Source organism: Notamacropus eugenii, chromosome 1 (assembly GCF_028372415.1).
Source record: "Notamacropus eugenii isolate mMacEug1 chromosome 1, mMacEug1.pri_v2, whole genome shotgun sequence".
Classification (NCBI taxonomy): domain Eukaryota; kingdom Metazoa; phylum Chordata; class Mammalia; order Diprotodontia; family Macropodidae; genus Notamacropus; species Notamacropus eugenii.
Genome location: NC_092872.1, coordinates 726,870,626 through 726,942,714, shown reverse-complemented (window position 1 = coordinate 726,942,714; position 72,089 = coordinate 726,870,626). Strand labels below are relative to the sequence as shown.

The 72,089-nt window shown below is 38.5% G+C and overlaps 1 protein-coding gene across 1 annotated transcript; it reads right to left on the bottom strand.

Annotated features, from left to right (window-relative positions):
* Positions 1-43,008: 43,008 nt before the first annotated feature.
* On the bottom strand, positions 43,009-71,757 carry LOC140522204 (uncharacterized). The gene is given in 6 exon segments (XM_072637374.1): positions 43,009-45,981; positions 45,983-47,588; positions 49,043-49,138; positions 49,867-49,993; positions 70,903-70,986; positions 71,581-71,757. Coding segments are annotated over 5 exon segments (2,343 nt in total). The 5' UTR covers positions 70,936-70,986; positions 71,581-71,757; the 3' UTR covers positions 43,009-45,500.
* Between the last annotated feature and the right edge of the window lie 332 nt (positions 71,758-72,089).

Here is a 72,089-nt window from a genome sequence, read left to right as displayed (position 1 = left end):
GGGCGCTGCCTCGGTCTCCCATCCCCCGCTGTCCCGACCCGGGAGGACTCTGCCCGGCTCTGCCTCCCTCCGGGCCGATGCCCTGCCCCGGCAGCTGCCCTGCTCTCTCCCTCCGTATTGGAGGAAGTGACGGGGGACAAGCGAGAGGAGAAGCAGACGTCGGGATGTTCGGACAGAGCCGAGAACGGCCCCGGGAAGCCGGAGGCGCGGCGCGGTTGTCCGGTCCTGGGCCTTCCTCCTGGCAAAGACGCTGGACACGTTTGCCGTTTCCTTGTCAGGCTCATTTTAGAGGCGAGGTTCCACGAAGCTAAATGCTTGGTCCCGCTTCCAAGAGCTCCTAAGGTCCTGGGGCCAGCTGTGCCCTCCGTCCTGCTGCCTCCCCTCCGCGCCTGTGCCACCCAGATGTTCTCACGGCTCAGCGAGCGCTTCAGGAGCTGACCAGGTTCTAGTCTGCACTGTCAAAGGTTATCCATGTGTTCGCTTTTACCTTGTCTCCCCGGCCAAACATTCCCCCTTCCCTCTAGAAGAATCCTTCCGTGTAACGAGGAATGCCAAGAGACAGCAGTCCAAGGACCGTCATTTACACGTTCCTTGACTCCGAAAGTGCAAGGCATGTGCCACAAGTACGAGCCACAACATCTGCAGAAAGGACAAGAGGAGGAATTCAGAAAGAAGGAAGGGGGTGTCTGTCTTCCCTGGCTCTTCCCAGCTACTGGGACTTTGAAAATCATTTGCATTTCATAATACCTAATCCTTGAGGAGAAAATGGCCTCAGGCTAAAGGTAATCCGATTTACCAACTGTATTATATTAAATGTGTTTTATATCACAACCTCGAGATTTTAGCATGGATTTTTATTTTCAACAAGATGGAGGATTGGAAATGTCTTCTCCATTCTGACATCCTTATCTGATAAATGGCTATCACTCAAGTAGAAATTTTAAAATACAGGAGTTTACTTACCTCTTCAGTGATAAACATGCATTTATTTCTTGTTTTCCTAGGTCAGAAAATATTTTTCACAAAATTGCAGGGGTTTTAAAAAAATGTTAAAAGACATATCCAACAAAAGCAAAACACCTATGTTTGCTTTGCTGTATTAAGTGATTCTTAGAAATAAAACTCCTTCACACATCTTCATTTATCGGAAAGAAAGATTTATGTCTTTTTTCATCCTACAAATTTTTCCTAATTTAATACAGAGATGTTTGGTTTCTGGAGGTATGCTTGATTGTACCTTATACCATCAAGATATGAGCAGTGTGATTCTTCATTCAGGTATAAAAGTTTATTTCAAAATTTTTTTCCCTCAAGATGTAAAGTTGCTCATATTATGAAAGAAAAGTGCTTAAGCTAGAATTTTGATATCATAATATATATTCATGCGAAATTGCCCAGAATCGTTGGTAGTATTTTAAAATATATTTTTAATATCCAATAACATGATAAGAGAGTGTATACTTTGATGGTATAAAATCTTGTACTTTAAAATAAAACTACCAAAAAATCAAACTATATTTTTACTGTAGTCTAGATTTTGAGGAAGTAAATTTGAAGTATTTCAAAGGAAAGGTTCAGAGCTGTGGTCCTGTTGAAGAAAGTGAGTTAGGGGGAAATCAGCCAAAAAGAGATAGGAAAAGTTCAACAATGAAATACTGAAGAGAGAAAGAGAAAATTCCAGTTGAGCAGAAAAATGAATTGTGTCTGGACAGACTGAAGTGCATCCATGGCAAACTTACCATCCAGGTTAGACTGAAAAAAATAAATGTACAGACAATAGAAGCAAGATGAAAATAAGAAAGAATATATGAGTATTGTATGGTCCTAATAAAATTGTGTCAGGAATGTTAAAATTCAGAATAAACCAAGGCTGGTAATAAACACTGAGGATGACAGAAAAGATGGTTATGTTGTTGACAAGTCATGTTGGGGGGGAAAAAGCTCAAAGAAGAGAAAGGATGATAACTGACAGCACAGTAGAGATCTCAGTATTTATTTTTATTTTGTTTTTTTCTTCAAGAATAAAATGGTCCATCATGTGAAAAAGGGATTAGACATTTCCTGTTTGGTCTGAGAAATGGCAAAAGGAGGAGCAGTAGGCGATGGGGCAAAGTGGTCAACTTAGGCTCAAAGTCAAGAAACCTGCCTAACAATGAGAACTGTCCAAAAGGCAGATGAGGGCAGCTGTGTGGTGCTGAGCCTAGTCAGGAAAACAAGTCCAGATCTGGTCTCAGACACTTCTGAGCTGTGTGACCTTGGGCACGTCACTTAACCCTTTTGCCTCAGTTTCCTATAAATGAGTTGGAGAAGGAAATCGCAAACCACACTTGGATCTTTGCCAGTAAAACTTCAAATGGGGTGAAGGAGAGGTGGTCATGACTGAATGACTCAGTAAAAACAACAAAAAGTTAGATTCAGTTGCATTCAGAAGAGGTGGATTTCCTCTCTAAGGAGGTCTTGTAAGGATCCCAGGCCAAGAACACTCCTCTCTTTCTAGTTTTAGGAGACACTTTGCTGTCCAGGGCTAAGGCTCAGCAAGCAATCTGTGCCCTGAACTTGGCATAACAACAGTCCTTTGTACTCACCTTCTGGATGAACTCTTTGACAGCTAAATCACAGAACTGGAGATCCCTGACCTGGGGCAAACACCAGTGGGAACCACATCCCAGTCGTGAAGCCCGGCTAAGTATGGACTTTTTGTCACTGGGTAACATTGCCTCATTGTTGCTGTCATACCCCACTGCTGCTGTTACAACTCACTGCTTCTTTATCTAGCCATCCGTCAAGGCTTAGCCTCTCTGCCTTGGGTCTCCTCAGGCCTAGGGCAGACCCCAGCATATGCCTAGAACCTCTTCTTTAAACTTGCATGAACACAACCTTTATATTTCAGATATATTTTAGTTGTAAGGATAGTGTTCAAATGGTGGGAGTGAGCAAAGAGGTGTGGTAGGAATCCCTAGGACACATTCAGGAGACAATGAATGAACCCTTTGGACTAGAGGAACAATGGGGTCCCATGATAAATTAGGAAATACACAAAAAGCCACAGGCCATACTTTCTCCCCTCCTACTGAAGCATAGATACCCAGTTATCTTTGGAGCCTGAGGAGAGGAAAGAGCTGGAAAGTGAAGTGATTCTGTTTCATTAAGGGCAACACACCCCTGAGTCTGAATATTGTTCCATGCAGGGACAGGGAACACCTGAGGATGACCATCCTATCTCATGAGCCCTAGAAATAAACTCAGCAGCTGAAGTCCAGCTTTTCCTTCAAGGTCCATCCTGCTTTTCATGCTCCCATCCCCCTTATCTGTCCTGACTGCCCAGAGCCCTTATTAACCAACTTGTCTCTCTCCCACCCCCAAGAATCAGCACTGGGCAGAGCCTAGCATGGAGGGAGGTCAACAGCTCAGCTCCTCTGCCTCCTACTGCTCTGGCTCCCAGGTAAGGAAGGAGAACACACAGTGGTCATGGGGTCACACACATGATTGTATTCTCCTTTTGACATCATTCAAAGTTCATTTGGGAGATTTCTTCTCATTCATTTATTAAAGTTATTGAAATTGTTTAATGTCCTCCTTCGAGTATACAATACTTGAGCCAAGTAATTATCAGTCCCTCTGGTTTTTCTTGAAAGCCAGTGAGTTTTGATATACTTTGTTTTGCTTCTCATTTTACATGCCAGAAGAGAGATTGTGGTGACTCAATCTCCAATCTCCTTGTCTGTATCTCCAGGGGAGTGAATCACCATGTCCTGCAGGGCCAGTCAGAGTGTAAGCCCCAGATACTTACCTAGGTACCAAGAGCATCCAGGGAAGGCCCCAGGCTTCTCATCTATAGCACAATGAGTGAGATAAGGACATTGTGAAGACTTCTCATAATAAAATACGGAGAATATTGTATTTTCTAAATAAAATTTCTTTTCCATAAGGCCTCTCTCTCTGGATGCCTGATTTCCAGGAATTCAGCGTTTGTGGGCAGTTAGGGCCTTTCCCCTTCCTTCTCTTTGTGATAGTGCTACCTGAGCACTAGTTATTTTATCAAATAAGGACATAATGGATTGGAATGAAACTTGGAAGTTAATCAAATCTCTCTTTGTTTGATACTATTGCCCCATCAGCTAAGCTCTCTCTTCTCCCCCCCTCCCATCCTTTTTACTTTAGTTGTAGAATAGTCACACCAGCAGTTTGTTATAAGGAACTGTGTTTGGATAGGTGGATCCTAGGTACCTGATTTCCCAGGTCTTGTCTACTTTTTTGCGCTTAGACTGTAAGCCCGCCTCTCAGCCAATGGAGAGGTAGGATAGTGGGGGGATTGCGGGGAGTGGAATACTCTGCATTAGGATATATGATGGTGCTTTGCCCTTTGTAAGCTCCTGTAAGCTCCTTCCATTAGCCCTGTCCTCGTGGAGGGACGCCCCTTTCTCAAGAGAATTGATTGAATAACACACTTTCTATTCTTACTTGAAGAAGCCTCTTTATTTTTCTAAAATTTTGGGTAAGGGTCTTGTAATCCACACAACATCCAGCCTGGTCTCATCATTCAATGGCACAGATTTCTCACTCACAATAAGCAGAGTGGAGGGTGAAAATGTTGCAGTCTTCTACTGTCAGAAGTGGGGTCAATATCCTCCCCCAGTGGGCCATCATTTTATATAAGCCTTCCTAGGTAGTTTCAGCTTAGGGAAACAACTGCTCCTTCTAATGTCCCCCAGGGAAAAGTAGCCACTACATTATGTTCTACACTGAGCTCAGCCGGGAATCCTACATGTCATTAATGCACTGTTGGTGGAGTTGTGAACTAGTCCAACCATTCTACAGAACAATTAGGAACTATGTCCAAAGGGCTCAGTAAGTGTGCATACCCTTTGACCAAGCACTACCATGGCTGAGTTTGTACCTATCTGTACAAAAATAATTGTAGCAGCTACTTCCTCCAGGTTCTCCCAGGGAAGAGAAAACACTGTTCTGTGTTCTGCACTGGGCTCAGATAGAAGCCCTCATCCCACCATGCCTTAGGAAATTCATTCATTGGCATGATCTCATCATCCTGTAAGATCTCATCACTTTGAGGATTCCACTGAATAACTCACTTGAGCTGTTTGGAGGGTGTGGCCCTGAACTTCTCTCCTTAAGAGGAGGGCCTGACTTAGACATTGCTTCATTTTCCACCTGGCTGTATTACTTTGGAAATTCCCTGATTGAGTTCTCTACCATGTCCCTGCACAGGGTACCTTTCCCACAAACTCCTGCTTTTCAATTTCTTTTTCTCTTTTGCTTTCTATTACACTGGAGGGCAGCCAGGTGGGGCAGTGGATAGAGCATCAAGCCTGGAGTCAGGAATTCCTGAGTTCCAATGCAGCCTCAAACACTAGCTGTGTGACCCTGAGCAAGTCACTAAACCCTGTTTACATCAGTTTCCTCATCTGTGAAATAAGCTGGAGAAGGAAACGGCAAACCACTCCAATGTCTCTGCCAAGAAAACCCTAAATGGGCAGGAAAACTCAGACACAACTGAAAAATGACTAAACAATATTAGACTGCAGATTCCTTGAAGTCAAGGCTGTCTTCTTCATTCACTGCTTACTGCAGTGCCTTAGCATTACTAAGTGCTTCATAAAAATCAACTGATTGACTTCAGTCTCCACCTTCCTGCCTTGGAATTCACACTCCACATTCTACAGGTAAGGTCAAGCAGAGACTAAAATGGTAATGTGGGAAATTCAGGAAAAGATAGGATTTCTTACGATTGAGAATTTGCTTGAAATGGAGATAATAACAGAACTACCTCATGGGGTTCTTTGGAGGCTCAAATGAGATAATATTTGTAAAGTGCTTGGCAGAATTGTAATGTTAAAGACTAGTTATTGCCCCTATTATTCCCATCGATTTTCATTTGTAGTCTTCTTGTAAGAAGAAAGAATAAAGCAGTGGTGTCATCAAAGTCTACCATACTAACACAGATGATGCCCTTCCAAGAGTACTTAACAGAAATAATGAATTCCCCACCAGCTAAGTCTTTACTTTTATTTTTGGTTATATTTGAATATGTCTCACCTACAACAAAAGGCAGGTGCGTCCACACACACACACACACACACACACACACACATACGAACACACTTTCCCTCTTCCTTATGCACAGCTTGGCTGGGAACTGAGACTATTCCAAATGTACATGCTCATTCCCCACACCAGCTCTCTCTGCTCTATCTCTTCTCTGAGGCAGACTGCTTTACTTTACAGACTACAGCTGATGCATTCCTCTTCTCTGCCTTTTCCTCCTTCATTTTAAAAATTATGAACTTAGCGTTCCACAGGCACAAACCTTCTGATTCACAAAGTACACAACAAATAGGGTAGTGGATAAAGCTATACACTCTTGCTCTGTATATTTCATTTTTTACAGTATATTTTGTATTTAGGAAGGTAGTAATAAATAAAAGAAATAATTAAAATAATGTCACCTCATGTTTTTTTGTTTTCCTCTATTTCATTTTCAAATGTGTTTTGGATACTCTGTTCTTTTTCTCCTTTAATACTTTCACTTTCTCCAAAAGCAACATCACATCGTGGCTAGAAAGGGGTTCTGAGTGACATGAAGGCCTGAGTTCAAGTTTGACTTCTGATATATTCCTGTTCTTTAACCTAAGACACAACATTGAACCATTGGTATGGTAGGCAACTCCAAGATGAGAAGTTGCACAGAAGTTATTGACCTGTATTGATAGAGGGAGTGTATTCCTTGGAGAATTTCTGATAGCAATGACACCAAAGGTACAGTGTCTGTATCAATTTTCACTAACTACCTCCTAATCTAAAGCCCACTTCCCACAGAAAAAGATAAGCAAGACCAATCAAGATATTGGCCATGTCTGAAAATGCCTCTCCTTCTAAACCTCTGGGCCATCACCTCTCTGCCATCAGGTGGGAGGAAGGCTTCATTATCAAGCTTCTGGAGTTAGGATTTTCCTAGTCTCTTTCCAGGCATGGTCCTGTGCTTAAAGCAACTGCCCCATACACTTCATGAGCAATTTAAAGTAGTATCCATTTAAAGAAGAATTCTGACTCTGATTTTTGACCTGCTGATCTGAGAAAGTAACTCCTTTTAGGACAGGACCTGGCACCTAGTAAGCACTTAATAAATGCTTGTTTCCTTCATTAGCCAGATTTTCTCTCTTGGATTTATTGTTTTTCCTGCTTTTTCTTAAATTCCCAGAAACTTGTTCCTGACTCTACTTCTCTGTCTCCTGTTCCTTTTACCTGAGGAATCAAGAGCCTAGGTTTGCTGTAGGTGATAAAGTTTCCAGAGAGTATGATTTTACTGAAAAAACCAGAGGGGAGATTAAATATTGCTGTCCAGAAGAGACCATGGATGAACACATTCCCATGGGAAGGAATGCTTACTCTGGCAAGGACAATGGACCCTCCTGCTCCACTTGCAGTACTTGTTCCTAGAATCTCCCAGTTTTAAGTCAGTCTCTCTGTCTCACTAAGTGCAGCTTCATCACGTTCTTAACTTTGGGCTTTCCCTATCCAACTGTAGAACCCCATTTGTCTTTCATTTTCACACCATCTCCAGTTGGAACTTTTGCATCTTTACTAAACTGTAAGATGATAAATTGGTTAGCAATACTCCAGGTGATGTAAGAATATAGCTTCTGGACCTGCTTCTGTGTCCATGGTCTTGTGGCCAGGAAGAATAAAAATTGCCTCAGTTATGGCAGAAAAAACACAAAGTACAAAGTTAGTTCAACACCCTGATGCCTCCTTCCTTTCTCCTAGTCAGTTCGTAGAGCAGAGCACTTCCCCCTGCTGGCTTCCTAGTCCATGAACCATGGAAACCTCCAGGGCTTTTCCTCTAGATAGTTCTTTGGTACCATCTTCAGTCTTCCACATCAAATGTATTTCCTTTCCTTCAAGGAGCTGTACGGATTTAGTCTTTCATCACTTGTGGGCTACACCATGATCAAACTGAGTCACTTCCAGGGAAAAACTATTAGACACTCAGGGAGTATGATATCAAAGATCAACCCTGTAAAGGCTTGCACATGCTTTATCTTGTATGCTATGTGGGCTGGGGATGAAAGGACTGAGCTGAGTCCCTAAATATTTCACCTCATTGTCATTACAAGTGGCTTTTATTTTGGGGGCTGTTTCTTTTCTCTTGGATATTTAGCTCTAATTACTGTAGATCTCACACATTTTCTTTTTTAAATTCCAATTTCTCACAATCACCCGCTGATCCAACTTGGAATCCAGAAATTTATGCTTTAGGGGAAAATTGTGGATATTGCACTCTACAAGGTTTAGGGACATGGAGTCATTGTTTGAGGTTCCTGTATTCTGTTGAATCCCAGAGAAGACACACAGAGCAGACTTCTGACCCCAGCAATAGAAGTGGCAATGTCATAATCCTTCTTTGCAATGTTCCATTTGTCTTAGTTGTATTTTAGGAAGACTATTCTGTTGATGGATGCAGAGCACTTTTTTTTCCTTCCTTTCCCCGCCCTGCCCTGGAGAAGGCTACCATTAGACACAAACATACATGTATTAGGCATTTATTTAATTTTGTATTCTTTTTAGTGCCAATGTGCACAGGAAGGGATGGAGTTGAAGACATGCTTGGTGGACAATGGCCGCATTCTGCTCACTTCCTCCCCCCTCATTCAATATACATGACCCACTGATACTAATATTTGAGAAGGAGGAAAAGGGGACATATGTGTAAGAGAAAACCTAACTCCAGACAGATATATAAGCAACAGAGACATTACAGCCTCTGGAAACAAGATGGTGACTACAAAGGGCATAATGAAACTGTGGGCAGATGTAGCATGTTCTTTCTATTTTTTGAACTCCTTAGGATATAGGGGTAGAAAAAAAGAACACTCTGTCAAAGGGTTAGGGCATGATTTTGTGACCAGACACAATGACACAATGAAGACAATGTCACAAAAGACTAAATAGATTATTTCAATCCTATGAGAAAAAAAATGTTTTTGCTCAAACAAAATCCATATGAGTAGAATAAAAAAAAGGGAAAGAAGTATAGTAGAAAGAAAACTCATTCTCTAGTAGACCTGAGTTCAAATTTGACTTCTGATTCTTAGGATTTGGAAAAATTCATTTGGCCTCACTGAGCCTCAGTTTCTTCAATAAAGTGAGAGGCTTGGAATTCATAGCCTGTGAGGTCTCTTAGAGTTTAAGATTTAGAACCCAAATAAAAGACAAGTTTGTGGAAATCTCTCTGCACATCGCAAAGCAATAAACATGTGACACTCAAAGTCCAAAAAATTCAGATTCTTTACTGGAAGGTCAAATATAAAAGTCAATCACATAAATATCAGAAGTTGGGAAGCATGTTTCATTATGAATCCTCTTGAAAAAAAATGGTCACTGTGCTGATAAAATGAAAAATGAAAAAGATGCTGAAGTACGAGCAACTGACAAAAAGTTGAAATATTACTTATATTTATGGACAAGTGAACAATTTATAAATAAACAAGTGATAGCAAAGACAGGTATAAAATGAATAATTTCAACTACATTAAATTAAAAAGCTTTCATATTAATAAAACATATGTAGCCAAGATTAGAAGGAAAGCAGAACACTGGAGGAAGTTTTTATAGATACTTTATTAGGTAAACATCTCATATATAAAATATATAAATAACTTTGCCAAATGTCTAAGAAACAAATCATTCCCCAACTGATAAATAGTCAAAGGATATGAACAGGCAGTTTTCCAATAAAGAAATCAAAACAATTCATAGTGATATAAAAAATGTTCCAAATCATTACTGATTAGAGAAATGTCAATTAAAACAACCCTGAGATGCCATTTTACACCTTTCAGAATGGCTAAAACCATAGAAGTGGAAAGTGACAAAAAGGTAGGATGGGTGTGAAAAAACTGGGACACTAATTCAGTGTTAGTGCAACTGTAAAATGATCCAATCATTTTGGTCAGCCATCTAAAATTATGCCCAAAGAGTTATTAAACTATTCTATAGCCTTTGACCCAGCCATAACACTACATGGTCTATCTCATTATAAAAATGACCCATTATAAAAAAATGAAGAAACAATAGATGAACTTTGAGTGCTGTTTGAAGCATCATCTATTTCATTTTCATTATTCTTATATTTTTTATTAATCATGGCTAATATAGAAATATTTTCCATTACTTCACAGGCAACATGGGTATCCTATTGTTTGCTTCCTCAATGAGTGAGGGAAGCACTGGGGAAGGGAAAGAATTTGGAACTCAAGTTAAAAAAAAAAGTAAATGTAAGGTCTTTTGTGTGTGTGGAGAGGATCAGTTGGTCTTGGTGGAGTCATTTGGCTCTAAATATATGCTTCCCTGATGCCCACAATTTCTATGGTTATAGCACAAGAGAAAGAAACATATCCCTAGGTCTCTGGACTGAGATCAAATTTCAAGAAAGCAGCACATGGCACTGACCTCTCCAGATGTGGCTGTCAACACAGGAGCCATCTCCCTTCCTCCAGCCTCCCACCTACTGGGGTACAGCAGAGGCCACAGAAGGAGGAGGAAAGGAGAACCATGAGAATGAGGGACCAACCTGGGGGTCTGCCCTACTCAGAGACTAGGAATCTCCCCTTTTGCCCTTGGGGGATGAGGGTGGGGCTAGAAGGAAACAGTCATTTCTCTAGGTGCCTGGGAAATCTCTCTTTATATGCAAAATTGGAGAACACTCTTGTGAGAGAGCAAAAACTTAAGTTTACACAGAAGTTAGTAGTTGATGAAGTCATTGAGAAAAAGTTAGATAACAGGAAAGTCAGCAGACTGCAGGTGGACTCAACCAATCAGGAGACAGGCAATGGCCTTCAGAAAGTTGCAAAATTTTTGATAAGAAGATCCAGGCCTGAAACTGGCCTGAACCAGTCAGGAAAAATGACCTAGAATAACCTGGAGAAAGCTTTTCTTCACTGGGCTTGCTTAATGAACCTCATGCACATAAGCAGACACACCCCATATAAAATTATGCTTCCATTTTCTGATCATGGGTCCTATGTTAAAGCATGTTTAGCAGAGGGAATCACATCAAGGGCAGTGACTTAATGGACACGTAGAGAAGATGGGGACCTAATGGAGAATAGACCAATCTGTCTCCTAGTGGGAGAATCTGTCTTGGGAGTAATGGTACATAGCTCATCTCGCTTATGTATTCAGTGTCCTTCCTTCCTAAGGGGCAGTTGAGCCCGCTTTTCACCAAAGGTGTTCAATTCCTCTGCTGTGATAAATTTTCCATGATAGATTTTTAGTGTCAAGAGTGTTTCTAACACACCTATCCCCGGGTAGTGGGAGTGTGGCATGGACTCCGACAGCATCAGGGAAGGCTTCCTGGAGGAGGGGGGTGACCTGGAAGGTGACAGGAGGAGATAAGGCCACAGGGAAGATTTCAGGTTCTCATTTTGAGTGAGGTTCTGCCAATTCAGGGAATACACAGCTCCAAGTAATTACTCAAGGGATGATCCCTTAAATTTAAAAAAAAAATCCAACTGGGAGGGGAAGACCCCCAGGGTTACTATTTACTATTTAGATTCACCCAGTGCTAGGAAAATCTATAGGTCCAATGATGGGGATACAGAAACATGTTATGTGAACATATTAATATGCCTTTATAAACATAATTTCAAAGCATAAGAAAAAACAGGATGACACAGAAAGGGGAATTAGGTAAGGATTAAATTTTTTAAAAAGTAACAGCAGGAAAGCAACATAAACATAAAAACATAACAGAAGAAAATATCAGAAGAGAACTAAGAATTTTAAAAGGGTCCATTATTTAATGTCCTAAATAATGTATTTTTAAAGGGAGAATGAATTCATGCAAAAGAAGCAGGAAAATGCCTGACTTAGAGAAGACAATGTTCAAGGAAAAGAAGAGAAATATCTGCCCTGTATTAATGAAACAACTTTCTTTGAGAGTGGAGGTGCATTTTCAGTAAAGATATACATAAAAATATAATTTCTTGAGGTAAAAAAAGAAATTTGAAAGTCTCAGGTCTGGAAGCTTTGATAGGCATTTTGTTCAACATTTTAACAGAGCTGTGACCTTAAATGACCAACAAATGCCTGGTTTGCAATGAACCATCTGCTTGGTTTTTATGTAGTCAGCTGAGTAGTTGTTTCTGGAAATACCTTCCTGTGGCATCCAAAGTGCTTCCTTTCTTTCCAATTCATAGATTACATCTTGTTTGGAAACTGCAAATCCTGTTCATTGAAAATGAAAAAGTGCTACAGAGTCATTTCAGAGTTCCATCACAGAACAGACAGACGAAGTACTACTTCCAACTCATAGTAGAAAGGTGGGGGAAGAAGGGAGCTGAATGTATCTCATACCACCAAAGGCACTAGGTTAGCTGATTTTGTGTGAGATTTTTGTTTTTCAAAAATGTGGGTCTTAATAGGCAGGATGCAGGAAGAAGTTGGGTTGGGGTTTTTTGAGGTGGAAGGGGAGGAGAAAATACATTTTTTTAAAAAAGCAACCAGAAAACTTAATAAAAGAATTCAAAACTAGTTTAAGAAATCTTTAGGAAAAAAGTAGGCCTGCTAGGAAGACCTCAAGCATAGTACAAAGGACTACCAAAGGACGTTCTATATTATGGTTGAATGGATTACTGAGTAGGACATAGGAAAAAAATAATTCAATTCACTCACTTCCTGATGAGACAGTGGGAACACTGTGTATGATGAAAACTACATTGGGATTGAAAAGAAAAAATCTTGGATTTGAAGCAACAGAGAGGGAAAGATACATTCTCAAGGATAACAACAAATCAAGAAATCAATTTCCAGGCATACTAAACAGAGACTTTTTTTTCCTTGGAAACAGCACAAGTAACCTGTGTCTTGACTACAAAAGGATTAGGAATATTTTTCTCATGTATACCAAAAAATAACTGTTTAAATCTTGAGAGTTTTCATAGCATATATCAAGACTCCAAAGGGGTAGCTTTTCTTACCCACAGACACCAAGTTCCTATAGTTCTCCAGCACCACATCCTTGTACAACTTTTTCTGAGATGGGTTCAATTGTACCCATTCCTCTCGGGTGAATTCCACAGCCACATCCTTGAATGTGACTGATTCCTGAAATACCAAAAACATTTGGGCTTTGCCAGGTATACTTCTAAGTGTTATGAAGTTCAAATGTAAACTGCTGGCCAGTAGGCTGAGGGAATTGAATGTTTTAGGAAAGCAAGTGATAGAGGGAATTGAGGTGACTTAAGTCAACCACAACCTCAATTCTAGAGGTATCTCAGTTCTTTTTCTGTTCCATTATAAGTCTAGTCCAACTTCTGACCTGAGAAAACTTATTCAATTGTGGGAATCTGAAGACATCACCCATACCATTGTTACCATTTTTACCTATCTCAAATTCCTGTGGTGAAAGGCAAGTGGTGAAGCAACAGGTGTGGATATACTGGGAGATGTAATCACAACCCTGCACAGAGGCAGCCCAGGCCATAGGGTCATCTTTTTACTGGAAGCAGCAATGAGTTTCAGCAGCCACCTGGATGTCTGAGCAGCCCTTTAGGACATCCTCCTGGTGTGACAAAGGAGACAGAAAAGGTGCCCAAAATTGTCTGCTTGACCCTGGCCTGATTACTGCACCAGGTGAGGATCCCACCCTGAAGGTATCCCTTCTTATTATGATCATCCCATCCAACCTGAAACATGGTCTTCACTGATCTTCTGTCTGATCTTGCCTCCAAGAAAGGTTTTTAAAATCTTTTTGTAAGATTTACCACTAGAATAATTTCTTTCAGGCTTTGTTATCTCTCCACTCCATTTTTGGTTTTGTTTTTTGTTTTGTTTTTTTAGGGCTTTACTTCTTTTTTAATTTATCCTCAATTAGTGGTAATTAAAAACATTTTTTATTCTCAGGAGTAGTTATGCTTGAAGTCAATTTAAAAATTACAGCTAAATCTCAAATGCAAGCCTTCTCACACACAACCTAGTCTTCTTTTCTCTGTACTCTGCTGCCTCTTCACTCTCTAGTTTAGTTCACTTTGACACATCTGTTACCCAAAAAGTAGGTAGGAATCAAGAACTTGAGTCTTAAACCCTTATTATTTATTAAACAAAAGGTATGATATGTCAGGGTACCAGGAGGGAGGAAGGCCCATACCAAAAGGGATTCTTCTTCTTCTTCCACCTTCATTCTAAAGAAGGAGGGTCACTTTTAACAAAAAATTTACTTCTTAGCACACCCACTTCCCAGTCCATGTTAGAGGGGGAAAAAAAGATAGGCAAAAATCAGTAAAGCCCAACTATAATAAAAAGTTATAGATAAAGAAATAGCCTGAAAAATTAGCAAAAAACAAAAACAAAAAACCTGATCCCCAAAAGCTACTATTATGAAAGATCAAGACCCACACTCAGAAGACAAAGTGAAAATATTTCTAAGCCAAGCCTCAAAGAAACATGTACTTCAGACAAAAGCCCAATAGGAATTCCTAGAAGTGATAAAAAGAAGCAGAAATAAATTTTTTTAAAGTAAGAGAGGAAACACTGGGAAAAAATGAGAGTAATACAATAAAATTAGCAAAATAAGATGGAAAATTTGGTAAAATAGACTCAAAGAGTGAAGAAAACTCATTAAAAAATCAGAATTGAAGTGGAAGAAGAGGCAGAAAACTAAGTGAAGAAAGTAACTGATTAAAAATTAGAATTCGCCAAGTGGAAGAAATGACTCCATAAGAGATCAAGAAATAATTAAATAAAATCAAAAGACTGAAAAAAGCTTTTTAGAAAACTTGGAATATCTTCTCAGGAAAAATAAGAGACGTGGAAAATAGATGGTAGAGAAATCATTCAAGATTTATTACACTACACGAAAGCTTTGATTAAAAATGGAGCCTAAATATTGCATTTTAAGAAATTAAAAAAAAAAATCCCAAAGGTGGTTCTCAAGGCAAAATGCCTTCCACACTCACAGAAAGAAATATGGAAGTCATTCACAAAATGTAGCAGATCATGTTTGTGTATGTGTATGTGTTTGTGTATCATGTTTTGATTTGTTATATGATTTCTTTCATTTATTTTAGTCTGACTACATAGCATGACTATAGTGAAAATATACTCAATAGAAAAGTATATGTAGAACCTATACAGAATTGTATGCAGTCGTGGGGAGGGAGTGGGGTAGTGGGGGGTAGGTGTGGGGGGGATAAAATCTCAATTGTATGGCAGTGATTGTTAAACATTAAAAAATAAAAAAATACAAAAAAAGAAATAATAAAGAAACACTGACCAAATATCTTGGAACCAGAAAGCAAATTAGAAATGAGGAAAAAAATCTACCAACTATCTCCTCAAAGAGATCTCAAAATGAAAACTTCTAGGAAAATAATAACCAGTTTCAAGAGTTCCCATGTCAAAGAGAGAATACAACAAGCAGCTTCTTCAAGAGACTGTTCAAATACTACTAAACTAGTCAGGATCACACGATATTTAGGAGTTAACATGTTAAAGAAGTACTGGAATTGGAATATGGTACTCCAGAAGGCAAAGAAGCTAGGATTATAATGAAGACTAACCTACCCAGTAAAACTGAGCTTCCTTCATGGGGAAAAATAGAAATTTAATGAAAGAGAGGACTTTCAAGCATTCCTAATGAAAGCACTATGGAGATAAATAGAAAATCTGACAATAAAACACAACACTCAAAAGAATCATAAAAAGGTAAATATGAAAGAGAAACCAAAAGAGACTTAATCAGTTAAATTGCTTACACTAACAAGGGAAGATGATACATGTAACTTCTGAGAACTGGGAACAAAAGAAAATGATGGGGGGGGGGGAGAGATAAAAAGGAGGGCTGACTAAGGGAGGCAGTAGACAGAAGCCAAAAAAGACCTGAGGAGAGACAGGGTAAAAAGAGAGATAAACAGAAGAAAATAGGATGGAAGGAAATACAATTAGTACTCATAACAGTGAATGTGAATAGAATGAATTCATATATAAAATGGAAGTGGAAAACAGAATCAATTAGAAGTTAGAATATAATATATTATGTTGTGATAATAATTTAATATAATTTTTGGACTTTTAATAAGGGCTAGAGCCTGATTTAATCAATCAGAAGAAGAGACTGGACCCAACAGCCTTTTTGTTCTCTGAAGTAAACTCAACAGAATACCTCTTCCTATGTCAATAACACCAGATGGGGTGGACTTAGCATTATTTATGAGTCCCTTAACCCAAGACACTACCTTGAATAATGGGACCTTTTCCATATCTTAATATCTTGTGGACATATACTATGTTATGGCATGTTAATGGTAAAGAAAACACAGATGTCCTGGGTTGTGATTTCAACTGACACTTTGTCAACTCTCTTATCTTACTGTATTTACAACTTATTCAAATAAGAAACTCCCTTTCCCATGGTATAGTTAAATACATGCAGAGACCATATATCTGAGGGACACAAACATCCTGGGATTGTCCTAAAACAAATTTAAGCCTGGTCATTCTTGTATCAGGCAGTCAGAAGTTTCTTTCTGGCTCCATGATCATGTATTCTGCTAGCTTTAAGGAAATAAATAATATGGATTTACATACTACCTAGCCTGTTTGCCTCTTTGACCGAACTTTCAGGGTGATAGTTGTTTACAAAAAACATACCTAAGACAGAAAATTAGCTCTAGAGAAAACTGAATGGGAACAGAAAAGAATGTACCATCTTTTTTTCAGCTGTACATGGCACCTACACAAAAATTCACCAAGAGCTATTTTGAACAAAAATATGTCAATAAAACTGACAATAAGTGAAAAATATAAAATTTACAAAAATGTAAATTGCTCAAAGAGAAAACAGAATACTTTTAAAAACTCATCTTATGACTAATGTGAAAATATATTAAATGTGAATGTATATGTAGAGCCTTTATTGGAATGCATGCCATGTTGGGGAGTGAGGGAGGAACAGGGGAGGGAAAGGGGAGAAAATCTGGAACACAAAAGCTTGTGGAACTAAATGTTGTAAACTAAAAATAAGTAAGTAAATTATTTTTAAAAACATCTATCTTAGAAGAAGAAATTGTACAAGCCATAAATGAACTCCCTAAAGGGGAAAAAACCCATAACCTCATGGATTTACCAATGTCATCTCCCAAACATAAAACAATTAATTCCAAAATTCTATAAACTACTTGAAAAAAGTAAGTGGAGCCAGATAGGTGGCACAATGGATACAGCACCAGCCCTGAAGTCAGGAGGACCTGAATTCACATTTAGCCTCAGACACTTCAGGTAGTTGTGTGATGATGCTAGGCAAGTCACTTGACACTGACTGTCCTCTTGAAAAAGAAAAAAAAATGGACAAAGAAGGAATCCTACACAATCCCTTCTGTGACACCAATATAGTTCTGATACCTAAATCTGAAAGAAAACAATTTAAAGAAGGAGAAAGCAAAAAACATTTCCCTGATAAAAACCAAAGCAATATTTTTTTAAAAATAAGATATTCACAAAGGGCATAAACCAAAATCAGGCTATATTTGTACTAGGAATACAGGGCTGGTTCAAAATTAGGAGAACTGTGAACAAAACTGTCCATTTCAGTAAGCAAAACAACAACACTCGTGTTTGTATTAATGGCTGCAGAAAAAGCTTTGGACATAAAATAATTTTATAATACTATAAAATACTACTATGAAACACTAGAAAGGATAGGAATAATACTGAATATTATCCATTTAAACCTAAAATGAAACATTATCTATAACAGGGATAAATTAGAAGCCTTCTCAAAAGAAAAAACGGTAAAAGCAAGGATGGTTACTATCAACCCTTTTATTCAATATTACACAAGAAATGCTGGCTATAGTCGTATAACAATAAAAAAGAAACTGAAGGGATAAGGCAATGAAGAAACAAAACTATCACACTTTTACAGATAATATGAGAGTATGCTTAACAGAACCCTAGAGAATCAACTGAAAAAAACAGTTGAAACAATGCAGAACTTTAGCAAATTTGAAGGACTTAAAAAAAATAATTAAGAGATGAAAAAAGGATTATACTGGGAGAAGAGGAAAGGGGGAGTGAGAATAAACTACACCACATGAAGAGGCTCAAACACCTATTACAGTAGAGTGAAAGGAGAGGGGTGAGCATTGATTGAACCTTACTCTCACAGGATTTAAGACAAAAAGGGCATAAAGTACATATTCAATTGGTTGTAGAAATCTATCTTTATATGGAAGTAGGAGAAAGGGGAAAGAAAAGAGAGGGGGTGGATAGAAGGGAGGGCAAATTGAGGAAGGGAGTGGTCAGAAACAAAATGCTGGTGAGAAAGGAAAGGGTAAAAGGAGAGAGAAAAGTATAAACGGGGGATTGGAGAGGGAATAAGATGGAGAGAGACAAAATCAGTAATCATAACAGGGAATAGGAAATGGATGAACTCTCCCATAAAATGGAAGCAGAGAGCAGACTGGATTAAAAACCATAACCATACAATATGTTGTAAACAGGAACACATTTGAAGGAGAAAGACACACAGAGTAAAGGTAAAAGACTGGTGCAGAGTTCAGCTTCAGCTGAAACTGAAAAAAAAGCAGGGGTAGCAATTCTGATCTTAGACAAAGCAAAAAGTAGATCTAATTGAAAGAAATATGCAAGTTAACTACCTGATCCTAAAAGGCACCTTAGACAATGAAGTAATATTAATACTAAACATAGATGCACCAAGTGGTATAGCATCCACATTCTCAGAGACATGAATTACAGGAAGAAATAGACAGCAGAACTATATGAGTGGAGGACCTCAACTTCCCCTCTCGAAACTAGACAAATCTAAACATAAAAAAACAAGAAAGAAGCTAAGATGGTAAATAGAATTTTAGAAAAGTTAGGTATGCCAGATCTCTGTAGAAAACTGAATGGAGAAAGGAATATTCCTTTTTCTCAGTGTTACATAGAACCTACACAAAAACTGACCAAGTATTGGGACATAAAAACCTCACAATCCAGTGTAGAAAGGTAGAAATATTAAATGAATCCTTTTCAGATCGTGATTCAATAAAAATTACATGTAATAAAGGCCATGGAAAGATAGACTAAAAATTAATTGGAAACTAAATAGTCTAATTAAAGAATGAGTGGATCAAACAACAAATCATAGAAACTTCATCAAAGAAAAATTTCATCAAAGAGAATGACAATAATGAGACTACATACCAAAACTTAACGTTTGCAGCCAAAGCTGTTCTTAGGGGAAATTTCATATCTCTAAATGTTTATATGAATTAAATAGAGAAAGAGGAGACTAATGAATTGGGCATGCAATTAAAAATTCAAGAAAAAGAGCTAATTAAAAATCCAATTAAATATTAAATTAGAAATTCTGATAAACAAAGAATAGATTAATAAAACTGAAATTACAAAAACTATTGAACTAATATAGAAAACTGAGAGCAAGTGTTAAAAAAATCAATAAACTTTTGGTTAATTTAATTAAAAAAAGAAAGGGAAAAAAAAATTGCCACATCAAAAATGAAAAAGGTGAATTCATCACCAACGAAGAGGAATTAAACCAAGAAATAGGAGCTATGTTGCCCAACTGTATGCCAATAAATCTAACTACGTGAAATGGATGAATATTTACAAAAGCAGAAACTGCTTAGACTGTAAGAAGGGGAAGTAAAATACTTATGTAATCGCATTATTTTTTTATTTTTAATTATTTTATTTGTTTTTGGTTATCTACGACTTCCAAATAATCCCATTTTAGAAAAAGAAATTAAACAAGCCATTAATGAACTTTCTAAAAAATAGTAATAATAACCACCAGGGCTAAATGCATTTACAAATGTATTCTACCAAATGTTTAAAGAACAATTAATTCTAATATTATATAAACTATTTGGAAAAACAGGCTAAGAAGGAGTCCTACCAAATTCTTCTCATGATACAAAATATAGAGCTGACACCCAAACCAGGAAGAACCAAAATAAAGAAAGAAAAATTAGAAACCAATTTCCCTAATGAAGACTGATGCAAATTTTTTTTGTTTAATTAATTAATTTTATTTATTTTTAGTGTTCTACAATCACTACCATATATCTTAGATTATTATTTTTCCCTCCCTCCCCCAAACCTTCCTGAGATGGCATTACAATTTTATATAGGTTCTACACAAAGATTCTTATTAAATACATTTTCACTATACTCATGTTGTGTAGAAGAACTAAATTGACTGGGAGAAATCATATAACAAACCAAAACAGATTACACATGCAAAAAAAATTATCTGCTACATTCTGCAATTGAATTCCATAGTTCTTTCTCTGCATGTGAAAGGCATTTTGCCTTAAAAGACCATTGGGAATTTTTTTTAAGTCCTTGAATTGCTACAAAGTTCCAGGTCTACCAGAAAAATTACTCCCACACTGTGGTTGTTGCTGTGAACAAAGTTCTCCTGGTTCTGCTCCTTTTGCTCAGCATCAGATCACATACATAAATCTTTCCAGGCCTCTCTGAAGTCTTCCTGTTCATCATTTCTTACAGCACAGTAGTATTCCATTACATTCACATACCATAATTTATTCAGCCATTCCCCAAATGACGGGTATCCCCTTGATTTTCAGTTTTTGGCCACCACAAAGAGTGCTGCTATAAATATTTTTGTACATGTGGGACCCTTTCCCATTTTTATGATCTCTTGGGAATAAAGCCCTAAAAGCAATATTTCTGGGTCAAAGGGTATGAATATTTTTGTAGCGCTTTAGGCATAGTTCCAAATTGCTCTCCAGAATGGTTGGATCAGCTCTCAGCTCCACCAACAATGTATTAGTGTTCCAACTCTCCCACATCCTCTCCAGCATTTATCATTTTCTTGTTCTGTCATATTTGCCAATCTGATAGGTGTGATGTGGTACCTCAGAGTTGTTTTGATTTGCATCTCTTTAATCAAAAGTGATTGAGAGTATTTTTTCATATGATTATAGATAGCTTTAACTTCTTCCTCTGAAAATTGCCTGTTTGTATCCTTTGACCATTTATCAACTGGGGAATGATTTGTATTTTTGTACATTTGACTCAGTTCCCTATACTAGAAATGAGGCCTTTATCACCAACATTAGCTGTAAAAATTCTTTCCCAGTTTTCTACATCCTCCAAATTTTGGTTGCATTGGGTTTGGTTGAGCAAAAACTTTTCAGTTAAGGTAATCAAAATTATCCATCTTACACTTCATAATGCTTTCTATCTCTTCTTTAGTCAAAAATTCTTCCCTTCTCCATAAATCTGATAAATACACTATTCCTTGCTCCACCAATTTGTGCATAGTATCAATCTTTATACCTACATTGTGTACCCATTTGGATTTTATTCTTGTGTACAGTGTCAGGCATTGGTCTATGCCTAGTTTCTGCCACACTTTTATAGAGTTTTCCCAATAATTTTGGTCGAACAGTGAGTTCTTATCCCAGAAGCTGGGGTCCTTGGATTTATCAAACAGTAGATTGCTATATTCATTGTCTACTGTGTCTTGAGTATTGAGTACCTAGCATATTCCATTTGTCTACCCTTCTGTTTTTTAGCCGGTACCAAGTGTTTTTGATAATTGCTGCTTTATAATACTATTTGAGATATGGTAGCAATAGGCCACCTTTTCTACCATTTCTTTTCATTAGTCCCCTTGATATTCTAGAACTTTTGTTCTTCCAGATGAATTTTGATGCTATTTCTTCCATCCCTAGAAAATAATTATCTGATAGTTTAATTGGTATGGTACTACATAAGTAAATTAATTTAGGTAAAATTGTCATTTTTATTATATTGGCTTGGCCTACCTACAAGCAACTGATGTTTTTCCACTTACTTAGATCTGACTTTATTTGTGTGAAAAGTATCTTGTAGTTGTGTTCATATAGTACCTGGGTTTGTTTTGGCAGGTAAATTCCCAAATATTTTATAGTGTCTACCCTAGCTTTAAATGGGATTTCTCTTTCTGTCTCTTGCTGTTGGGCTTTGTTACTAGTATATAGAAATGCAGAAGATTTGTGTGGGTTTATTTTGTAACCTGCAACTTTGCCAAAGTTGTTTATTATTTCAAGTAGTTTTTCATTTGAATCTCTGGGATTTTCTAAGTATGTCATCATATCATCTGCAAAGAGTGATAACTTGGTTTATTTATCTATTCTAATTCTTTCAATTTCTTTATCTTGTCTGATTGCTTGGGCTAACATTTCTAGTACCATGCTGAATAACAGGTGATAATGGACATCTTTGTTTCACCCCTGATCTTACTGGAAATGCATCTAGCTCATCTCCATTTCATATAATGTTTGCTGAAGGTTTTAGATAGATACTGCTTATTATTTTGTGGAAAGTTCCCTTTATTCCTATGCTCTCCAATGTTTTTAATAGGAATGGGCGTTGTGTTTTGTCAAAAGCTTTTTTTGCATCTATTGAGATAATTATGTGGTTACTGTTAGTTTTGTTGTTGATATGGTCGATAATGCTAATAGTTTTCCTAATATTGAACCAGCTCTGCATTGCTGGTATGAAGCCTACCTGATCTTAATGTATTATTCTCATGATAAGTTGCTGAATTCTTTTTGCTAAAATCTCATTTAAAATTTTTGCATAAAAATTTTGCATATATTCATTAGATGCAAAAATTTTAAATGAGATTTTAGCAAAAAGACACAAAATTTTTAAATAAAATATTAACAAAGAGATTAGAGGAATTTATCACCAGGATAATACACTCTTATTACATGGAATTTATAACAGAAATGCAGGGCTGGTTCAGTATTAGGAAAATTATCAGCATAATTGACCACATCAATAACAAAACCAACAGAAATCATATGATTATCTCAATAGATGCCTTGAAAAAGCTTTATTAAGAAAATACAGGACCCATTCCTACTAAAAAGACTAAAGCACGGAGAAATGAATGGTGTTTTCCTTAAAATGATAAGTAGCATCTATCTAAAAACTATCAGCAAGCATTATATGTAATAGGGATAAGAGAGAAGTATTCCCAATAACATCGGGGTTAAACAAGAATGTCAATTATCACCACTGTTCCTCAGTACTGTATTAGAAATGTTAGCTTTAGCAATAAGAGAAGGAAAAGAAATTGAAGGAATAACAATAGGCAGTGAAGAAACAAAGCTATCACTCTTTGCAGATGAGAAGATGGTATACTTAGAGAATCCTAGAGAATCAACTAAAAAATCTGCTTGAAATAATTAATAACTTTAGCAAATTCACAGGATATAAAAGAAACCTACATAGATCATTGGCATTTCTATTTATTACTAACAGACATAGAAAGAGAAATTCCATTTAAAATAACTGTAGACAATATAAAATATATGGGACTCTACCTACCAAGACAAACCCAGGAAATATTTGAACACAATTACAAACCACTTTTTATACAAAGTCAGATCTGAAATTGGAAAAATATCAGTTGCTGAGATGATGTAATAAAAATGACAAGTCTACCTAAATTAATTTACTTATTCAGTGCCATACCAATCAAACTACCAAAAAATTATGTTATAGATAGAAAAAATAATAACAAAATTCATCTGGAAGAACAAAAGTTCCAGAATATCAAGGGAATTAATGAAAAGAAATGCAAGGGAAGGGGGCCTAGCTATACCAAATGGAAAACTCTATCATAAAGCAGCAATCATCAAAAACTATTTGGTACTGGCTAGGAAATAGAGTGATGGACCAGTGCAATAGCCTAGGAACACAAGGCACAATAGTCATTGCCTATAGTAAACTACTGTTTGATAACCTCAAGGACTCCAGCTTCAGGGATAAGAGTTTGCTATCTGACAAAAATTGATGGGAAAACTGGAAAACGCTATGTCAGAAACTAGGTGAAGACCAACATCTTACATCCCATACCAAGATAACATTAAAATGGGCACATGATTTAGCCATAAATGGTGATACCATAAGTAATTTAGGAGGGCAAAGAATAGTTTACCTATCAGATCTATGGAGAAGGGAAGAACTTATGATCAAACAAGAGATACAGAAAACATTATGAAATGCAAAATGGATAATTTTGATTATATTAAAAATTTTTTGCACAAAGCCAATGCAACCAAAATTAGAAGGAAATGAGAAATCTGGGAAACAATTTTTACAGCCAGTGTTTCTTATCAAGGCCTCATTTCTAAAATATCTAGAGAACAGAATCAAATTTACAGTAATATAAGTCCTGATAAATGGTCAAAGGATAAGGACAGACCATTTTCAGATGAAGAAATCAAAGCTATCTATAGTCATAAAAAAATGTTCTAAATCACTATTGATTAGAGAAATGCAAATCAAAACAACTCTTATGTACTACCTCACATTGATCATATTGGCTAAAATGACAGAAAGGGAAAATGATAATTATTGGAGAAGATGTAGGAAAATTGGAACACTAAAGCAAGGCTGGTGGAGTTGTGAACTGATCTAACCACTCTGGAGAACGATATGGAACTATGCCTAAAGGGCTATTGAACTATGTATACCCTTTGACCCAGTAATACCACTTCTTGGTCCATATCCCAAAGAGATCATAAAAATGAGAAAAAGTCTCACATGTACAGAAATACTTATAGCAGCTCTTTTTGTGCTGGCAAAGAACTAGAAATTGAGGGGATCCCCATCCATTAGGGAATGGCTGAACAAGTTGTGGTCTATGAATATAATGGAATACTATTTATAGTTCCTTAAGAAATGTTGAGGAGGTAGATTTCAGAAAAAACTGCAAAGGCTGACATGAACTGATGCTGAGTGAAGTAAGCAGAACCAAGAGAACATTGTGCAAAGTAACAGCAACATTGTGTGAAACCAACTTTGATAGACTTAGCTCTTCTCAGTAATACAATGATCTAAGACAATTCCAAAAGACTCATGATGGAAAATGCTATTCACATCCAGAGAAAACTATGGAGCCTGAATGCAGACTTAAGCATTCTATTATCTCCCTCTTTTTGTCTTTCTTGTGGTTTTCCCCTTTTATTCTGATTCTTCTTTCACAACATGAGTTAATGTGGAAATATGGTTAATATGATTGTACATGTACAGCCTATATCAAATTGCTTGCTAACTTAGGGAGGGGGGAGGGAAGGGAATGAGGGAGAAAAGTGTGGAACTCAAAATCTTATGAAACTAAATGTTGAAAACTATCTAATTAATGGGAAACAAATTAAAATAAATAAATTAAATTAATAATAAATCATAAGAAATAAATTAAAATAAATAAATGGGAAATAAATAAAAATAAAAATGGGAAAATACTAATTAATGGGAAATAAAACAAAAAATCCTCATTTGACCCTTCATTTCCACTAATTATTATCCTATATTTCTTCTACCCTTTGTAGGTAAACTCCTCCAGAAGACAGCTACAATAAGCGCCTCTACTTTCTCTCCTCTCACTCTCTTAAACCTTACCTAGTTTCTAACCTTATCATTCCACTGAAACTTGTCACTTTAAAATTAACTATTTCTCTCTTAATTACCAAATCCAATGACCTTTTCCCAACTTCAATTCTCCTTGACCTCTCTACAGCCTTTGACACTGCTGATCACCCTCTTATCTTTGATAATCTCTTTGTGTGTGCATGTGTATGTCTCTGTCTGTCTGTTTCTTTCTCTCATCCATGGTAATTGGAGCAATGTACAAGTCTCCTACTACTTAAAAAATGTGTCTGTTTTCCCATTCTTTTTTTGTTAACTTAAATAATATGTTGGGTATGTCTTGTTCTATTAATCTGAATATTTTACTTCTTACAATCCATTTCAATTAAATTGTTGGTTTTGTTGTCATAAAACTGAACAAAATGTTTCTAAAGATATTCTTTCTTCATTGGTTGTTATTTTCTGTTTTATACATTGATACTGGTAATTTGGATTTTTATTTTCTCTTCAGTCAAATTAGCTAATGATTCATGTATTGCTTTGTTTTGTTTCCAAAAAGGAGGAACTCCATGTTTTAACATCAATTCTTTTTAACTTTCACTATACTTAACCTCTTCTTTTATATTTAAATTTTCTACTGTGTTGTTTTTATTTTAGAATATTTTATTCCCCTCACCCCAATTGCAAGGAAACCAATTTTAACTTATGTTTTTTAAAGTTGTAGTTTCCAAATTCTATTTTTCCATGCTTCTCTCCTCTCCTCAATTAGAAGATCAATAATCTGATATAGGTTACACATGTGCAATCACATAAAACATATTTCTATATTACTCATTTTGTGGAAGAAAGAGGAAGAAAGAAAAGAAGGAAGGGAGGAAGGAGGGAGGGAAGGAAGGAAGGAAGGAAGGAAGGAAGGAAGGAAGGAAGGAAGGAAGGAAGGAAGGAAAGAACTCCCCATCAGTTTTTTCTCTGGAGGCAGAAAGTATTTCAGAATGAATTCTTTGGGATTATCTTGGATCAGTGTATTTCAGAGAATAGCTAAGTCATTTACAGTTGTTGGCTGTACAATATTTGCTCTTACTGTATACAATGTTCTCCTGGTTCTGCATACTTCACTCTTCATCAATTCTTCTATATTTCTGCAGTTTTCTCAAATCCTCCTGCCCATCATTTCTTATAGCACAATAAATATCTATTACAATTATATGCCAAAACTTGTTCAGCCATTCTCAAATTGATATGCATTCCCTCATTTTCGAATTCTCTGTCACCACAAAAAGAGTTACTATAAACATTTTGTAAATATGGGTCTTTGGGCTACAAACCTAAATAGTGGAATTGTTGGGGTTGGACAGTTTTGTAGCTCTTTAGTCATACTGCTCTCCAGAAGTGCTGAACTGTATAGGTTACATCAAATTGCTTATTTAGAGGGGAGGGAAGGAATTTGGACTCAATTTTTTTTAAGTGGAGGAATAGAGCCAAGAAGGTAGAGTAAAAGTAGGGGCTTGCCTGAGCTCTCCTCAACTCCCCCATTCCACACAATTTTTAAAATGACTCTAAAATTTTAGAGCAGTAGGACCTAAAAAAGATAGAGCGAAACAATTTTTTAGTCCAAGCCAAATTAAAAGATCAGCAGGAAAGGTCTGTTATACCAGGGTAAGAGTGGAACAAAATACTGGGTCTCAGTCCCAGGTTGAAGAGGAGCACTAGCACACCACAAGGGACCTGGAATCAGGTCACAGCTCCAAGATAAAAAAGAGTGCTTGTGGCTGCTCACAGAGCAGTACAAAAATAGGAGAGTAGTAAACACACCTCTTCCTGAATCATACCAACTTAGAAGAACTGGCAATTTACAGATCCCCAGAATTATCTCTGGAAAAACAGCTGCACAATAAACTTGAACTCAGGACAGTGTCTCTTCCACTCTGGAAGTAGAGTCCGATTTTAGCACGGAGTTAAAAGTCAAGAAATAGGTTGGAAAATGAATAAACAAGAGAAAAACATTCTGAGTATGGAAAGTTACTATGTTGACAGGGAAGATCAAAACACAACCTTAGAAGAAAACCACAAAGTCAAAATTCCTACATCCAAGGCCTCAAAGAAATATGTGAATTGGTCCCAGGCCATGGAAGAGCCTAAAAAGGATTTTAAAAAACAAGTAAAATAGGCAGAGAAAAATTAGGAATACAAATGACAGCAATGTGAGGAAATCATAAAAAGAAGCAAAATTTGGTAAAGAGATGCAAAAAAAAAAAAACTGAAGAAAATAATACCGTAAAAAACAGAATAAGCCAAATATTAAAGAGAAACAAAAATTCAACAAGGAGAATAACTCCTTCAAAAGGAGAAGTGGCCAAATGGAAAAAGAGCTACAAATATCCACTGAAGAAAAGAATTCTTCAAAAAGCAGAATTGTATAAATGGAAAATGAGGTACAAAACCTCCAAAGTAATGCCTTAAAAATTAGAATTGGACAAATGGAAGCTAATAACTTTATGACACATCAAGAAACAATAAAATAAAACCAAAAGAAGGACAAAATAAAAGACAGCATGAAATATGTCATTGGAAAAACAAATAACCCAAAAATAGATCCAGGTCAGATAATTTAATGAATTATTGGAGTACATGAAAGCCATGATAAAAAAAACAAAACAAAACACATCATCTTTCAAGAAGTTATTAAGGAAAACTGCCCTAGTATTCCAGAGCCAGGGGGTAAAATAGAAATGGAAAGAATCCACCAGTCAACTCCTGAATAAAATCTCAAAATGACAACTCCCAGGAATATAACAGCTAAATTCCTGAGCTCCCAGGTCAAGGAGAAATTACTGCATGCAGTCAAAATTAAAAAAAACAACAACTTTCAAATATCATGTAGCCACAGTCAGTATAACACAATATTGAGCAGTTTCTATATTAAAGGATGGAAAGGCTTGGGATATGTTATTTTGGAGGACAAAAGAACTGAGATTACAACCAAGAATCACCTATCCATCAAAACTGACTATAATCCTTCAGGGGGGAAAATGGTCTTCAATGAAATACAGGACATTCAAGAATTCCTGATGAAAAGACCGAAGCTGAGTAGAAAATGTGACTTTCAAATACAAGACTCAAAAGTATGAAAAGTTTATCAGCAAAGAGAAATCATAACTGACTCAGTAAGGTTAAAGTGCTTACAATACTACATGGGAAAATGATACTTGTAATTCCTAAAAACTTTCTCGTTATTGGGGCAATAGAAGGACGATACATAGGCAGAAAGAACAGGAGTGAGTTGAATGTAATGGTATCATTACATTAAAAAGTAAGATTAATGGATAAGAAAGAAGAATGCTCTGGGAAAAGGGGAAAAGAAGAGGTAGAATAACGTAAATTATCTGACAAAAAAGAGGCCCTAAAGAGATTTTACAGTGAAGGGGAGGATGAGGGAAAGGGGGAGGGGAACGCATGAACTTTACTCTCATCAGAACTGGCTCAAAGAATGAATAACATACATACTTGGATATAGAAATCTATCTGACCACATGGGAGGGAAGTAGAAGGGAAAGGGGATAAGAGAAGGGGGTGTGTGTGATAGAAAGGAGGGCGGTATGGGGAAGGCAAAAGTTAGAAGCAAAACACTCCTGGGAATGGACAAAAACTGCTAGGAAAACTGGAAATTAGTCTGGCAGGGTAACCCTATCTTAGAAAAAGAAATTGAGGGGCGGAGCCAAGACGGCAGAGTAGAAAGACATAGCTATGGAGGCTCTCCCCACACAGCCGTTAAAAACCTATAGAGGGACTCTCAACAAATTGTGGAGCAGCAGAAGTGGAGAACAACAGAGTGGAGGAGATTTCCAGCCCAGGGTGACCTGACAGGCCCACGGGAAACGTCTGTTGCATGGGACGCGGAGCAGAGCCCAGCCCAGCCTTGGCTCAAGAACAGCCCTTGGGGGCGGAATCTTCAGTCGAAGAATCCCAAGTCCCAGTAGCAGCAGTTCCCAGATCCCTCAACTCACAGGTGCCAAAGGTCAGTGACGGGATTTTTTCTGCTGGCCAGGAAGGGAGAAGAGCCATCCCATAGCCCTGGCAGCAGGCAGGGGCCACAGAGGCTGCACAGCAGCCGTAGGGACCGCTCCATTGTTGGAGCGTAAAAACCCCTGGGGGCACTGAAGAGCTGAGTGTTACCTCAGCCCTGAGTAGAGGACCTAAGGCAGCTGGTTTTTGTCTCATGGCAGCCCCGCCCATCCAGCTTATCTGAAAATCAGCCCCCAGTGCTGACTTGGCAGAACTGGAGGCCAGGTGGCTGTGGAGAGGTAACTGCTAAGATTCTGGACACAAAAATCTTATTTTTGGATTGTGCCACCTTGGAGGAACTGAGATATTACAGATTCGCAGAGTACACCCTACTCTTGACAAAGGACCCAAAAGTCAAGTTACTGGTTGGGAAAAATGCCCAAAAAAGGGAAAAGAATAAGACTATATAAGGTTACTTTCTTGGTGAACAGATATCTTCTCCCATCCTTTCGGATGAGGAAGAACAATGCTTACCATCAGGGAAAGACACAAAAGTCAAGGCTTCTGTATCCCAAACATCCAAAATAAATATTCAATGTGCTTAGGCCATGGAAGAGCTCAAAAAGGATTCTGAAAATCAAGTAAGAGAGATGGAGGAAAAATTGGGAAGAGAAATGAGAGAGATGCAAGAAAAGCAGATCAACAACTTGCTAAAGGAGAACCAAAAAAATACTGAAGAAAATAACACCTTTAAAAATAGGCTAACTCAATTGGCAAAAGAGGTACAAAAAGCCAATGAGGAGAAGAATGCTTTCAAAAGCAGAATTAGCCAAATGGAAAAGGAGGTTCAAAAGCTCACTGAAGAAAATAGTTCTTTCAAAATTAGAATGGAACAGATGGAAGCTAATGACTTTATGAGAAACCAAGAAATCACAAAACAAAACCAAAAGAATGAAAAAATGGAAGATAATGTGAAATATCTCATTGGAAAAACAACTGACCTGGAAAATAGATCCAGGAGAGAGAATTTAAAAATTATGGGACTACCTGAAAGCCATGATCAAAAAAAGAGCCTAGACATCATCTTTCATGAAATTATCAAGGAAAACTATCCTGATATTCTAGAACCAGGGGGGCAAAATAAATATTGAAAGAATCCACCAATCACCTCCTGAAAGAGATCCAAAAAGAGAAACTCCTAGGAACATTGTGGCCAAATTCCAGAGTTCCCTGGTCAAGGAGAAAATATTGCAAGCAGCTAGAAAGGAACAATTCAAGTATTGTGGAAATACAATCACGATAACACATGACCTAGCACCTTGTACATTAAGGGATCGAAGGGTGTGGAACAGGATATTCCAGAAGTCAAAGGAACTAGGACTAAAACCAAGAATCACCTTCCCAGCAAAACTAAGTATAATACTTCAGGGGAAAAAATGGTATTTCAATGAAATAGAGGACTTTCAAGCATTCTTGATGAAAAGACCAGAGCTGAAAAGAAAATTTGACTTTCAAACACAAGAATGAAGAAAAGCATGAAAAGGTAAACAGTAAAGAGAAGTCATAAGGGACTTAACTAAAGTGGAACTATTTACATTCTTACAGGGAAAGACAACATTTGTAACTCTTGAAACTTTTTTCAGTATCTGGGTAGTTGGTGGGATTACACACACACACACACACACACACACACACACACACACACAGAGCACAGGGTAAATTGAATAGGATGGGATCATATCTTTAAATAATGAAATTAAGCAGTGAGAGAGAAATATATTGGGAGGAGAAAGGGAGAAATGGAGTGAGGCAAATTATCTCTCATAAAAGAGGCAAGTAAAAGATTTTTCAGTGGAGGGGAAAAGGGGGGAGGTGAGAGAGAAAAAACATGAAGCTTACTCTCATCACATTCCATTAAAGGAAGGAATAAAATGCACACTCATTTTGGTATGAAAACCTATCTTACAATACAGGATAGAGGGGGAGAAAGGGATAAGCAGGGTGGGGGGGATAATGGAAGGGAGGGCAGTGGGAGGAGGGAGCACTCTTGGGGAGGGACAGGATCAAAAGAGAGAATAGAAGCAATGGGGAGCAGGATAGGATGGAGGGAAATATAGTTAGTCTTACACAACACGAATATTATGGAAGTCATTTGCAAAACTACACAGATATGGCCTATATTGAATTGCTTGCCTTCCCAAAGGGAACGGGTGAGGAGGGAGGGATGAAGAGAAGTTGGAACTCAAAAGTTTTAGGAACAACTGTTGAGTACTGTTCTTGCAACTAGGTAATAAGAAATACAGGTAATGGGGTATAGAAGTTTATCTTGCCCTACAGGACAAAAGAGAAGATGGGGATAAGAGCAGGGAGGGATGTTAGAAGGGAGGACAGATTGGTGATAGGGGTAATTAGAATGCTCGGAGTTTAGGGGTGGGGGGAGGGGAGAAATGGGGAGAAAATTTGGAACCCAAAATTTTGTGGAAATGAATGTTGAAAACTTAAACAAATTTAAATTAAAAAAAGAAAAAGAAATTGAACAAGCCATAAATTAACTCTCTAAGAAAACAAACACAGGATCAGATGGATTTACAAGCAAATTTTATCCAATATTTTTAATGCTACTTTAATATGATATAATCCCAGTATCATATAACCTCTACGAAAAACACATTTCTTCTATAAGAAAAATGTCGTTTGATACATAAAGCAAGAAGAACAAAACCAAAAAACTACCTACCAATTTTCCTAATTAATACTGATGGAAAAATTTAATAAAAGCTTAGGAAGATTACAGCAATATATTAAAAAAATAAACTTTCACCAGATTGTACTTTTTTGCTTGCTTTTTTAAATTATTTTATTTGCTTTCAGTGTTCTATAATCACTTCCATATATCTTAGATTTTTTCCCCTCCTTCCCCCTACCTCTCCACTCCCTCCCTGAGATGGCATGTAATTTTATATAGGTTCTACACCTACATTCCTATTAAATACACTTTCACCTAAGTCATGCGGCATAGTAGAATTAAAACGAATGGGAGAAATCATAAAACAAACCAAAACATAATACAAAAGAAAATGATCTGCATCATTCTGTGATTGGATTCCATAGTTCTTTCTCTGAATGTGGAAGGCATTTTGTCTTAAAGAGACCATTGCGAATTTTTTAAGTCCTTGCATTGCAATGAAATACCAAGTCTACCAGAAAAATTACTCTCACACTGTGGTTGTTGCTGTGTACAAAGTTCTCCTCACTCTGCTCCTTTCACTCAGCATCAATTCATATAAGTCCTTCCAGGCCTCTCTGAAGTCTTCCTGTTCATCATTTCTTATAGCACAATAGTACTGCATTACATTCATATACCACAGCTTATTCAGTCACTTCCCAATTGATGGGCATCCCCTTGATTTCCAGTTTTTGGCCACCACAACAGAGCTGCTATAAGTATTTTTGTACATGTAGGACCCTTTCCCATTTTTATGATCTCTTGGGGATACAGTCCTAGAAGCCATATTGCTAGGTCAAAGGGTATGCACATTTTTGTAGCCCTTTGGGCATAGTTCCAAATTGCTCTCCAGAATGGTTGGATCAGCTCACAGTTCCACCAACAATGAATTAGTGCTCCAACTCTCTCACAACTTCTCCAACATTCATCATCTTCCTTTGTCATGTTAGCCAATCTGATAGGTGTGATGTGATACTGCAGAGTTGTTTTGATTTGCAGTTCTCCAATCAATATTGATTTAGAGCACTTTTTCATATAACTAGAGATAGGTTTAATTTCTTCCTCTGATAACTGCCTGTTCATGTCCTTTGACCATTTATCAATTGGGGAACGACTTGTGTTCTTCTAAATTTGACTCAGTTCTCTATTTTTGAAATGAGGCCTTTATCACAGCCATTAATTGCAGAAGTTCTTTCCCAGTTTTCTGTTTCCCTCCTAATCTTGGTTGCATTGGATTTGTTTGTGCAAAAACTTTTCAATTTAATGTAATCAAAATGATCCATTTTGCACTTCATAATGTTCTCTATATCGTTTGGTCAAAAATTTCTCCATTCTCTATAAATCTGACAAATACGCACTATTCCTTGCTCCCCTAATTCGTTTATAGTATCAATCTTTATACCTAGATTATGCATAAATTGGACTTTATTCTTGTGTGCAGGGTCAGGCATTGGTCTATGCCCAGTTTCTGCCACACTGTTATCCAGTTTTCCCCAGCAGTTTTTGTCAAACAATGAGTTCTTATCCCAGAAGCTCAGGTTCTTGGGTTTATCAAACAGTAGATTGCTATATTCAGTGACTAATGTATCTTGAGTACCCAGCGTATTCCACTTGTCTACCCTTCTGTTTCTTAGCCAGTACCAAGTGGTTTTGATAATTGCTGCTTTATAATACAATTTGAGATCTGGTAGGGCTAGGCCACCTTCTGTGCATTTCTTTTCATTAGTTCCCTTGATATTCTGAACCTTTAGTTCTTCCAGATGAATTTTGATATTATTTTTCCTAGCTCTAGAAAATAATTATCTGGTAGTTTGATTGGTATGGCACTGAATAAGTAAATTAACATAGGCAGAATTGTCATTTTTATTATATTAGCTCAGCCTACCAAAGCAGTAATGTTCAAAATACTTTGGTCATGGTTTAAAAAGAGATCATTCAGGGGAACATTAGGAATACAACCCATAGAGATGAAACTAGTAGCCAAGTACTCAATGAGCACCAAGACCCAAGTTAGTGGGATAAAGACTCAATATTTGATAAATATTGCTTGCAAAATTATATCTTAAGAAGATTAGAAAAGGAGGAAAAAGGAGTATATATACAAAAATGTTTATAGTGTTGCTTTTTGCGACAGCAAAAAAACAAAAACAAAAAACCCTAGAAACTTCAGGGTTGTACATCAATTGGGGACTGACTGAACTAATTGCAGGATGTATATTTAATGTAATATTTTTGTGCTATAAGAAATGAGGAAATAGGTGATTTAAAAGAGATATGGAAAGATTTATAGAAACTCATACAGAGTAAAGTAAGCAGAGCTAGGGGAACAATTATAAAGAAAACATTTATAAATATATTATTAAAAAGAAACAACCTTTAAAGCTGTAAGAATTCTAATCCATTGAATGGCCATCCATAATTCCAGAAGATTGATGATGAGACACTATATATTTGGGAGAAAACAAACAGATTTTGGTTAAAGTAAAAAAATCCCCTTAAGGGGCCACTGAGACCTATCCCCTCATTTTGTAGATCAGGAAACTGAACCTAGAGAGACAGACAAAAAGTCCATACATAGCAGGGTTTCATTGACTCAGATGTGGTTCCTACTGGTGTTTGCCCTAACTCAGGGATCTCCAGTTTTATGATTTAGCTGCCAAAGAATTCATCCAGAGGGTGAGTGCAAAGGACTGTTGTTATGCCAAGCGCAGGGCACAGCTTGCTTGCTGAGCCTTAGTCCTAGAAGACAAGGTGTCCCCTAAAAATAAAAGGGGAGGAATGTTCTTGCCTTGGGGATCCTGACAAGTGGTAGTTCAGTATCTGCTTGAAAGACCTTCCTGGAGAGGAATCCACCACCTCTGAACACAACTTAGTCTAACTTTTTGTTCTCATTGTTACTGAGTCATTTCAGTCATAACCATCTCTCTTTTTACCCCATTTGGGGTTTTCTTGGCAAAGATCCTAGCATGATCTGCCATTTTCTTCTCTAGCTCATTTTACAGATAAGAAACTGAGGCAAAAAGGGTTAAGGGACTTCCCCAGGGTCACACAGCTAGGGAGTACGTGAGGCCAGATACTTGTCTTTGTGATTACAAGCTCAGCACCACATAGCAGCCCTCCCCTACCTTTTGGACAACTCTAATTGTTAGGAATATTTCTTCACTTTAAGCTTAAATTGACCACTTTGCACCATTACCCACTGCTCCTGCTTTTGCCATTTCTCAGATCAAACAGGAAACGTCTAATCCCTTCCCCACACGAAAGACCTTCATACTCTTCAAGACAAAATAAAATAAAAACAAATATTGAGATTGTCACCATTGTCACTCATCAGCTTTTTTCTTCTTTGAGAAAGAACATGACAACAACATGACTTAACAAGAACACAACCATCTTTTTTGTCATCCTGTCTTCTAATTACCAGCCTTCGGTTATTCTGAGTTTTTAACATTCCTGACAGGAAATAAAAATTGCTGGTTAGAAAGGATATAATTGGTTAAGCACTTGTAAGTCATAATCACGATGAAGAAGTTTAGATTACAAGGCAGAGAAAGAAAAGCATGGAACAATAGATTGTGATTAGATAAGCACATTTCAAAATTAATGACCATGCAGGAATTATATTTGTGAGAGTTGGAAAGATGGAAGGTATAACCATCTGTGTGCTCCTGAGGTGGAGTGGAGGATAATTTCATGGGAAATGAGTAAGTTGAGCCACTGGGAGACAAGAATTTTTAAGGGAGTATGCTGTGTGACTATGGATGTTCAAGTGATCTGGTTTCAGTATAGGAGTGGGAGAACAAAGAAAGACTGAGCCATTCAATGAACTCATTGAGGAACGATGGAGTGTCCTTGAGGTGGAGACAGAAAACCTAATAGATTTTTCACCGGGTGGTAGATATTTGGTGGACTTCAAAGAACAGGTTACTGTATATGAAGGGAGAGAATCTAGAAGTGACAATGGGGAGAAAGGAATGTTCAGAACTTCCCACCTGAATCAGAGTGGTTGTGTCCTAGTAGAATAAGGTACTCCAATATGCTTCAAGGGTCTATGTCTTCTTTTGATGGCAAAGGGAAAAGAATCATTCCTATTTCCAATCATGTTCTCTGCTCAGTTTCAAAAGATGTCAGAGATATGCGTTCCAACAGAAAGGAAGAAGAGCCCTCTGGGCCTTTTAATCTAGACCTTTCCTGTTTTGGATCTCATCTAGTCCTCAATTTTCCCTCCCCAACTTGTCCTTGGAACCTGTCATAGGAAACCAGAATCAATGTCAAAATCTGTGTTGAATGAGCTGTGGGAAGACAGGTAGACTAATCCAGTGTTGCAAGGTCCTTGGATTAATCCAGTATTTCTGGGAAACAATATGAGGAGGGAGGAAATAAGCATTTATATAACTCCTATTATGTGCCCCAAACTACTAAGAGCTTTAAATATAGGATAACATTTGATCCTCACAAAGAACCTGAGTGGAAGGTGCTTTTGGCATGCCCATTTTGTAGATTAAAAACCAAACCAAAATAAACAAGCAGATGATGAAGCCAACAGGTGAACTCAAAAATCATTGTGCCATTAGAAAGGCCACATTCCCTTTGCTTTTTATTATCAATATATCCTCTTCATTAGGTAAAAGAAATGTTCTCAGGGACATTATGTCTGGTCCAAAGAGACTAATAAAATATGTCAAAAAATATATATTAGCTAACATGCATATGGCACCTAGTACGTGCCAGGCACTGTACTAAGTGCTCTATAGTTAGTATCTCATTGTATCCTCACAGCACTCCTGGGAGATACTTGCCATCAACATTTCCATTTTATAGCTGGGGAAGCTGGGGCAGACATTATTTGACTTGCCCATGGTCACACAGCTAGTGCAAGTGTCTAAAGCTCGATTTGAACTCAGGTCTTCCTGGCTCCTGATGTGTTGGGGGTGTAAGCTCAGTTCCATGTGGACAGTCTCGGGCGGGTAAAGGTGAGAACTTCTAAACCTTAGAGTTCTCATGAGGCCCCCCAGGGAACAGCAGGGAATTGAGGTGTGAGACCGAGCTATCTCGTGCATTTCCCGTGCATTTCCCGTGCATTTCCGCCTCTTCCCGTGAGAAAAGTGCTGGGAGAGAGCATCCCCACCCTCGAGATTGGCCCAGATCTGAGCACACCTATTGTTATCTAACAGGCACGGTATTCAGGTGCAAACTATGAGGCAGGAGAGCTTAAGTAGGGTCAGGAAAGCCTGAAGGCACTCTTAGCGCTGAGGGGCCCTTAGAGGACAGAAGGCCCCTCTTCCTTCTTTCCTCTCTTCGCTCTTCCCTCTCCCCTCTCTCCCCACTTCCACTTCTGCTTTCATTCTCTTACTGTAAGATCTCTGCCTCCTTGGGAGATTTCCCTCTCTCCTAAGGAAGAGTTCCCCCTGCACATGTAACCAAGACCCTGAATAAAGCCTAACCCTCGTTCGACTCTGGAAAGTCTCTTCTCTCATACGTTTATCTGGTTTGGCCAGCCGAAGACCTACGATAGGTAAGGTAAGACTCGGGTAGCCCTCAGGCCTCTAGGCCTGGCACTGATGTAGTGCTCTATTCGCTGTACCAACATCCTTAGGATATAAGGCCACTTTTTTCATAGAACCACAAATCCCTATACCTCCCTCTTTGAGTTCCAGGTAATTTGGTGGTTGGTGGTGGAATTAACTCCAGGAGGGAGAGGTCTAGGTTATAGGATTCTATCCTACAACCTTCTCCCTATTTGGTTACAGGGAGCATACGCAGGAAAAGAATCTTCTTTGGAATATAAGCAGAAACCTATAAACCATAAGAAAGAGGGATTGAGGACATGATCTTGGTCCTATCAATACACATCTCTGACTTCAGTTACCTAATTTATAAAAATGAATGGCTTCCTGGAGGGCATCATCACCGTGGGTCATTCTAAGTCCTCTGATCTTGAAAGATGACAATAATGGGAGAAATGAAGTATGCCGCCTTACATGTTCCAGAGGACATGGAAGACTGGGACAAGATGAAACAGGTTAAGGTAATGGATACTAATCCCTGTGCTCTGCATTCCTGGATTCAAATCACTTTCCTGTGGATGGCTTTCATCTATGTTTATGCCATCCTGAATGTGTCCTACACATGTGGCTATACCTTCTTGAAAGTGTCTGACCTCACCTCATCTCAGAAGATAAGCAAAGTCAGGCTAGGATAACATGTGGAGAAGAGATTGCCTGGGAATATTTGGTGCTGCATCTAGAGTCAGCACAGTATAACTCATACAGTACTGGACTTCGAATAAGGAAGACTTATTTTCAAATCTTACCTCAGAAACTTAGTATTTTTGTGTACTGATAATGCCTTTTTGCTTATTGTTAATATAATATTGCTTCTTAATGGGAAGATCTTCCTCACCCATTAATGGGCATGCCCATTAAGGGGAATTAAGGCCAACACCTTTCATTAATTTTCTAATGAGGTACTTGGTCAGGAGGCGACTCATGACTTCTGGTTCTGAAAAGAGTATATATACTGTGGGGAGGTTTTGCTTTGAAGCTTAGTTTTGGAAGAAGGGTTGTGTGCCAGATGAGACTCTGGGAAGCCACTAAACAGTGCCCCAGCTTTGAAAACCTAGATGTTTGTGCTTCCCTCTCTAGTAACTATGTATGCATGTAATGGTCAGACTGCTGGAAGCTTGTTTATTGATCTTTATTTCTTTTGTTGTATTTTTCTCTATTGGTGAATGACATATGCATTTGATTAAAGGAGATTAATCCCTCAAAAGCTGCCTTTCCTTTTGAAAAGCAGATCAAAGAACCTGTGATGGCAGGTCCCATTGTGTGTGTTGGGGTCCTTATTGATACACTCTGTGATTCCGGGCAAGTCACTCCCTTTGAAATTTTCAAACTTTTGCCTTAGAATGGTTGGATCCATTTATAGCTCTTCCAATAGTTACATGCATGTTCTTATTTCCTATAATGCCTCCAATTTTGTCATCATTGTTAACCTGAAGGTTGTGAGATGAGCCTTAAAACTGCTTTAATTTGCATCCTTCAAATAGTAATAATTTGAAACAATGTTTCACATAGCTATATATATTCTGGGTTTTTCCCTTGTGAAACTGATGTTCATATCCTTAAGCTACTAACAAATTGGGGAATGGTTCTTATCCCAATAAATTTCAGTCAGTTCCTATGTATGATGGAAGTTAAACTTTACTAAGAGAAACTGGCTGGAAATATATCCAATGGTGCCTCCCCCATAATTTCTATTTTAATCGAGGCTTTATTTATTAAATGTTTGTGCAAAACTTTTTATTTTAATCAAAATTATCCAATTTGTTTTCTGTGATTCTATCCTTTGGTCACAAGTTTTAATTCTTATCTGTCTAGCTTAAGGAATTATTTTCTTCAGTGAGCTTTTTAACCTCCTTTTCCATTTGGCCAATTCTGTTTTTTAAGGCATTCTTCTAATTAGCTTTTTGTTATCTCTTTTGTATTTGGGTTAGTCTATTTTTTAAGGTGTTAAGTTTCTTCCGCATTTTCTTCAGTCCCCTTTAGCAAGCAGGTGACTCAGTTTTCATGATTTTCTTGCACCACTCTCATTTCTCCTCAAATTTTTCCTCTACTTCTCTTACTTGATACTCAAAATCTTTTTTGAGCTCTTCCATGACCTGAGATCAATTTATATTTTCCTTCGAGGTTTTGGATGTAGCAGCTTTGCCTTTGTCATCTTCTGGTTATATGTTTTGATCTTATCACCAAAGTAAGATTCTATATTCTGATTTTTTTCCCTATGTTTACTCATTTTCCCAACCAATTACTTGACTTATGGGCTCTTTGTCAAGGTAGTCCTCTGCTTCCTGTGGGATTGGGGGAGGGGGGGTACTGTTAGGTGCTTGATCCCCCTACAGTCTGTGGGCCAATCGTTCCAGAAACAGCTCTGGTGCCCTGAGATCCTCAGCCCCCTTTATAGCCCTGGGGCTGGGGTGGGACAAACTACTCTCTCACCCAGGTCTGTCTGGCTTTTTCCACTGACCTTCCAAGTTGATCTTGGCACTTTAGGGTCGAGAAGTCTGGAAACTGCCACAGCTGCCAGTGATTTAGTCCCCTGAGGTCTGATCAGGACCTGTCTGTACTGGCACAGCCCATGCTGGACTGCATTCCGCTGCCAACCCAGTACAGTAGATGCTTCCCATTGAACTTCCAGGCTGTCTTGAGCTGGAGATTTCCTTCACTCCATCATTCTGTGGGTTCTGCAGCTCCAGAATTTGTTTAGTCATTGTTTACAAAGTATTTGACAGGGTTTGGGGGAGAGCTCAAGCAAGTCCCTGCTTTTACTCCACCACCTTGGCTCCCTATCTATATACTGTATAGGTAATTCTTCCATGTTGCTCTAATGTGTTCACGATGCGATCTTTGATATCTAGAGCACACACTCATTTGCAGCTTATAAGGTGGAAGGGTTTGTCCTAAAGTTCTCTTCTTTTATATTGCTATATTATCCTGCAAGCTATGTTTATCAGATATTTTGTCTTTATCTCACTAACTTGGGTTTTTGTGTTACTAAGTACTAGGCTTCTACTTTTGTTTCTGTAGGCTGGATTCCTAATGTTCCCCTGAAGGATCTCTTTTAAAACCAGGACCAAAGTATTTTTTAAAATACTGCTTTGAAGAATATACTTTAGGTCTTGCTACTGCTAAACCTCCCTTGCACCCATTTCCCATCCTGGAATTCTTGATTTTTCTTTCTACCTGAGAATTTTATTTTCTCTCATTTTATAAAATAGCTATTTGGCAGTCTGAATGGTGTGGCACCAAAAAAGAAGACATTTAAATAGTGTTAGCCCCATCTATCCCTGACCAAATAATAATTTTTCAATTATTTAGGTCTGCCTTCATTTCTATAATAAGGATTGCTATAGTTTTATTTATGAAGTTCTTATGTGTTTTTTGGTAGGTAAGGTCTCAAGTATTTTATATATTCTGTAATTTTTGCAAAAGTAATTTCTTTTTCTGTCTTTTCTGGAGGAGTTTTATTTTTGTGATATAGAAATGCTCATGCTTTGTGTGGATGTGTGATATCATTAAAATTAATAATTACTTCAATTAATTTTGTCTCCAGAGTCTTTGAATACATCAACCTATCATCTACAAAAGTGATCATTTTGTTTCTTCTTTATCTTTGTTTATTCATTCTATTTCTTTTTCTGGTCTTATTTCTACAGATATTATTTCTAGCAATACGTAAAGCAGATGTCACAACAGTGAATATTTGCCCCTGATTTTGCTGAAGAGGAATTTAATTTATACCTACTACGTTAAATCTTCACTCTTTGAATGTATGTGTATATATATAGGTGATTAGTAGTATACCTTCTGGATTCATCCAAAGTATACTATTAATAATATTAAAGAAAAGTAAATTCATATGTTTTCTAGAGTTTATAATGAACATGGTGATGATTGGTAATGTAATTTTAATTTTTTGTTATTAACTCGGTTTGTAGTTTTCTTAATGTTAAACTAATACAGCAATCATGGAATCAATCTATCCTGCTCATAAAAATAATCCTTGTACTAATTTGGGGGCATTCTTGCTAAGACGTTATTTAAAATTTTTTGCATCAATGTTCATTAGCAATATTAACTTGAAGTTTTATTTTTCTATTGCCACCTATATGTCAAGTCCATATTTATGTCACAGAAGTTTCCTAGGATACTTTCTTTAGCTATTTCTGCAAAGAACTGTAATTCTGCAACTGGTTTTGAATGTTTGATAGAATTCATTTTTGTTTGCATCTAGTCCTGCCCTTCCAATCCTCCCCTCCCCACTCCAACCCTATTAGGAGTCACTTATGCCTTGTTCAAATTCTTCCCTTGAGATTTGGTTGATCAGTTTTTCTGTTTCTTATTCTGTTAATCTGAGTATTTTATATTTTTATAAATATTTATTTCCTGTAGATTGAAATACTTGATATATAGTTGGGCAAAGTAAGTTTTTTCCTTTTTATTTTAATTAATTCTGTAAGATTTGGGGTTCTAAATTTTCTCCCCCTTTCCCCCACTTGCCTCCCCAAGATGGTGTGAATAATTTCTAACAAAATCCTTTATTCTTTAATATATGTTTTTTTCATTTTTGTTAATGGTAATTTAATTTCCCCTTTCTTTTAAAAATCACATTAGTCAATAGCTTATTTCCTTGATTGTTTTTCCTCCTTAAATGTTCATAGCTCTATGCGTATTAATTTTTTTCTTTTAATTTTGTTGATGTCTAACTTAATTCCAGCATTTATTTTAGTATTTAATTAGCATTTGAAAATTTGATAACTATTTTTTTATGTTTCAACTGCACACCAAATTCATTAATCTGTCAGTCAACTGTCATTTTTTAAGCACCTACTGTGTGTCAGGTACTTTGCTAAGAGCTGGAGATACAAAACAAGGCATGAAAACATAGTTCTCATTGCCCATAGTTCTGCCCTATGCATCAAAAAAGGCAAGACTAATCCTTTCTGGCCCCCCCACAACAGCACTTTCATTATTTGTGTAGCAAGAAATTAGATTACAGCCCAATTTTAACACACTGTTTATAAAAAAAAAAAAAAACACTGATTGTTTTACAGGTTTGTAAAGAACCCAAGGCAGAGTTAAGTGGCATTTCATGACTGGCAAAATGCAGTCCAATTAAGTAAAAGAAGGTACATTTAGCAGGTAAGGGAATTTAAAACAATCAAAAAAGAGGTTCCCTAGGATATCAGGAGTTCCTTTTTTTTCCTTTAAATTATCCAGGCCCCAAAGAATCCCTAAGAGGGTCCCAAATCAATCCACCTGCAAGGAAACAACTCAAACTGCTCCAAGTCTGCTCTGTAATACTTTCTTTATTCACAACAGCCCTTGTTGCCATGGTGGGAGGGAGGGAATTTAACTCTTCTCTCTTGGGCTCCATTAGTGTTTTTGTTTCCAATAAAAGACCTCTAGGGATCATCTAATAAAGGTCTGTAGTTTAACAGATGAAGAGCTCAGGTAAAGTAACTTGTCCAAGTTTCCACAGAGCAGTGGGTTAGAACACTACTTCTATTAACAACACAATAAGCTGTTATCATTGGAGATGACACAAAGTATGCAGGCAAGCAGGCTAAGGAACCACTTATATTTCAGATGGGGAAAGGAGAAAGTTCTGGAGTTCTCTGAATTTTTCAGGACAGAAATCTAAGCAAAGCTGAAGAACAGGAAGGTAGGAGAACTATACATATGTTACCAGACTTGCTAATTCCTCCAAACCATTACTCACTGTCAAAGTTTTACCATGAAATCTCTCATTCCACACACCACCTCCTCCCAAAAAGCTACAGTACCGTGTGGCTACACTGAAGAGTCTTGAGTATGATCTGGTTTTAAGATTCTCCAAAACAAGATGCTATAACAGCCTTTTTTTTCCCATTTAAAAGTATTTTTTTCAATTCAATTAAAAAGTTTTCAACATTTACTTTTTTAAGATATTCAGTTTCAAATATTATCCTCCTTCTACCCTCCAAGACGGCAAACAATCTGATATAGGCTAAACATGTACAATCATATTAAACACATTTCCACATTTGACATGTTATGAAAGAAAAATCAGAACAGAGGGGGAAAGACATGAAAAAGAAAACACAAAAAAAGTAAAAATAGTAGCCTTTAATCTGCATTCAGACTCCATAGTTCTTTCTCTGGATGAAGGCAGCATTTTCTATCATGAGTCTTTTGGAAGTGTCTTAGATCACTACATTGCTGAGAAGAGCTAAGTCTATCAATAAAGTTGATCTTCACACAATGTTGTTGCTACTGCATAAAATGTTCTCCTGGTTCTTCTCACTCAACATCAATTCATGTAAATATTGATAGGTTTTTCTGAAATCCACCTGCTCACCATTAGCACATTAGTATTCCATTACATTCATATACCATAACTTACTCAAGCCATTCCCTTGTGGACAGTCATTCCCTCAATTTCCAATTCTCTGCCAACACAAAGAAAGTTACTATATTTTTGTACACAGAAGTTCTTTTCCTTTTACCTCTTCAGGATATAGACTTTGTCAAAGAATATACAGCTTTATAGCCCTTTGGGCACAGTTCCATATTGTTCTCCAGAATGGTTGGAATACTTCTGAATTGTGCATTAGTGCCCCTATTTTTCCATCTTCCCTCCAGAAAGCAATTTTCCTTTTCTGTCACATTGGCTGAACTGAGGTAGTGTGACACTATTTCCAAGTTTTCATTTTTCTAATCAATAGTGAGTTAGAGGACTTTTTCATTATTATTAATAATTTTGATTTGTTCATTGAAAACCCTGTTCAAAGTCCTTAACCATAATGGGAATCACACTTATCTTTTCATGTGTCAGTAAGTAGATGACAAGGCATGTGGCTACCATGAGGTCATAGTTCATCCTGCTGTTTACCTGCGTTTCAATTCGGAGCACTGCACAGAAGTCACATTGGACCAACATCTGTCACAGGCCTTTGTGATGCCTTGTTTAAATTAAGGTGATTGTAAATTATACTCCACAGTGGCTACCTAAATGAATGGAGCAGAAACAGCACGAGCAACATCAGGAATACAGTCCAGATTACATTATTTCTCAAGCACCATCAACAATTATCACTCATTAGGCTCAGGCTCATCTCATGGGCAAGAGGTCATGCACAAGAGTCTTACATGCCATATGCCCAAGGATCAAAGTTAATACTAAGTGTCCCCCAATATCACCATCCATTCAGTAACCTTTGGCTCAGTCAGCATAACCTCTACCTCCCTGAAGATTCATGGAAGGATAACAATAAATCTTTGCCCCTTAACAGGCCTCTACAGAGGGGAAGGATATCTTCTTTTCCCATGGTGTCTAAATAAGAAATCTATGAATTGCATCTAGGGACTCAGAATCACAGTCTAGTCATCTGGGGGAATAATCCTTTCTGGCCCCCCCCAACAGCACTTTCATTATTTGTGTAGCAAGAAATTAGATTAGAGCCCAATTTTAACACAGTTTATAAAAAAAAAAAAAACAAACACTGATGGTTTTATAGGTTTTTAAAGAACCTGAGACAGAGTTAAGTGGCATTTCATGACTGGCAAAGTGCAGTCCAATTAAGTAAAAGCAGGTACATTTAGCAGGTAAGGGAATTTAAAACAATCAAAAAGGAGGTTCCCTAGGATATCAGGAGTTCCTTTTTTTTCTTTAAATTATCCAGGCCCCAAAGAATCCCTAAGTGGGTCCCAAATCAATCCACCTGCGAGGAAACAACTCAACTGCTCCAAGTCTGCTCTGGGGAATCTTCCCACACTCTTTATTGTCATGAAGGATCACTCTAGTATGAATTCTCTGATGGACATAGTGCCCTCCACCTAAAAGCCCTCCTATACGCATTATACTCTCGAGGTTTCTTTCCTGAATTAATTCTTTGGTGTTGATTAAGTTGTATGCTCACTCTGAAGGCCTTCCCACATTCATTACATTCATAAGATTTCTCTCCAGTATGAATTCTCTGAAGCACAGTAAGGTTTTACTTACTCCTGAAGGCCTTTCCACATTCACAACATTTATAAGGTTTCTCTCCAGTATGAACTCTGTAATGTACTGTAAATTGTATCTTATACCTGCAGGCCTTTTGACACTTACAACATTCATAAGGTTTTCTTCAAATATGAATTCTCTGATGCAGAGCAAGATGCTGCTTGCTCCTGAAGGCCTTCTTACATTCATAAGATTTCTTTTGAATATGAATTCTCTGATGCAGAGCAAGGTGCTACCTGGTCCTAAAGGCTTTCATACTTTCACTACATTCATAGTGTCTCTCCAGTATGAATTCTGTGATGCACTCTAAGTTGTGTCTTATATCTGAAGGCCTTTCCACATTCACTACATTCATAAGGTTTCTCTCCAGTATGAATTCTCTGATGCACAGTAAGATTTGACTTATTCCTGAAAGACTTCTCACATTCACTACATTTATAAGGTTTCTCTCCACTATGAATTCTGCAATGCACTGTAAGTTGTGCCTTATTCCTGAAGGCCTTTCCACATTCATTACATTCATAAGGTTTCTTTCCAAAATGAATTCTCTGATGCAGAGCAAGATGCAGCTTGCTCCTGAAGTCCTTCTTACATTCGTAAGGTTTCCTTCGAATATGAATTCTCTGATTCAGAGTAAGGTACTTCTGGCTCGTGAAGGTCTTCATACATTCCCTATATTCATAAAGTTTCTCTTCTGTATGAATTGTGTGATGCACTCTAAGTTGTGTCTTATATCTGAAGGTCTTTCCACATTCGCTACATTCATAAGGTTTCTCTCCAGTATGAATTCTGTGATGCACAGTAAGATACGACTTATTCCTGAAGGTCTTTCCACATTCGCTACATTTATAAGGTTTCTCTCCATTATGAATTTTGTGGTGCACTGTAAGTTCTTTCTTATCCTTGAAAGCCTTCCCACATTCACTACATTCATAAGGTTTTTCTCCAGTATGAATTCTGTAATGCACTGTAACTTGTATCTTATCCCTGAAGGCCTTCCCACATTCACTACATTTATAAGGTTTCTCTCCAGTATGAACTATCTGATGCAGAGTAAGGTATTTCTGGCTCCTAAAAGTCTTCATGCATTCACTACATTCATAAGGTTTCTCTCCAGTATGACTTCTCTGATGCACAGTAACATACGACTTATTCCTGAAGGCCTTTCCACATTCACTACATTTATAAGGTTTCTCTCCAGTATGCGTGATTTGATGCAGAGTAAGGTATGTCTGACTCCTGAAGGTCTTCATACATTCACTACATTCATAAGGTTTTTCTCCAGTATGAATTCTCTGGTGCACAGTAAGATTTGACTTATTGTTGAAGGCCTTTCCACATTCACTACACTCATAAGGTTTTTCTCCAGTATGAATTATCTGATGCACATTAAGAGTTGATTGACTCCTGAAGGCCTTCCCACATTCACTACATTCATAAGGTTTCTCTCCACAATGAATTCTGTGATGCACTGTAAGTTCTTTCTTATTCCTGAAGGTCTTCCCACATTCTCTACATTCATAAGGTTTCACTGCAGTATTAACTTTTTGATGTTTAATAAGATCTAAGTTGTGGAGGAATGCTTGCCCACAATCCTTATTAAGGATGTCTCCAGTATTACTTTTCTGATGCACTGTAAGTTTTGTCTTATCCTTGAATGCTTTTCCACATACACTGCATACATAAGGTTTCTCTCTGGTATGAATTTTTTGATGTTGAATAAGATATGAGTTGTAGGGGAAAGCCTTCCCATACTCCTTACATTTATTAAGGATGTCCCTCGTATGACTTCTCTGATGCCCAGCAAGATGCTTCTTGCTCCAGAAAGCCTTCCCACATTCATTACATTCAGAAGGTTTATCTCTACTAAATTCTCTGCCCTCTGAAAGGAAGAATAAGGAGCTGGTTAAATCTGCTTTTATTACCCTTCCCCAAGGTTCTTTAGTTGCTCAAAGGTTTTAGAGAGATTCTCTTGCTTTCTCACTTGAGAAGGCTGGTCTCACTACTCTTCCACCATGAATCAATTCATCTTACTTGAAAGAATGATCACTGAAAGGTAACATATGTAAATGATTTGACTGAGGATGAATTTATCTGGAGGGTTGACTGAACCCTTACTCTTCCTTAATTGGATGACATTTGAATGGAATAAGACTATTCAAAAAAGAAAATGACTGAGACTTGCAAATGTATCCTTAATCATCTGAGATGAAAATAGGAGAAAAAAACAAAACAGGAAGAAAAGAGAACTGAATTAGAATAAGGAAGAGAAACACATAAATGAATTTTAAAAAATTAAGAAGAAAAACGAGAGGGAAAGTGCAAATGTTGACATGAAATTCCTCTAAAAATCTAGCATATCTACTTCACAAGGGATTGATTGAAATCTGTAATAATAAGACATAGATGTTTTTGAGAAGAGAAATTCTTAATAATTACCTGAAACACTACCCAAACTCTACTAATCAAAGAGGTAAAAATAAAAATAATTTGGAGGCAGTAATAAAGTCATGAGAGTAGCAAAGTTACCTTAAAATGATAAATTTTGACAATTATGGTATAACAGCTAATTATTAAGCTGTTGCTGCTATTTCAGCTAGAGCTACAAAAATGTTCATTTCCGTTGACCCAATGATCCTAGTACTATCTTTGCTTCTTCAATATGGTGATCAAAAGAAACAAAGTACTCTCAGTAAAATTTTTCACAACAACTTTTTGTGAAACAGGAAAATACTGAAAACCCATAGGTCCAATGATGGGATAATGGTTACATAATTCCTATCATATGAACATACTAATTTGTTTTTATAAACAGAATTTCAAAGCACAAAAAAAAAGGATGACATATAACATGATAGAATGAAGAAATGCGAATGAGATTAAGAGTAAAAATTTTTTAAAGCAATAGCAACAAAGCAATGCAATCAAATACAAAAGGAAAGAAAACTAAGAACTAAGGAGCAAAAAGGGCACATGACTTAATATCTTAAATAATGTCCTTCTTTTCAAAGGGAGAATGAATTCATCCATGTGAAGCAGGAGAATGCCTGTGTAAGAGAAGATAATCTTCAAGGAACAGAAGACAAATAACTGTCTTGTAGTGAGGCAACAACTTTCTTTGAGAGTGGAAGTACATTTCAGTAAAGAGATAAGTAAAAAAAAAAAAGGTAACTTTTTGAGGTCAAAAAATGAACTTTGAAAGTCTCAGCTCCCCTCATGAGGGCTGAGAAGCTTTGATACACCACTGTGTTCAACATTTTACAAGAGCTTTGACCTAAAAAGACCAAGAGATTCCTAATTTGCAATGACCCATCTGCTTGGTTTTTATGTAGTCACCTGCACAGCTGCTTCTGGGAATATGTGCCTCAGGCATCCAAGATGCTTCCTTTCTTTCCAACTGGTAGATTATATCTGGTTTGGAAACAGCAAATCCTGTTCAATGAAAATGAAAAAGTGCTAGGGAACCATCTCTGAGTTCCATCATAGAACAGATAAATGAAATATTCCTTCCAACTCTTAGTGGAAAGGTGAGGGATGAAGGGCACTAAATATATCTTCTACCATCAAGGGCACTATGCTAAATGATTTTATCTAAAATTTTTGTTTTTCAAATATGTGGGGTTCAATGGACTGGGTGGGGGAAGAAGTAGGGTTTGTTTTTCTTTTCAGGTGTCAGTTGGAGGTGAAATAACATTTTTTAAAAAGTAACCACAAAACTTAATAAAAGAATCCAAAACTAAGCCCTCTTTGGGAAAAAAAGTAAGCATGCTAAGAAGACCTCAAGGACAGTACAAATCACCACCAATGGACATTCTACATGATGGGAGAATGGATAAACGAGTAGGACTTAAGTAAAACTAGTTCAATCCGCTCACTCCCTACTTAGACTGTGGGAACACTGTGTATGACAAAACCTACATTGGGCTTAAAAAGACAATCTTGGATCTGAAGCAACAGAGAGGGGAAGATACATTCTGAAGGAAAATAACAAATCAAGAAATCATTTTCTAAGCAAAGATCATTTTTCCTGCAAACAGGGAGCACAAGTAATCTGTCTCTTGGCTAAAAAAAGCATTAGGAATAGTTTACAATTTACAATGGGTCATATCTTGAAAGGTGAGGTAACATATATCAAGATCCAAAGGGGTAGCTGTTCTTACCCAAGGACACCAAGTTCCTATAGTTCTCCAGCATCACATCCCTGTACAACTTTTTCTGAGATGGGTTCAATTGTATCCACTCCCCGCGGGTAAAGTCCACAGCCACATCCTTGAATGTCAGTAACTCCTGAAACAGCAAAAAGATTTGTGCTTACCCAGCTATAGCTCTAATTGTTATGAAGTTCAAATGGAAACTGCCTGCCAGTAGACTGAGGGAACTGAGTGTTTTAGGGTGGCAAGTGGTACAGGGAATTAAAGTAATTGAGTCAACCACAATGACTCCATTTTGTCACTCAATCCTGGAGGTAGCTCAGGTCTTTTTCTGTTCAATTATAGGTCGAGTCCAACTTCTGTCTTGTGAGAAAAAATTATTCAGTTGTGGGAATTAGGAGAAAACCTTATTGCACTGTTTGAACCTGGATGGGCCTGGCTGGGAAGACATCTCCATCTGCTGCTTAGAGACCCTTAACTGAGGACCAAGGTTATGCTTACCAGAAGTCCAATCCGATCCAAAAAGATTGATATAAGTCATTCTCCTGATTGTACAGCTCAAGTAACACCTATGTCTTCCCTGAAACTTGGCTCCATGTTCCTTTGATTGTATACAGACACATGAGGGGAATGGGAAATCTGTTTTTCTAAATTCAGAGAACTGAATCTGTTGCCCCCCACTCCTTAACATGGAAGGTCCCTAACCTTTCCTCCAATTAGAAATAAGATTACTTAATATTGAATTATTTATTTCCTTTTAATTCATTGTTCTTGTTTGATTATTTCTAATGTACAAAAGTACATCTCCTCCTATGTTCTGGGTCCAGTCCTAATGGGAGGAAGGAAGGGGCCCACGCCCAGTTTGCTCTGCAACCATCATGCCTGGCTTAATATAAAATTTCAATGCCCCAAAAATTGAAATTTTGTTTCCTCAGTCACTTCATCTTTCATTTTCTGCAAGGGATTGTTTCATTTACTTATTTGTATCCCAGTACAGTGTCTGATATACACCAGCATTGAAGAATTCTTCAAGAAGAAGTAAATGATGAATAGAAACATGTATAGAATAATTTTACACACCCCACACACGCAAACATATTTCTATCTAGTGGTAGGGTTGGGGGCAGAGAAATGGCAAAAAAAAAAAATATACTTGATTATTATATATTTAAAAGGAATAGCAAGTTGTACATAAAATATTTGCAGTTTCATGTGCACTCATCTTATTTTTATCCTATTGTTTTCTAAATGCTTGCTTTATTCCATAAATTTAAAATTAACTAAACAAAAATTTTGAGAAAATAATTCCTCCCTGATTAGTTTACAACCTTCTTGAGGAGAGGAGCCATTAAAACCATCTTTTGTATCCTTCACACTTAGCACAGTGCCTGGCACTTTGTAAGTGTTTAATAAATGTTTATTGTTGTAAATGATTCCAATGACACTAAGTTTAAATGTGTGGGGTTTTCGGTGGCTTTTTTTTAAAACAATGTACACCCATGGCTTCTACTTCTGCCTTCTGAGCTGAAGCAGTAATATGGCTAACTCCTTTTCTACTTGCTGAAATAAGCAATGAAAATGAAATTGTTGAAGGTAGCTATCCTGATGTCTTCTCTTCCAATCTAAATAAGCCCAGTCCTTTAATAAGCCTGATCTCTTCACAAAGCTACCTTCCCATTTTCATCCAATCACTGGGCTTCTTTAAATATGCTGCTCTGAAGTGAACCTGACTGTGTTCAATGCTCCCAGCACCATGTGAGTAAAGGCAAGCATGGGGGACTACAGTCTCCTGTAACAGTATGTGAATAGTTTTTTTTACAGCTGAAAAGGGTGTTACAGGACCATTACTTCCCAATTCATATATTTAGGCCTGAAAAAGACTTTAGAGTCCAGTTTTATCATTTTACATGTTACGGAAGTGATGTCCAGAGAGAGAAAGTGACTTGGGTTGTAGGGAGACGTTGAGGACCACAACAGTTCCATGAGTTCATGAAGACCTGATAAGCCCACTCTATCGTGCTAATGAGTTGTTGGTTCGGTCCTCCAGTATCTCATACAATAGCCCCAAGGCTTTGAGGTCTTAGGTAAACATCTTAGTATTTGACAAACATCCTGAGGCAGTCCTTGGGACAAGTGTTTGTTAATGAAAGAGGACTGGTGAAAGTAATCACAGCACAGCTTTCCACGAGTATGGAACTTACAGCTGCACAGCATATAAAGCTTGTACTTGCTAATAATGAACAGAGCTGGTAACATCTCTGTCTCCCATCTCATCACTGCGTGCCTGAGATTGAGACATCCCGCAGGTCGGAGGTCTCTCCACTGAGCTGGCTGCAATAGATTGACACCTAATGTGGGACCTCTTCGAATAGACAAGAGAAGATATAGGACCCGAGGGAACCCTTGGACTCGGCTGGAGTCTCACCCACAGTTCTGGACCGAGACACAGGGAAGTCACTGTAAACAGCTTCCCAGAAGAGGGAAGTCTCCAGGCAGCACTCCCGGAGCAGAAAGAAGACTTCGGAGAGGTAAGTATAAATTTTCTTACCATTGGGCAGAAACTAGGGACAGAGGAAAAGGAATCTTATGCAAGACTTATCTATAAAATGTTAAAGAAACAGGTTTGCTCAGTACACCCTTCTCAAATTAAAACGTTCCTAGAGACAGCATACAAGGTATCTCCTTGGCTTGCTGAAAATCCTTCTTGTGATATTGATTCTTGGAAAGTGGTTGGAGAATAGGTTACTGAATTTCATAGACAGAATCCCGAAGAAATCCTCATAGATAGTTTTGTTATATATAATCTTTTCAAGACAGGCTTGTCTGACCCACTTTGTTTAGCACAGAGGAGGTACTCTGAGGCACAAACACAGACACCCTTTAGAAATTCCTCAGGTATATAAACCCTGGAGAAGAACAATGTTGAGGAAGAGGGGATACGAGAAGAGAAGGTCAGGGTATATAATTCGATTTATCCTGATTTGTCTATACTCCAGGAAGGTAGAAAAGTTGAGATAGAGAAATGTAATAAAATGCAGGAGTTAAGAGACTCAAATTAGACAGCTTGAAAAGAAACTTTCTAAATTGAAATTTTCCTGCGATAAAGAGGAAATATCAGAACTTGAGACGGGAGAAATTGCCATCCCGCAGAAAAAAGGAGAAGTACACTGAGCTCCAAAAATTGAATATACAGCGTTACCTGGGGGTGAAATAAAGTTATAATAGCTAAACAGGAAAGGCTTGTACAATCGGGACATCTTGTAGCTTATCACTGCTACAGCAGATGATTGCAAATGCAAAAGCATGAGGGGAGCATCTCAGTGAGTTGGGGTTGCATATGGCTATGCCTGTACTAGAGGATCATGAGGACGATCCTCAGAATCCTGGGCAGAGCCATGCTGTTAGAAGACATGGGGCGTTAGAAGTAAATTTAATAAAAGAATTGAAAAAGGTCATAGTAGCGTATGGGCCAAAATCACCACATGTATTAATGCAATTGAAGTTTGTGGCTGCTTACGTACTCACTCCAAATGACTGGAAGGCAGTGGCTAGAGCAGTGCTAGAACCAGGGCAAGTCATTTCCTGGGTCACTGCCTATATGGAAAAATGCAGACAAATGGCTCTTCAACATAATCCTGGAAATCCCACTAATGCCACATTATATTTCGAACAACTTTCTGGTATAGGCAGGCATGCTACAGACAACATACAAATTGAATTCCCTATAGAGACATATGAAAGAATTGTTAGTTGTATTGAAATGGCGTGGAGGACCATCCGTGTTGCAGGAGAACCACAAATACCATTCACTCAGTTTAGACAGAAGACACAAGAACCTTTGTAGATTTCCTCGCCCGAATACAAGAGGGAAGTTCAAGGAATAGAAGCAGTTATTAAACAAGTAGTAAGAGCAAATTGTAATCCAGATTGTAAGAAAGCTATGATTGGATTAAAAAGGATGCATCAATAGAGGAAAAGATACAAAGATGTGAGCAAGTAGGTTCTCAAATTTTTAGTGCACAAGTTTATGCTGAGGCAATGCACGCACAGGGGGTGAATATCAATGTGGAAAGACGGGTCATTTCAAAAAAGAATGTTGGCAGTCACAAAAATCAGGAGCACAAAGAAAAGGCCTTTCACACCCAAAAACCACATGTCCAAAATGTAAAAAACCTGGTCATTGAGCATCAGAATGTAGGTCCCAGTTAAACATCAAAGAGGGTCTGAGCCCTGGGGCCCCGGCAAACAACACTTGGGGTACAGTGGGAATATAAGATCCTTCTCCTGCCACTCAGGAGCTTCGAAAGCAATATGTCTCTCTGGCGGCTGCTCACCTGCCTACAGCATTATAAAGTTAAGAAGTGCAAGGAACGATTGTATTCAAATCCATACTCCTGTGGAAGTCCCCATACAAAATATTGGAGAAGAAGAATTAATAGAGGGAGAAATAAGGTTACTGACATCCATCCCTGTAGATGAATATTCAGGTTTATTACCTATGACTATTCTAATTAAATACGAGATTCAGAAAGTATCTATGATAAATACAAATCCAGAACAAATTTATATAGATAAGGACCAATGTATAGCACAGTTAATCATTTTCCCAAGAGCATACAAAGAAGAACAAAACACAATTACGTTCACTACTCAGATATCAAGTTACAAACCAATGCTTAAAGTGGAGGTGAAGAATTTTGAGTTTGAGGGGCTTATAGATACAGGTGCAGATAAGACTGTCTTCCCTCAGGAACAATGGCCTTTATATTGGCCTACTCAACCAGCCTTTTCACATCTGATAGGCATAGGGGAAGTACAGAAAACACAAATATCACAAAAATACCTTAAAAATGGCATTGTGAAGGGAAAACTGGGAGAGTGTGACCTTATGTTGTTATAGGGTTGCCAGTTATACTTTGGGGAAGAGACATATTGCAACAGATGGGTGTGCAAATAACCACGGGTTTTTAGTGGGGACTGCTGTTGAGAAACAGGGGCGTATCATTCCTCCTCCACTACAATGGAAGAGTGATGACCCAATATGGGTGGAACAGTGGCCCTTGAGCAAAGAAAAGATAGAAGCACTTGAGGAGCTAGTAAATGAACAGTTGGACCAAGGTCATATTGAGCCGAGTACTAGCCCATGGAATTCACCTGTATTTTGTATAAAGAAAAAATCTGGCAAATGGCGATTGTTAACTGATTTACAACAAGTTAATGCATCCATGCATGCAGTGGGAACTTTACAACCAGGACTCCCTTCTCCCAATATGATACCTCAACAAGATCCTTTATGGGTTATAGACATTAAAGACTGTTTTTATTCAATTCCCATTCAATCTGAGGATGCTGTGAGATTTGCATTCTCCATACCATCCTTCAGGGTATGAAAAATAGTCCTACCATTTGTCAATGGTATATAGATCAGATTTTACAACTGGTTAGGAAAAGCTATCCAGATGCTACTATTATTCATTATATGGATGATATTTTGGCTTCTCATAAAAACAGACACATTAGAAAATATAATGATGGCTACAATACACAGTTTAGTAAAACAAGGCCTTATGGTAGCGCCAGATAAAGTTCAAAGAAAAGCACCTTTTCAGTATCTAGGACATTAAGTTTATGATAATGCAATTATTTTAAGGCCTCCAATTATTGACACCTCTAAGATTAAAACACTGAACGAATTTCAAAAATTTATTGGTAGACAACAATATGTACATGTATGTGTAGACACTTACTCAGGGTTTGTAATGGCTCAAATCCCTCAAACAGGAGAAGCAGTTAAACATGTTAGAAGCCATTTATTAAGTTGCTTTGCTCAACATGGGGCACCACAGTCTATAAAAACTGATAATGGCCCAGCTTACACATCTAGTGCTTTACACAATTTTTGCACTGAATTTGCCATTCACCATACTACAGGAATCCCATACAATCCCCAAGGACAGGCAATTGTAGAACGTACCAACAGAACTATCAAAATGTTCTTACAACAACAAAAAGGGGGAGATGTGAGTAATGTAAACAGGTTAAATACAGCAATATATACCATGAATTATTTAAAATTTGATTCAACCAATGTCTCCCCCCACCCCAATGAAATATCAGATTGGTGGTATGGTCAGAAAACAAATGAAGCTTTCAAAACATTTCTCCTTATCACAAGACAGGATCACATGGAAAGATAAAGAAGGAAAATGACAAGGGCCTGATAAGGTTGTAACCAGGGGCCAGGGTTTCTTTCTGTTTACACAGATAATGGAGAGCAATGGATTCCTGAAAGGGCTATGAGCATTGTCGTTGACAGAAAAACAGAGACAAACAAGAAGGAGACCATCAAGGAGGAGAACACGGATAAATGCACATAAAAAGGAGATGAAGCAGATCATCGCCCTGATAACCACTCTTACCTGGCAGATAACAATGGACATCATCTTCCTTTTAATAATGAAACCTTGTCAGCCAGGGTTTGTTTGGGGGCACAATATGCGTTCATGTGGGGACAAAGGGAGAATGTTACTATTGTAAAACAAAGTGTTAATGGTACTTTACAAGGGGTTAAAGAGGACATTTATAACATCACGTTTCAGTTGTAAGATCTCCGAGTGTCTAAGGCTTCTGGTGTAGTGTTCATTACAAGCCGACCACGGATAGCCTTAGTTCCAGTAAAAACAAAAGGATGGTATCAATCTCACACAGATCATGTATTTTATGAATTAGAAGAGCAGATAAATGCTATATCCACCCAGAGAGTAAAAAGATGCATAAGCTGTGTAATCTTAAGAATTAGCCTACTTATCACGTTGATTACTTCCTCTATATCAATTGCTATATCCATATCTAATGCTCAAAATGAAACCGTTCAAGCGAATTTCTTGAATGAATTAGCAAAAAATGTGTCCATGGGATTTCAGGAACAAAGACAAATCAATCAGGAATTTTATACTATGATAAAAGAATTCCGAGATGCAATTGTGGCAGTTGGAGATGAACTGGATATTGTAGAATTTAGACAAAGATTGGTGTGTAATTATCGTTATTCTCATGGTTGTATTACCAATGCATTGTATAATGAGAGTCATCATGATTGGGAACAAATCTGCAATCATTTAAATGGAGTAATTGATAATCCTAATGTTACCCTAGATATTAATGGCTTGTATAATATTGCAAGACACATTCATGATGCCACGGAACAGGATCTTACCCCAGAAAAAGCTGCTCAAAATATTATTGATTTTTTAAAACGCTTATCAATTCCAAGTATCTTTCAAGACATTGTTAGGGTGCTTATAACCGCAGCTATAGAGCTTATTTTAATACTTTTACTTTTGCCATTCATCTTTCGGTTATTTTTCCGTGTTCTTAATGAGGTCTTGGATGTTCTACGATTATGATCTTGGAAGCTGAACTATGAAAACAAGAAGGGGGAATTGTAGGGAGCCAATGAGGCCCACAACAGTTCCATGAGTTCATGATGGCCTGATAAGCCCATTCTATTGTGCTAATGGAGCAAAGGTTGTTGGTTCAGCCCTCTGGGATATCATATAATAGCCCCAAGGCTTTTGGGTCTTAGGTAAACATCTTAGTATTTGACAAACATCCTGAGGCAGTCATTGGGACATGCGTTTGTTAATGAAAGAGGACTGGTGAAAGTAATCACAGCACGAGCTTTCCACAAGTATGGAACTTACAGCTGCACAGCATATAAGGCTCGTACTTGCTAATAACGAACGGAGCTTGTAACATGTGTCTCCCGTCTCATCACTGCGTGCCTGAGATCGAGACATCCCGCGGGTTGGGGTCTCTCCACTGAGCTGGCTGTAATGTTGGGTAAAATCAAAAGCGGAGCAAAGGTGTGCATTTTGAGACCAGGTCCTTCAGCCTTCAAAACCAGGGCTATTCTTACTGTACCATGTTGCCATATAACCTGGAAAATTTCAGTCAGCTTTTGTATGAGCAATGGTCCCTCTACCTTGTAAATCTCAGCTGGAATAGAATCAGCACCAGGTGCTTTGCCACATGAAAGGAGCCTAATGGCCCTCAAAACCTCTTCTTCAGTTGGAAGTTCAGCTAAGGAGGGATTGACTTCAACCTGAGGTAAATGGTCAATGGCCTCAGCATTGATTGATGATGGTCTGTTGAGAACACTATGGAAGTGTTCAGCCCATCTCTCTAGGATCATGTCCTTATCACTAATCAGTATGGCTCCATCAGCACTGAGTAGTTGTGATGCACCATAGGTTTTTGGTCCATAAATAGCTTTCAGGGAATCATAAAAGCACTTTGGATTGTTATTATCAGCATAAAACTGAATTTCATCTGCCTTCTTACTGAGCCAGGAATCCTGCATCTCTCTAAGCTTTGCTTTTACTTTGCTTTTGATGGAATTAAATGCTGCCTTCTTAGAGGTGGTTGAACTATCCTCCTGGTAAATCCGGTGGAGTTCTTGTTTTTTCATTTAGGAGCTTCTGAATATGGCAAGAGGAGGTTATCCCCCAGAAGTTCAAGGATGCTTCCATTACCCATCTCTATAAAGGTAAAGGGAATAGATGGTCCTGTGACAATCACAGAGGGATCTCTTTCTTAGTCATTGCTGGCAAAATTCTTGCTAGAGTCCTCCTTAAAAGACTGATCCTTCACCTGGAAGATGGGCATATACCTGAGAGCCAGTATGGCTTCAGAAAGGGCCAAGGGACAATCGATATGGTGTTTGCTGCCCAACAACTCCAGGAGAAGTGCCAGGAGCAGAACAGAGGCCTGTACACAATGTTTGTAGATCTGACCAAGGCCTTTGATACTGTTAGTCATGAGGGCTTAAGAAAAATTATGTCAAAATTTGGTTGCCCGGAGAAATTCATCAATATTGTACATCAATTTCATGATGGCATGTTTGCCCAGGTTCTGGATAATGGACAAAGCTCTCGTGCCTTCCCAGTCACCAATGGAGTAAAACAGGTCTCTGTGCTTGATCCCATGCTTTTCAGCATGATGTTTTCAGCCATGCTGACAAATGTTTTCAATGAGGATGACCACGACATCAAAGTCAGCTACTATACTGATGGTAAGTTATTCAATCTGAAAAGGTTACAAGCCAAGACCAAAGTAGAGGTAGTGCTGGTGCATGATTTTCTGTTTACAGACGATTGTGCACTCAATGCAGCCTTTGAAGCTGAGACGCTATGTATGGATCAATTCTCTGCTGCCTGTGCTAATTTTGGCCTAATAATTAACACCAAAAAACACAGGTGCTCCTTCAGCCACCACCACACCATCCATATGTGGAACCATTGGTTACAACAAATGGGGATGTTCTGAATGCTGTAGATAAGTTCACTTACCTTGGTGGTGCGTTTTCCAGGGATGTACACATTGACAATGAGGTTGCTACATACATTACTAGAGCTAGCTCAGTATTTGGGAGGCTCCTAAGAAAGGTTTGGGAGAGAAGAGGTATTAGACTGACTACCAAATTGAAGGTCTACAGAGCCATTGTGCTGACCTCATTGTTATATGCTTGTGAAACATGGACAGCCTACCAGCACCATGCCAGAAAACTTAAGTGCTTCCATATGAACTGTCTTAGGAAGATTCTGAGGATCACCTGGCAGGATAAGGTACTAGACACTTAAGTCCTTGCTTGATTTGAACTGCCAAATATTCAAACTATGCTACAGAAAGTGCAACTCCGATGGGCTGGCCATGTTGTTTAAATGCAAAATATACACCTGCCAAAAAGACTATTTTATGAAGAATTTGCATGGCGCAGGCGATCACATGGTGGTCAGAAGCAGCAATACAAGGACACTCTCAAGGTCTCTCCCAAGAACTTTGGATTTGACTGTGCAACATGGGAGACACTGGCACATGACCCCTCAGCATGGCGTGCCCACAGAAGAAAAAGTGCTGTGCTCTTTGAGCAAAGCAGAATTGAGACAGCACAGAGTAAATGCAGGATGTGCAAATTTGGGATATCCACTCCAAATATTCACATGGACTATTTGTGCCCAACCTGTGGTAGAGCATTTCAAGCTTGCATTAGTCTGATCAGTCACAGTCAGACACACCGAAATTACACTTTACAATGGTAATGTCATTTTGATCCTAATCCAAGACAAAGGATAACACCCAACCAACCATGTTGCCATTCCTTTTCTGTATAATGAGGCCACAACTGAGTTTTTAAATAAAAACATTCACAAGAGCACTCTTTGGGGCAGTAGAGAAGTGGAAAAAAATTGGATTCTCACCAGTAAAGAACAACAGAAAAAAATGGCATATAAATCGCACTGCCATTTATATAGGTACAAAGAACAAATATGAGGGTTCTGAGAAGCTTTAGAAGATATGCATTAACAGAGAAAGTATAAAATATGCAGAGGCAATAAAACATGCAAAATCTTAAAAATGTAATTATCTAATAAATAATGAAAAAGATGTTGAACTACAAGTAACTGAAAAAAAAACGTTCAAATATTCCTATCAGATTTATGGATAGGTGAACAATTTATAAAAAAACAAGAGATATGTAGCAAAGTCAGGATAATTTCAATTACATTAAATTAACAAGGTTTTGCAAATATAAAACAAAGATAGCCAAGATTGGAAGGAAAGTAGAAAACTGGGAGAAAATTTTTATAGACAGGTTATTAGATAAAGGTGTCCTATCTAAAATATATAAAGGACTTTGTCAAATGTATAAGAACACGAATCATTCCCCCAACTGATAAATGGTCAAAGTATATGAACAAGTAGTTTTCCAAAGAAGTCAAAACAATTTATAATCATATAAAGATGCTCTAAATCACTGAATAGAGAAATGTCAATTAAAACAACCTAGAGATATCATTTTATACCTCCCAGATTGGCTAAAACAATAGAAAGGGTAAGTGACAAGTGGTAGAGGTGATATGGAAAAACTGGGACATGATTTCATTGTTGGTTCAATAGGGAAATAATCCAAACATTATGGTGAGCAATCTAGACTTATGCCCAAAGACTATTACTAAACAAACTATCTGTACACTTTCACCCAGCAACACCATTAAATGGTCTATCACCAAATGGTAAGGATAAAGGGTAAGAACCTATATGCTGTAAAAAATGTTTACAACAGAAACACATAAATACGTTAGCTCCGAACCCACAGCCCATGAAATATCTGTAGTAAAGAGCTGCCAATAAATTCGGGAGCAGAAGAAGCCACATAATAGCGGAGCGGATAAGATTTCTGTTCCAGAGGGACCTGCAAACCTCTCGCAAAAGGTCCGTCGCGCTGCGGACGGAGCCCAGCCCAGCCCTGCCGCGGCCACGGCACCGAGAGAGATCCGAGCGGACTTCAGGAACGGGATCTCCAGCGGCCGAGCGGGTCCCTCCACCCACAGGTGACAAGGGTCGGTGAAAGGGTCTCTTCGGCAGGTCGAGAGGGGAGTGGGGAGCCCCCATGACTCAGGGCCCCTCGGGAGGCACCAGCAGAGGTGGGAGCAGACCAGGGCTCCCCAAGCAGGCAGGAGCCTGGATCCATTGTTGAAGGTCTCTGCATAAACCCCCTGAGGGAACTGAGCCTGTGAAGCGGCCCTGACCCCACCTGAGCACCTGAACTTAATCTCACACTGAATAGCAGCCCTGCCCCTGCCCAAAGCCCTGAGGCTGGGAAGCAGCATTTGAATCTCAGACCCCAAGCACTGGCTGGAAGGATCCGGAGGCAAGGTGGGTGTGAGGAGAATATTCAGGGCTCAAGTCACTGGCTGGGAAAATGCCCAGAAAAGGGAAAAAAACCAAGACTATTGAGGGTTACTTTCTTGGTGAGCAGGTTTCTCCTCCCCTCCTTTCTGATAAGGAAGAGTGGTGTTCACCATCAGGGGAAGCCACGAAAGTCAGTGCTTCTACATCCCAGCCCACTCAATGGGATCAGTTCTGGGAAAAGGTCATAAAGAGCTCAAAAAATTTTCAAAATTATGTTAGAGAGGTGGAGGAAAAATTGGGAAGAGCAATAAAAGACTTGCAAGCAAAGTATGAACAACAAATCAGGATACCCAAACAAATGCTGAAGAAAATAACACCCTCAAAAATAGGCTAACTCAATTGGCAAAGGAGGTTCAAGAAGCCAAGGAGGAGAAGAATGCTTTCAAAAGCAGAATTAGCCAAATGGAAAAGGAGGTTCAAAAGCTCACTGAAGAAAATAGTTCTTTCAAAATTAGAATGGAACAGATGGAGGCTAATGACTTTATGAGAAACCAAGAAATCACAAAACAAAACCAAAAGAATGAAAAAATGGAAGATAATGTGAAATATCTCATTGGAAAAACAACTGACCTGGAAAATAGATCCAGGAGAGACAATGTAAAAATTCTGGGACTACCTGAAAGCCATGATCAAAAAAGAGCCTAGACATCATCTTTCATAAAATTATCAAGGAAAACTGCCCTGAGATTCTAGAACCAGAGGGCAAAATGAATATTGAAAGAATCCACCGATCACCACCTGAAAAAGATCCAAAAAGAGAAACTCCTAGGAATATTGTGGCCAAATTCCAGAATTCCCAGGTCAAGGAGAAAATATTGCAAGCAGCTAGAAAGAAACAATTCAAGTACTGTGGAAATACAATCAGGATAACACAAGATCTAGCAGCTTCTACATTAAGGGATTGAAGGGCATGGAATAGGATATTCCAGAAGTCAAAGGAACTAGGACTAAAACCAAAAATCACCTACCCGGCAAAACTGAGTATAATACTTCAGGGGAAAAATTGGTCTTTCAATGAAATAGAGGACTTTCAAGCATTCTTGATGAAAAGACCAGAGCTAAAAAGAAAATTTGACTTTCAAACACAAGAATGAAGAGAAGCATGAAAAGGTAAACAGCAAAGAGAAGTTATAAGGGACTTATAAAAGTTGAACTATTTACATCCCTGCATGGAAAGACAATATTAGTAACTCTTGAAACTATTCAGTATCTGGGTACTTGGTGGGATTACACACACACACATGCACGCACACACTCATAGAGACAGAGTGCACAGAGTGAATTGAATAGGATGGGATCATATCTTAAAAAAAAAATGAAATCAAGCAGTGAGAGGGAAATATATGGGAGGAGAAAAGGAGAAATGGAATGGGGCAAATTATCTCTCATAAAAGAGGCAAGCAAAAGACATTTTTAGTTTGGGGAAAAAGAGGGGAGGTGAGAGAAAAACATGAAGTTTACTCTCATCACATTCCACTAAAGGAAGAAATAAAATGCACACTCATTTTGGTATGAAAACCTATCTTACAATACAGGAAGGTGGGGGACAAGGGGATAAACAGGGTGGGGGGGACGATGGAAGGGAGGGCATGGGGAGGAGGGTACAATTTGAGGTCGACACTCACAGGGAGGGACAGGATCAAAAGAGAGAATAGAAATAACTGGAAGCAGGATAGGATGGAGGGAAATATAGTTAGTCTTTTACAACACGACTATTATGGAAGTCATTTGCAAAACTACACAGATTTGGCCTATATTGAATTGCTTGCCTTCCAAAGGGAGGGGGTGGGGAGGGAGGGAGGGAGGAAAAGAAGTTGGAACTCAAAGTTTTAGGAATAACTGTCAAGTACTGTTCTTGCCGCTAGGAAATAAGAAATACAGGTAAAGGCGTATAGAAAGTTATTTGGCCCAACAGGACAGAGGAGAGGATGGAGACAAGGGCAGAGAGGAATGATGGAGGAGAGAGCGGAATGGTGATGGGGGCAATTGGAATGCTCGGTGTTTTGGGGTGGGGGGAGGGACAAAGGGGGAGAAAATTTAGAGCCCAAAAATTCTGTGAAAATGAACGTTAAAAGTGAAATAAATAAATAAATTTTAAAAAAAATAAAAATAAAGAAGGGTAGAATAAGAAAAAAAAATGTTTACAACAACTCTCTTTCTGGTGGTAAAGAAGTAGAAATTGCAGGAATGCCCATCAATTAGAGAATGGCTGAACAAGTTGTGGTACACGATTGTGATGGAAATGCTACTGTGCTACAAGAAATGATGAGCTATATGTTTTCAGAAAAACAGAAAGACTTCCATGAAATAATAAAGAGCAAAAAATAAGCAGAACCAAAAGAACACTGTGTACAGTAAGAGCAGTAAGTATAAAGGACATATGAACAAAGATGATGTCTGTACCTGGAGAAAGAATTGATAAAATGAAGTATGCATAGATTAATTTTACATATATACATATGTAATACATACACACATGGGTGTGTCTAATGGTAACCATCTTTAAGGTGGAAAGGGGATAGGGAGAAAAAAAGAACTCTACATGGTAACTTTTTCGCATATTTGAAAAGAATAACAAGTTGTGCATAGTAGATTTGCAGTTTCATGTACAATCATCTTTTCTGTCACAATGAGCAATGGAAATGCTTGTTTTATTCCATAACTTAAAAATAAAATATAAAAACATTACCACTTCTGAGAGCAGAGAAGATGGAGATCACTAGGGGAGAATGTTTTACTAAGTGGCAGAGAAAGTCACTATCATTGTTTTTTTGTGCAAATACTTCCTTGGTATATCGGGAGGATTAAATTTGGAAGGTGAAAGAAACATGTCTTTTTCCAGAAATGAGTCAGGTGAAATAGCATAAAACCTGCTTTCACAGTATCCCATAAGATTTGATAGGTTGTCTCGTTATTGTCATTCTCTTGAATGAAGTTGTTCATTGTTTCTATGACTTCTTGTTTAACCCACTCCTTCTTTAGGATTAGGTTATTTAGTTTCCAATTAATTTTTGGTTTATCTTTCCATGGCTTTTTATTACATATAATTTTTATTGCATTATGATCTAAGAAGGATGCACTGATTATTTCTGCCTTTCTGCACTGTACTGTGAAGTTGTTATGCCCTAGAACAGGGTAAATTTTTGTATATGTACCATGTACCACCAAGAAAAAGGTATATTCCTTTCTATTCCCATTCTATTCCCATTTTCTCCAGAGTTCTATCATATCTACCTTATCCAGAGTTTTATTTACCTCCTTAACTTCTTACTTATTTTGAGGTTAGATTTATCAAGTTCAGAGAGGGGGAGATTGAGGTCCCCTACTAGTATAGTTTTGCTGTCTATTTCTTTCTTCAACTCCCCCACAATTCTCTAAGAATCTGGATGCTATACCACTTGGAGCATTCATGTTTAATAATGATATTGCTTCACTGTTTATTGTACCTTTTAGCAGGATATAATTTCCTTCCTTATCTCTTTTGATTAGATCAATTTCTGCTTTTGCTTTGTATGAGATTAGGATTGCTACCCCTGCTTTTCTTACATCTTCTGAGGCACAATATATTCTGCTCCAACCTTTTACCTTTACCTTGTGTGTATCCCCCCATTTCAAATGTGTTTCTTGTAAACAACATATTGTTGGATTATGGCTTTTAATCCATTCTGCTATACGTCTCCATTTTATGAGAGTTCATTCCATTCACAATCACAGTTATGATTATAATCTGTGACTTCCCTTCCATCCTCTTTCCCACCATTTTTGCTTTTAATTCTCCTGTCTCCTCTTAGGGGAAGTCTTATATCATTGAACGCCCACATGCATAAAACAGAAAAAGAGGAGATCAATGACTTGGGCATGCAGCTGAAAAAACTAGAAAAAGAACAAATTGAAAATCCCCAAGTAAATACCAAATCAGAAATACTGAAAACCAAAGGAGAGATTAATAAAATTGAAATTAAGAAAACTATTGAATTAATAAATAAAACCAGTAGTTGGTTGATAAAACTTTGGTCAATCTGATTAAAAAAAGAAAGAAGAAAACCAAATTATTAAAATCAAAAATGAAAGAGATGAACTCACCTCCAATGAGGAGGAAATTAAAACAATAGTTAAAAATTATTTTGCCCAACTTTATGTCCATAAATCCGACAATCTAAATGAGATGGATGAGTATTTTAAAAAATACAAACTGCCCAGATTAACTGAAGAGGAAGTTGAATACTTAACCCCATCTCAGAAAAAGAAATTGAACAAGCCATCAATGAACTCCCTAGGAAAAAATCTCCAGTCGGATGGATTTACAAGTGAATTCTATCAAACATTTAAAGAACAGTTAATTCCAATACTATATAGACTATTTTTGAATACTGGGGAAGGAGTCCTCCCAAATTCTTTTTTGATAAAAATATGGTTTTGATATCTAAACCAGGAAGAGACAAAACAGAGAAAGAAAATTATAGACCAATTTCTCTAATGAATATAGAAGCAAAAATTTTAAATAAGATTTTGGCAAAATGAATCAGCAACTTATCACAAGAGTAATACATTATGATAATGTAGGATTCATACCAGGAATGCAGGGCTGGTTCAGTATTAGGAAAACTATTAGCATTATCAACTGTATCAACAACAAAACTAACAGAAATCACATGATTATCTCAATAGACACAGAAAAAGCTTTTGACAAAATACAACATGCATTCCTATTAAAAACACTGGAGACCATAGGAATAAAGGGAACTTTCCACAAAATAATAAACAGTATCTACCTAAAACCTTCTGTAAGCATTATATGCAATGGTGATAAGCTAGATGCACTTCCAATAAGATCTGGGGTGAAACAAGGATGTCCATTATCACCACTATTATTCAATATGGTACTAGAAACGTTGGCTATAGCAATCAGACAAGATAAAGAAATTGAAGGAATTTTAATGGGCAAAGAAGAAAATAAGTTATCACACTTTGCAGATGATATGATGATATACTTAGAAAATCCCAGAGAGTCAAGTAAAAAACTACTTGAAACAATAAACAACTTTGGCAAAGTTGCAGGTTACAAAATAAACCCACACAAATCTTCTGCATTTCTATGTATTAGTAACAAAGCCCAAAAGCAAGAGATAGAAAAAGAAATCCCATTTAAAGCTAGGGTAGACACTATAAAATATTTGGGAGTTTACCTGCCAAAACAAACCCAGGGACTATATGAACACAACTACAAGACACTTTTCAGACAAATAAAGTCAGATCTAAGTAAGTGGAAAAACATCAGTTGCTCGTGAGTAGGCCGAGCCAATATAACAAAAATGACAATTCTACCTAAATTAATTTACTTATTTAGTGCCACACCAATTAAACTATCAGATAATTATCTTCTAGAATTGGAAAAAAGAGTATCAAAATTCATTTGGATGAACAAAAGGTCCAGAATATCAAGGGGACTAAAGAAAACAAATGCTAGGGAAGGTGGCCCAGCTCTACCAGATCTCAAATTCTATTATAAAGCAGCAATTATCAAAACCACTTGGTAATGACTAAGAAACAGAAGGGTAGACAAGTGGAATATGCTAGATACTCAAGATACAGTAGACAATGAGTACAGCAATCTACTACTTGATAAACCTCGTTTGTGAAAGCTCCTACTCCATTGGAGGGACCCAGAGCAAGAAATTACCTTGTGATTTGAAGCAGCCAGAATTTCTTTTTTTTACATTTAGCTTCAAAAGTTTAGGACAGTTATTTATAATTAGAAATGAGCAGAAAACATACAAGTGATTTATTCAATGTAATCTGTTGCTGACAAGTTTCTTTAAAAAAAAAACAACAAACCTATCTCATGGGAGTCAAAGGAGTCATACAGTCTTTTTGTTTTAACTATGGCAGCTAGAAGAATCAGATTATCCACAAAGTATATACAGAGGCCTATGAAATTTGGCTTCATCAAAACAGGTGGTCATAGTGGTTGCGGAAGTTGGGGGAAGGGAGCACATATATAGCAATAAAAAGAAGTGGGTAAAAACCAAGATATTTTTGGGTTCAAAAACTCATTTGCTGTAACCTTAAATAGAATCCATGTTTATTAAAGGTGACTTTCAGCAGACTAAACTCTTTGTTTAGTATACGTTGGGGGTCAGCAGGACCCTGATTTATTTAAAACAATTCAAGGAATGGCACATTGATGTTTTACCCCACAGGAGACCAGAGGCCAGTGCATGGAGCAGGCATACTGGAAGTGGACACCAGCAGCTCTCTTAAGAAAAAGGCCACAGTATTTAGAGGGGCAGGGAAGAAAACCACAGAATTATGCTAACACAGAAAACATTTTCTTGCTTGAGAAGTTTAGTTCCAAAGGGCAGTGAAATAGCCTATGAAGGTGGCTTACTAATACAACATCTGTTCCTTTAGGATGCTTTAAAAGAGACCATCCTAGGGAAAACTTTCCAGGTGATTTGCGTAGCTTCTGCAGAATTACTTTGACTATTCCTATCAAAAGAGGATTCTACACCACTGAAATCTCTCATAATGAAAATAAAGCCGAATGATTAAAATGTAGTATAACAGATTTAGAATTATCTGGGATCTCAGAAGTCAACTGTAAACAATTAACTACTGAAGTCAGAGAGGGAAAACAATTTCCCCAAGCTCACATAAGAATAAGTGTCACAGCGTTTTCTGAAACTTAGATCCTTTGAACACAAAACAGGCAATTTCTACCATTCTACACTGCTTCAAGAGCAGATAACTAGATTGTAAGGAGGATTTTGTTTGTGTACATACTTGACTGTATGTGTGACTATGTTACTCTATAGGAAGGCAGTAAGACAGCTCAGTGCATAGACTGTTGTGCCTGAAGTCAGGAAGACTCATCTAACTGGGTTCAAATCTGGCCTCAGACACTTAAAACCTATGTGTCCTTAGGCAACTTATATCACCCTGTTTGTCTCAGTTTCCTCATCTGTAAAATGAGCTGAAGAAGGAAATAGTGAAACTCTCCATTATCTCTACCAAGAAAATCCCACTGTGTTCAAGAAGAGTCAAACAGGACTGAAAATGACTGAATAACAAATTTCTGTGTAGACATGTAGCTTTCTAAATCTGTACAGACATACACAAGTATGTCTGGGTTTATAGATTTCATGTTTGATTCCAGGGCTTCATCTACCAAGTGGAGAAAGCTAACAATAGTTTAGAGTACAAGTTCATTTGCCAAACAAGGGAAGACTATAACAAAATACCAAAAAAATAAAAAATAAAAAATCATTTAAGTGTGGAAGTGGGAAAAAGAAACTTAAGAGAGCTTAGGAAATGTCTGATGAACCCCAGTGGAGAGGAGAGGGATGAAAACATATATGATGATGTATGGTGATGATATCTGAGTCTATATTTAAACCCTATTACCATTATGTAAGGGCAGTGTCAGTTTGGAGAAGGCTACAACCTGTGGTGTGAGGGCTCATGAGCCCTTTTCAGGGCTGTTTGCACTTTTGCTGTCTACCTGGTCCACCTAACTCTCCCCTGTAGCCACAAGGTCTACACCCCAGTAAAACTTTGAGCAGACTGGCTAAAGCAGGTTAAGAATAGCCAAGGGGTCTAAAACCTGCTGGTGATTGAGAGAAGTGGGGGGTGGACCTCTAAAGATGCGGAGACTTCCCTGGTGGAATGCGTGGATGGGAACAGTTTCTTCCAAAGGTCAGAAGGCAGGTGAAGCAGGCGCTGTGGAGTGCTTAGAGCCTGGTTAGACAGTGAAGACAGCAAGGCAATCCATGGCAACTTGAGTCATCATCAGTCCTTTGGAGTCTTGTCTTGCCACTGGATTGTGATGACAACATATGCACAAATCTAAAGATATGACCCAGACCACTTTATCATTTTAATCTCATTATCATTTATCATTTTGATCTCAAAGTCCTGTGGCACAAGGCAAATGTTGAAACAGCAAATGCAGATACACCAAGAGCTACAGTCACAACCCTGCAAACAGCCAGCCCATACCACAGGGTCATCTTCTTACTGGAAGCACCAGTAGGGTTTGCCAGCCCCAAGGGAGTCTCAGTAGCCTTTTAGGGATCACAAGGCTCACTTCCTGGTGACAAGCATTCAAATTCGACTATAGACTAGAGCACAACTATGGTGGTCTGCCCACATTGTTCCAATGCCAAAACTATGCTTTCCAAAAGCACTACTTATGGATAACTCACATAGGGAAGCCCTAACATGGTGGTCAGAAGAAGTGATACAAGGACACTGTCAGGATCTCTCTAAAGAACTTTGGAATTCACTGGGTCTCCTGGGAGACACCTGCCCAAGACCACCAACATGGCCTGCCTTCATCAAGGAAAGCACTGTGCTCTATGAGAAAACCAGAATGGAAGTAGCTCAAAAGAAAGACATGTGCTAACTGAGAGAATCCATTCCAAATGTTCACATGGACGATTTGTGCCACACTTGTGGGCGAGCATTCCCAGCTCACACTCATGTGATCAGCCAGTCAGACACACTGCACCTGGACTCTAACACAGCCATGTCATTTTGGTCCCCATGGAGAATGATGGGCAACAGCCAACTGCTACTATATTGGAAGAATGTGCCAGAACCAAATTCACTAGCCTAGGCTTTACAGAATGGACCCTCTTTTGCACACTTGGTAAATGGCCCCTTCTGCAGTCCTGCAGCACCTCACCCCATTCAACAAGACCTTTCAGGGACACATGACAGTGGCTAAGCAATGAAGCACATTAGACACTCCTCTCACAACAGCTGGATCCTGTCTGTCTCCTTTTCCTGAATCCACCTCCTGCTGACAACTTCTGGGGCTCTCCTTCCTAGGTCCAAGTTCATCATTCTTCAAGGAGAAAACAAAACCTAAGGGAGATTTCAGTTGTAGAGCTTCCTCCCACATGTCCCTCCCTATCACCAGCATCCCATCCACCCTGAAACATGGTCTTCACTCTTCTCATCTTGCCTCAAGTCAGGCTTTGAAAAGCTTTTTGGAACATTGATCTCCACAATCATTTCTCAGGCTTATTGTCTCTCCACGAATCTTTCTTCACACTGATGTCTTCTTTTATTCGTCCTTAATTAGTTGTAATTTTAAAAAAGGACAAAGAAAATACAAGGCCCTCCTGCACGTGGGGAGAGGACAAACGGGGGTCTCAGGGGTCATTTAGCTCTCAATCTGATTCCCTCGTGGCCACAATTTCTAGGGTTACAGCACACGACGCAGAACCGTACCCCGGGGTCTCTCTGCTCTCACTGGGTGTCAGGAGAGCAGCGGGAGGCACTCACCTGTCCAGGCCTGGCTGTCAGCACAGGGGCCATCCCTCTTCCTGCAGGCTCCCCCCCACTGGGCACAGGACACGCGGGGCAGGGCTGGGGAGGGAAGGAGAACAGTGAGAAGCACGGGCCACGCTGGGGGTCTGCCCGGCTCGGGGACCAGGAATCGCCACTTCTACCCTTGGGTGGGGGGGTATCAGAGAGGGAGGGGGTGCAGGGGGGCGGGGCAATGTCGCTTTAGAACCAAACCTGGAGGGCTTGGGACCCTCTCAGCAGGGGGCCACACGGACCCCCGGGGACATCCGGGAAGGCTTCCCGCAGGAGGGTGCACCGGAGGATGCCGGGGGGAGATGAGGTCACAGGGAGGGCCGGAATGAGGAACACACGGGCCCACGTGGGGAGCACTTGCCCTCGGACCCGGGCACCGCGGGAGGACCGCGGCCGGAAGGGGCAGGACCGCACCCGGTCATGGGACGCGGGCGTCACCGAGGGAGGATTAGAACCCGCCCCCCACTAGGGCCGCCCCCGAGGCCCTCCAAGCCCTCCGGGGCTTCCTACCTCTCAGGAGGACGCCCCTCCCCTTCTCGTGACGTCCCACCCTGTCCCCGGGGCCCCGACCCCGCCGCACCCCCGCAGCCGGCCTCCGCCTGGGTCTGGGCCCGCTCTCCGCTGCCCCTCAGCCCCGCACACCTCAGCTCAAGTCCGAGAAGGGGAAGGAAGAACCGGGAGGAAACTAGGGGGAAGTGACGTCAAAGGCGGAAGTCCCCTCCTCCGTCCTTGGGCGCGGAACATGGCCCTGAGGTGCTGCGCATGCCTGGAGCCCGGCCCTTCCTCCTGCCTGAAAGGCGGCCCCGCCCCTCCCGGCCCCGCCCCCTCCCCTTTCCTAGTCCAGGCCAGAGGAAATATACAGTCGGCATTTACCTGGAGCTCCCCGCGTCCCGGGCCCTGTTAAGTCCTTTGCGAGGACTTTCTCTTCGGGACCTCACCACAACCCTGGGCTGCTGATGCTTTCATACACGCCTCTTATATGTGTGGAAACTGGGGTGAAGGGACTGGCCCAGGGCCACACAGCCAGCTTCTTGGGAGCTTCTTTTATGAGATAAATTTCCCCATTTCTACTTTTTATTCACAAGAACAGAGGTCAAGCACTTCACTGGAAACGATGGGAAACAAACGTCAAGGTGGCCCCCCAGTTGTTT